This window comes from Dipteris shenzhenensis, chromosome 27 (genome assembly GCF_047967505.1).
Source record: "Dipteris shenzhenensis isolate YYH24624 ecotype China chromosome 27, Dip_SZ_1.0, whole genome shotgun sequence".
Lineage (NCBI taxonomy): Eukaryota > Viridiplantae > Streptophyta > Polypodiopsida > Gleicheniales > Dipteridaceae > Dipteris > Dipteris shenzhenensis.
In genome coordinates, this window is record NC_141622.1 from 34,787,400 (window position 1) to 34,851,420 (window position 64,021).

Sequence of the window (64,021 nt, forward strand, 5' to 3'; positions counted from 1 at the left end):
CAAAAATTCTGAAGTGATTTACCTTGGGCTTGTACCCATAGTATGCCTCAAATGGTGTCCTGTTAACCAAAGCTTTTGTTGGGCATCTGTTCAAGATGTATGTGGCTGTAGTAATGGCTTCTCCCCAAAATCCTTTTGAGATTTTCTTGAATTTCAGCATGCATCTGGTCATTTCTACAAGAGTCCTATTCTTCCTTTCAGCAATAGGATTGTGCTGGGGTGTGTATGGCACAGTTAAATGATGTTTGATGCCATGTTCTTGCAAATAGCTTGCAAATACCTCTGAAGTATACTCTCCCCCTCTATCTATGTTGAGTGTTTGTATCTTGGAATTGGTCTGATTCTCAGCCATAGCCTTGAATATCTTGAACCAATAAAACACTTGGATTTGTTCTTCATGAGGAAGAGCCATGTAAATCTGGAGTAGTCATCAATGAAGGTAACAAAGTACCTTGCCCCTCTATGAGTAGTAACATTCATGGGGCCACAAACATCACTGTGCACTATTTGCAATGCTCTTATTGCTTTCACATCACCTTTCCCATCCTTTTTGAAAGGTAAGCGGTGCAATTTGCCAAGGGCACACCCTTCACATACTTCATTAACTGGCTGCTGTAATTTTGGCATTCCAATAACCATGTTGTTGTTAAACAAATAGGTCAAAGCCCTGTGATGGATATGGCCAAACCTGGCATGCCATAAATCACCCTGAGATACACATGATATAGCCATAGCATGCTGATTATAAGGCTGAGCATCAAGCTTGTACAGCCCTTTTTCATAAGTGCCTATAGCCACAATAGCATAACCCTTTTTAGGATCCTTAATCCTGCATTGGCTACCTTGAAACTCTACCAACATATGTTGATCATGAGCAATGGAGGAAACTGAAATCAGATTCTTCTTCAAATCTAGAACATACCAAACATCACGGATGTATTATTTCTTTCCTAAACCATCCAAGAGAATAGGAACATGTCCCACTCTCGTGATATCCTGAGTGGCATCATTAGCACAAACAACATGTCTGCCATGGACCGGTATAATGTCCTCAAACCAATCTCTGTGATGAGTCATATGCTTAGAAGCACCACTATCCAAGTACCAAGGATCAGTGGTGGCCAAAGATGCATCAATACCCTCTGACACTGGCTCAATAAGAGCATGAGCATGTGTAGCATGTGACATACTGGGCTCCCCCCTTGTGTCAATGATCTCATGATCCACAACACCAAAGGCAAAGTCCTTGTCATCCTGGGCATAATGTGCATGAGAAGAGGCATTTGAATTTTCAGCAGGTGCCACAAAATTACTGTTTGTAGTCCCCCTCTTCTTCTCATTAGCAATCCTCTTCTGACACTCGGCAATGTAATGACCAGGCTTTTTGCAATAGTTACATTTACCCTTTTTCTTAGAGGCGGGACTTGCCTGAGAACTTGCATTTGCCTCACTTTTGGGCTGAAATCCATTGCTGTTTTTTTTGTGAAAGTATCCTCCTTTTGACTGAAATTTGCCCTTTCCCTGCATAGCAAGAGCTTGCTCACCTTGGCGAGATGAATGAGCAAAATTAGAGGTTCTTTCCTCTTCTTGCAGGAGCAGCCCTACCAACTCATCAAATGAGACAGGTGCAGCTCTAAGCATGATAGACAAAGAGGTAACAAAAGTGCCAAATGACGGAGCCAGGCTATTGAGAGTGATAGTGACCAACTTTCTGTCTTCTATCTCCTCATCAACGCCTGCTAATTGATCTCTAAGATCAGTAATCTTAGCAATATGCTCTGCAATTGTTTGCCCTTCTTCCATCTTCAACTCCTTGAGTTGATTTGTCAAAGCTAGCACTCTAGCTTCATTTTTGACCTGATACATACATGCCAGTTTAGCCCAAGCATCTTTAGCATACCTGCAGGACTTGATAGTAGACATAATGTGCCTCTTCACTGAGAGGGATATCAAAGATAAAGCCTGGGCATTTCTTCTATCAAACCTCCTTTGCTCCTCCAATAGAGCAGGAGTAGGAGCTATGGATGTAGATGTGATGGATGAAGATGAACTAGTTGCAGTAGCAGCTGGCCTAGTTTCATCACCACTCACAATGTCCCACAAGCCCTTGCCAACCAAAATATTGCGGAGCATAAATGACCACAAGGCATAGTTTGATCCTTCCAATTTATCCCCTTCAATGATAGTGCCAAAGCTTTCAGAAAGAGACATTATTCCTGACAATTAACTGACAAGAAGATTTGGGTGTCCAAGAAGCAGGAAAAGAGTGCTGAAGCAAATCGATTTGAAGTAGGAGCTTCCGAGATGGATGTCAGTTTGATTCGGGGCTGGAAATTGCTGAGAAGAGCACCAATGTAGCAGTAGATGAACTCGTATTGAAGAAGATGGCTGCTGCTGCTGAGAAGAGCATCAATGCAACTATAGGAGACTGCTGTAGGTAGTAAAACAGCAAGAGGAGATGCCGGAAAGTGCTGGAAATCAGGGTGACCTGAAGTAGAAGCCCCCGGGCTCAAGGGCGACCTCAAAAAGAGGGGCGAAGTGAAGGCGACCTGATCTGAAGCTGTTCGGGCTGAAGTTTGAAAATCAGCAACATTGGTTGTCGACCAAGTCCTGGAGAGAGGCGACCTGAAGAAGACTTCCCGGGGCAGCAAAAAACTCAAGTTCTTCACGACAACTGACCGAAAAACGAGCTGGAAACTGAAGTGGGCTGAATGTAGGATTGAGAGCAACACGAGGACACGAGAGAACTTGCCACAAGACGGAAGGCAAGGCTGAATCTCGGTTCAAGTGACTGACGCTCTGATACCACTTGAAGGAACACAAATGGAGACAAAAGTGAACACCAGTGAATGGATGTGCTCACACACGAAAGCTCCAACAGATGTTCAATAGATCAGAATACAAAGTACTTGGCATATATAGTGACCAAGTAGAACATAAAAATAAACCAAGCACTAGACTAGCCTACAAGGTCATATCTTTGTATATGTCTACACAAGCACACAAAATGCTCTAGGACCAAGATGAAATTGTTCCAAAGACATACTTTCAAGATATCAAGAAAACTTATTTTGAGGGGGGAAAAGTAGAGATGTTATCTTGCTCCAGAGAAGTTTTAGCAATTGACAACTTTAAGGGCTATGCTCAGAGTTTTCTCTGTATAGTGGAGATAATTAAGTTGACTAGTGCAGATGTCATTAAAAGTGCAATGGATAGTACTTCACATCTAGACATCCATAATATGTCTCATCTACAAGTTCATAGTACTTGTAAATGGGGGTTAGCTTTCTTGAAATCAAGTTTGCCCAAGATAGAGTTTCCTTCAATGTCATGGAAGACACAACAGAATATTATCAGAAAAAAAGGATTATAACACAAATGGGATCCAAATTGATAAGAAGCTACAATAGTGATCAAGAGTATCATAGTGGCATGCTCACAGGTATTGAGGACATTATAGTAACAGATGTTGATTGCAGAAAAGGTTTCTTGTGTTGCAAGTGACTCAAATATACTCGCTAGTATAGAAGACTTGTCTTGTGTTGCAAGTGACTCGAATAGGCTCACTGGTATAGAAGACTTGTCCTATGTTGCAAGTGACTCGAACAAGCTCACTGGTATAGAAGACTTGTCCTGTGTTGCAAGTGACTCGAATAGGCTCACTCGTATAGAAGACTTGTCCTGTGTTGCAAGTGACTCAAATAGGCTCACTAGTATAGAAGACTTGTTTTGTGTTGCAAGTGACTCAAACATGCTTACTGATATAGAAGACTTGTCTTGTGTTGAGAATAATAAGATGGGACCACAAAGAAAAACACATGCAAAGATTGATGGGATAAGTGATGCAATAACAGGAATTGATGATATTATTGGCAATGATCATGATGTTACTATAAGAAAACAATACAATGTCTATGCTCAACAGATAATAGGATCTTGTATGCAAGAGAGAAAATCAGATAGTATGGAGAATTAAAAATTTGATTATTATAAAATTGATACAATAGATCGCGCTACCTCCCAGCCATGTACTCCTATGTGAGAAGCTTTGATGGCATGCTGGAAATAGTAGAGGATGGAGGTTGGATGCTAAGAAATCAAGGTTGCTATAGCCAGTGATGAATATGGGCTTCACGAGCGTGCTCTTATATAGCCACCAGTCGTAGTCGGTTAGACCCAATTGGGAGACCGACCCAGTCGGCCCAAAATGGCTGATTGGAGGTCGGTCTCGAAATAGGCCACCGACCACACGTTAGAACCCTAATGCAGAATAGAGCAACTAACCTACGGTATCTGTTCGGCCCAGAGCCATCTGGGATCATCTGGGGCTCCAAACGGGCCCCGCAACTCGAGAGTGGGCTGCCCCGAAAAATGCTTCATCTACTTGCTGATTTGTACTCAACCTCAGTAGAAGAAAGAGCAACTATAGGTTGCTTCTTGCTGATCGATGACACAGCTCCAGAACTAAGTGAGAAACAATAACCTGTCACTGATCTCTTGTTGTCCACATCTCCTGCCCACCAATCCGAGTCACAAAATTCGATCAAGATGTTGCCCTTGGTATAGGTGATGCCATAATCAAGTATGCCTTTGATCTATTTCAGCACCCACATCCCTGCCCTTCTCCTGGGGCTTATTGGAAAACCTCCTTAGTACACCAGTCGCAAAACTGATGTCCGGCCGCGTGTTGCACAAGTAAATCAAACTACCCACAAGTCTTTTGTACTTTGCTGTTGTAATACTGAAAAGAAAGAGTAGAGTGGACACAAACTCAGAATACTTGCTTATAGAATGAAGAAGAAAGAGGTCCTTAAGTAGGCACCTCATACAAGGTCACTGACATCACTGATGACCTCAAAGCTCCTCAATCATCTCCTCAATCTGCTCCTAGATTCACTCAATCATCCTATGTGGCTTTTCCACCACCTAACTGTGCTTGTGGGCACCTAACTGTGCCTCTAGCACTCACACATAGAAACATAAGGTGTGCCTGAGGCATACACCTTGAGATATCCCAACAAACCCCCCCTCAAGGAAATGCCTCAGGCTATGTCAAGGATACATCTAGTCTCATAGTTTCTCATGCCATCTCATGGTGGTCAAGGATTAATCTATGGCTAGGTTCTCATGCTAGCAAGGGTTACCTTGGGTGTAAGGTAAACAGAAAGGGATACAAACAGACCTTCCAATGGTTATCTCCCCTGCATGTACATGCACACAATGTCTGCAGGAGGTACCATGGAACAAAACATACACATGGCCTACATCATAAGGTGACCAGAGGTGTTTACAAAACACACAAAACACAATAGTTTATTTTCATTCATTTTGGAGGACTATCCAGGCTGAGTACCTTGACATAAAAGAGAGATCTGGAGCATACATAGAGATGATTTAAAATGCATAATCTTCATGGGATGCCTCATCTTGTGGAGGCAAAATATCCATGTCAAGGCAAGGTCTTACCACATGGGCAGTGTCTAGTGCCTTATAAGATGGTACTATGATAGAACAAGTGGATCTGAAAGTCATATCCTTCAAGAGAACAATTATCTTGTCATCTCCATAGTTGTGTAGAGAAGCATATCTTAGGTATCTGAGCTTCATCTTTTTCTTGTACTTGGAGTCAAATAAAAGTGCCATGAGAGGGTAGATCTCTGTAGTTGCTTCCTTTTTGGCAACCATTGTTTTGGCAATCTTCAACAAGGAAGTCAGGTTGGCATTTTCATCCTTTGTAGCATAACAAGACATTGCTTTATGTTTTGGCTTTTCACATATTTTGCATAAGCAAGCCATGAGAGGCTCTAACCCAAGTATTGGGTAGTGTCTTCTCTCTTACAGGGCTTAGAATAACAACTGAAATGCTTCAAAATATAAGCATTTAATGTAGCAAATAGTATTGACTAGATTTCAAACAATGATGCTTCCTTTTACATGCTTCATAGAAGTGAGTGAAATAAGCACTTTCCAATCAAAACCAGGTCTAGCAAGTCAAAAACAAACTGAATCCACACTTGTGCTGAAGTTATTGAAAGCTTCAAAAAACCAGAAATGCTAGAGTAGCATTTTATGTAGCATCATCTTCAAAAACTTGTCCAAAACTGTCAAAACTGAAAAGCTGAACTTGGAGGGCTTGTAGCTCACTCTTCAAAGCAAGGAAAAGAGGGCTTTCTGAAGCAAAAGAAAGCTCATATACCAGAGAAGGTCCAGCACAGAGGTTGGACGAAATGGTGCGCACTTTTCCCGGGAGAGTTGCTACAGGCTGAAACTGAGTTTTGACGATTTCTCCCTCGTTACTGAACCAAATGACTTGAAAAATGGCTCAAAATCTTCGTCTTGAGGTCGCCCATCTACTCCTAAGAGGGCTCAGGCAATGGCGGAGTATGCAGGGAGTATTGAGCAACAGAAGAAATTCGCTGTTTGGAGAATGGCAGCCACCACAGACGTTTTTTCTTCAATTGCTTGCAGGTGGAAGTTCGCCCATACTAGAGGAGTTTCCAGCTCAGAGGGTTTGGGCAATGGCTGTTTGTAGATGGAGAACCAAGCTCTCAAAGATTTTGGGAAGAAAGAGGAAAATGGAGAAGAAGAAGATGAAGAAGAAGATGATGATGTGGCAAAAATGGGCTCAAGGGGGATCAAAGGGCTCTGATACCATGTTGTAATACTGAAAAGAAAGAGTAGAGTGGACACAAACTCAGAATACTTGCTTATAGAATGAAGAAGAAAGAGGTCCTTAAGTAGGCACCTCATACAAGGTCACTGACATCACTGATGACCTCAAAGCTCCTCAATCATCTTCTCAATCTGCTCCTAGATTCACTCAATCATCCTATGTGGCTTTTCCACCACCTAACTGTGCTTGTGGGCACCTAACTGTGCCTCTAGCACTCACACATAGAAACATAAGGTGTGCCTGAGGCATACACCTTGAGATATCCCAACATTTGCTTCATCCACTAGTGGTGATGAATCCTCATTTGAGAGCTTCACGTCAACCTCCATAGGGGTGCCAACTATCTGGCACTTAGCCATGCCAAATGCCTTTAGTATCTCTCTAGCACACTTCAGCTGTGAGATGATTTGTTTTGGCTCTTTCCAAACTTCAATCCCCAAACAAAAATGCATCAGTCCGAGGTCTGTCATTTCAAACTCTCTTCCTAGCAACTGCTTTGTCTGCGAGATCTTCTCTTCATGGTTCCCTGTTATGACAAGGTTGTTAGATAAAGGACCATGATCATACACCTGTCTCCTTCTTTGTAGATATACAAATTTGCATCAGATGGGCTCCTCTTGAACCCATTTTGCAGAAAGTAGGCATCAATCCGCTGGTACCACGCTCGTGGGGCCTGTTTCAGCCCGTAAAGTGCCTTCTTTAGTTTATAGACTTTACCTTCTGAATCAGGGATCACAAAACCTGGTGGTTGTTCCACGTATACCTCCTCCTTAAGATCTCCATTCAGAAAGGTGAATTTTACATCCATCTGAAACACGGGCCAACTTTCCTGTGCTGCTAAAGCCAAAACACTACGAATTGTGGTTAGTCGAGCTATGGGAGAAAAAGTATCCTGATAATCAAAACCATGTATTTGTGCAAATCCTTTTGCCATGAGCCGAGCCTTGTACTTATCTAACGTGTTGTCAGACTTGTACTTGGTCTTGTACACCCACTTGGTGCCGATTACCTTGCGTTTTGGTGGTTGATCCACAAGGTCCCAAGTGTTGTTCTTCATTATGGAGCCATACTCCGACTGCATAGCCTCTATCCACCTATCATCGCCCTTTGCCTTTTCAAGACACTTGGGTTCTTCAGCACGGATCACCTCTGTCATTAAAGCGTAGTTGACCAAGTGTTCCTGTGCCCTTCTTTGCTCCTCTAATCTCTTGGACTGGTGGTGTTCAGATGGTTCCTCCTCAATGGCTAGGGTTCTCTACCATCCAAAAGCTGCTTTACCCACTTTGGGAATGGCCGTTGCCATTGTGGTTCTAGACGCTCTTCTTCCTCTTCTTTATCTTGAATCCTCCCAAGCACCGTTGGGGAAGTTTGTAACGAAAGCATGCATGCCTTAGGATCTATGGAGCACTCTAAGGTGGATGAAACCTGTGTGGAAACATGATGAAGAGAGTGCTCATGGCATGTACCTCAAGTCAATCAGGTTCCAAGATAGATTAGCTTGGACTCATAAAGAGAATCTTGAGATAGTGCAAAGTGCTTGATTTATATTACTTTAAATGAACCTCCCTTTTATAGGTGAGGGTACTTACATCCATTTGCTTGCTCACATGTGGGATATCTCCTCCATGCCATGTGGTAGCTTGCCCTTTACTCTACATGTGCTCATGGCACCACAACTCTCAACACCTCCCCTTGGTGCCATGATTCTTTGGTTACTGCAAGGTGGTCAGATGTGAGTTACAAGATCAAATCCTCCCCTGGGTGCCTACATGGCTACTCTCAGGTGGTCAAGTTTTGATTTACAAAATATAGGCAAGGTTGGCAAGGTTTTTGTTTCTCAATACATTCCATTGATGTTGCCTTTTGGCTCATGGCTTGATGACGATATCGTTGTTCTTCGCTTGGTGTAGCTTCATGCATGCTGCTAGTTCTTCCATGTGCCTTAATGCTTTGTGTGTAGATGCCATGCTTTCTGCAATGGTCATCTCATGCACTTGTGCTTTTGGCATGCTTTTTGCATTCATACGTCGCTTTTCCATTTGTTGCAAAGATCTTACCAATTGATTTATTTCAATATTGGCAATGTCTAATTGCTACCAATGAATTTGACTTGATAGGCACGTAGAGCTTGAAAAAACAATCACTTTTCCTTTTTGGAGCGTGTCCAAACTCCTCCTAGATTGCAAGTTATGCCTTGTCGAAGTTTTTGTGAAGAAGAGGGCCTTTGATGATGTGGCACAGGGATTCACATGCCGAATTCCATACTATGCTTAACAAGAGGTTGTGTGCTTAGAAGGCACTACTAACTATGCATAATGATGTGGTTTAACCAACCCTAACTCTAACTTAACCATGGCATATTGGTTTGACCTGATTGGGGTTAGCTTCATTGACCTAAGGTCCAATACACCTAACCATGGTTAGTTTCTATCTTCCATGTGTCTTTTCTCAGACTTTGGAGAAGAGATGGCTCTGTTTGTCGATCTAATGGCATCGCTCATGAAGGAGAGGCTCTGTCTGGTTGTTGGTCATAGTCGTGGGAGTTGCAAGTGCCTATTGACCTGCGGATCAGGCCCTTCATCATCTATATTGCTGCCTCTCCCACCATTTTGATCCGAATATAGACTTTTCGCATCTAGCTCTGCCGCCCCTAGTTTTGCCTCTTTTGCTACCCAGGGCCACCTCCATCCTTAACTTTACGGACTGCTTTCGTTTCCTTTCGATCTTCTTTCCCTCAGTAAACCTTTAGTGACGGATGGCGTAGGAAGCTGTAGGAGCCTTAGACTCGCTGGCTGTTGTAGTGTGTTTAGACATTGGAAAGGTTGTTCGATGGAGCGAGGGACAGCCTGTTGAGATATCGAGCTCCACTCGCGATATGCCAGGGTGACTGTTGTGCATTTATGTCACCGACTTGTTAGCTGGAGATGCGGTTGGTACACCGCCCACGAATAATAGCTGGATGACAGCTATCCTTATCTACACTAGTTCGTGGCTCAGTTAGTATGCCACCTTAGTTAGTTGAGTTTGGTTTGAGACCCACATATAGGGTTCTTCTATTTCTTTGTACTTGAGTTCTTTTGGCTTTTACAACTAAGAAGAGGAAAACTGTTTTTAGCCTCCACCTTTCTGTGTATTCCCCCATTGTGCATGTGAGAAAGCCACAAGTGAGACTCCTTCCCTCTCTCCCACAATCTTCACATGGTATCAGAGCCTTGTTCGTGGTAAGGAGCTCAAGAAAGCAAGCCAAGTTCGTGGTGTCCTGGTAAAAGGACTAGTGTGGCTTTCCTATTTCGAGTTTGGGAGCAAATCTCTGCAGGTAGCACAGCCAGAAGTGCGGGAGTGCACTGTTTCAGATTGGGACGCCCTTAGCGGTGTGGCGAGAGTGCAGTATATGCTGCGGGACGGGCAAAGCCCTTGGTGACGTTATTTTTCTGATTCGAGGTCATTTCGGGGCCCGTTTTGGAGACGGAAATTCTTCGCAGGCACTCAGAAAAAGGCCCTGTTTTTTTGCTGTGCGACCACTGCACGGCTAGTCGGTGGAAAGGTGTCGTAGAAATTGCATCGTATGCCTGTGTTCAGAGATATTGGGAGTTGCAGATTCATGCATGTTGCCTGTTGATGCAAAATCGTCACTAGAAAGTGACTGTGTGGTCAAATACCACTTTCGTCAGTTTTGCAGATATGCCCGTGTGAGGCAAAAGCTGTGTTTTTTGCAGTGACAGAATATGTTGCAGTGTTCTATAATGGCATCTCATTCTCTTTCACAGATTGTCACGGAAAAGCTTGACAAGAACAACTTCCAGGCATGGAAGTTTAGAATGACGAATTTCTTGATGGGAAAAGGCTATTGGGAATTCATTACAGGAAATGAAGAAGAACCTGTTCTTCCTAATGTTCCCAGTCAACAGGAAATGCAGGCATTCAAAGGATGGCATGAGAGAGCCAGGAAAGTTATATACTGGCTGTCTATCAGTATTTCAGACTCCATGATTGTGCATATTCAGGATGCAAATATGCCAAAGGAGGCATGGGATACTTTGGCAAAAATGTATAGCACAAATACGCAAGCCAGGAAAATGCAACTCAAACAGGAGTTGCACAATGTGCAGAGAGAAAATTTGAGCATAAATGACTACCACATGAAAGTGAAGAAAATTGCAGATGCACTTGCTTCCATTGGGTCGCCAGTGGATGATGACGATTTGGTCTCTGTGACCTTGAATGGTTTAGGAAAGGATTATGCACAGTTCCGGACATCCATTGCCGTCCGTGAAAAATTTCCTGATTTTGAGGAGTTGATTGCTCTTCTAATTTTCGAAGAGCAGAGAACTGGTGGTGCATCTTCTTCAGCAGGAACTTCAAAAGAAACTGTCTCTACTCAAATGCTGGCAGAGGTAGAGGCAGAGGTAGAGGAGGCCGATCTGCAGGCCATGGTAGAAATCAGAATATGCAGCAAAGGCAAGAAAACCAGTCCTATGCAGGAGGACGTGGTAACTCTAGAGGCAGGGGGAGCCAAAGAGGCCGTGGTGGATGGCAGAGAGGCCAAACCGCAAACAGCAATGTTGAATGCTACTATTGTGGCAAAATGGGTCATATGGCTAAGGACTGCTACAAAAAGCAGAATGACATTATGAATGGAAAATTGCAGCAAGGAAATTATGCATCTTCTAGCAGGCAGGGTGATGACAGAAATGAGCATCTATTTATGGTGCAGCATATGACCAATTCTGTGACAAGTGCAGAAGAACAAAATGATGTGTGGTATGTTGACTCAGGTGCGTCAAACCACATGACAGGTCATGCAGAATGGATGCAAGATGCAAGGAAAATGGAAAAGCCAGGATTTGTGGAGACTGGTGATGATACTGCACATCCTATTGTGTAGATTGGCAAAATTCCTTTGTCTATGCAGGATGGAAAAAAGAAATACTTGTCTGATGTATTTCATGTCCCGAACATCACCAAGAACCTGGTTTCTGTTGGTCAGATGGTTGAGCAGGGCTTGCAGGTTAGATTTAATCCTCATGGATGCTTTGTTGAGGATATGAAAAATAATGGTCGCTTGATAGCAAAAGGAAAGAAGAAGGGCAGGATGTTTACGTTGGATGCAGACATGCCTGAATTGAGTGCAGCAATGTTTGCACATGGGACCGGTGTAGTTGCAGATATTGATATCTGGCACAAACGCATTGGTCATGTTAATATACAGCGACTGAAATCAATGCAAGCCCAAAATATTGTTGCAGGATTGCCTAAATTCAAGGTTGCAGAAATGCACATGGTTTGTGAAGCCTGTCAATTTGGGAAACAGGCAAGGAAACCTTTTCCTAGGCATGTTCAAGAGAGTAAAAAGCCATTGGAATTAATCCACTCTGATGTGTGGACTACAAAAGCTGCATCTATTGGAGGCTGTCACTATTTTGTCACATTTATTGATGACTTCAGCAGAAAACTGTGGGTGTATTTTATGAAAAAGAAGAGTGAAGTGTTTGGGCACTTCAAAGCTTTCAAAGCTATGGTGGAAAAAGAAACAGGCCTGCAAATAAAATGCCTAAGGTCAGATGGAGGGGGAGAGTACCTCTCAAATGAGTTTGCAAGGTTCTTGCAGGAGCATGGTATAAAGCAGCAATATTCATGCAGTCATACCCCACAGCAAAATGGAATTGCAGAAAGGAAAAACAGGCATATTGGAGAGGTATCTCGGGCTATGCTAAATGAAAAAGATCTACCAGATTATTATTGGGCTGAAGCAGTTGCTACAGCAGTTTATATAATGAACAGGACTCCCACTGCAGCAATACATGGCATGACACCAGAGGAGATGTATACTAGTAGGAAACCAGATATTTCTCATTTGAAAATTTTTGGTTGCATTGCCTATGTCCATGTGCCAGATGAGTTGAGGTCCAAGTTCTTTCCAAAAGCTGAGAAGTGCTTCTTTATTGGTTATTCTCTGCAGCAAAAAGGATATAGATGCTATAACCCTTCTACACGAAAGTTCACAGTGAGCAGAGATGTTTTTTATGACATGAGCAGCTGGTATAAACCAGTAAATGTGATGATTGATGTAGATGCACAAAATGGTAATGCTGCACAGAATTCACAGCAGCAATCACAAAATATCAGTGGACTTGCAGTGTCCTCTAGCAGTGCTTCACATACTTCGCCATGGACAGGCAGATTGAGATCAGGAGAATCTCCTCAAAGCAATGCAGAGAGTGGTACGCAAGTATCACGAAAAGGAAAAGAGAAGGTAGATCAGCCCATGTTTGATGTGAATGCAGGTCACTGAATGCAGGTCACTCTTGTGTGGATGGTGAATCCAGTGGCTCAGAACAAAGCATTGATGATGAGTTGGGTATTCCTTCTGTTGTTACACCTGGAGTAAGGAAGACCAGGGATGTTTTGAGAGCACCTGGAAGTGAGCCTATTTTGCGCAGGTCTACCAGGGTTAGGTATCCTGTGGATAGGCTGACATATGATGGATTTACAGCCATTCACTATGCCTATATGGTCAAAGTGATACAGGAACCAGAACCCACTTCTTTTGAGCAAGCCATGGGAAATGAAAAATGGGAGAAAGCCATGGATGAAGAAATGGATGCCTTGGATGCTAATGCTACATGGGAATTGGTGCCTTTGCTAAAGGCAAGAATGCAATTGGTTGTAAATGGGTTTATAAGATCAAGCACAATGCAGATGGTTCTGTGAATAGATACAAGGCAAGATTAGTTGTCAAGGGGTATGCACAGACATATGGCATTGATTATGAAGAGACTTTCAGCTCGGTTGCAAGGATGGCAACCGTAAGAGCAGCCATTGCTATGGCTACATCAAAGGGATGGTCTTTACATCAGATGGATGTAAAGAATGCCTTCTTGCATGGTGATTTGCAAGAAGAGGTCTTTATGGAGCAGCCAGCAGGTTATGTTCATGCTATTCATCCCGAGTTTGTTTGCAGGTTGAAGAAAGCCTTGTATGGCTTGAAGCAAGCACCTAGAGCATGGTCTGACAAGATAGGACAGTATCTTGTCACTATTGGCTTTCAGATTTCCAAGGCAGATTTCTCACTCTATGTGAGAAAAACAGAGAAAGGGATTATGCTGCTGGTCATTTATGTTGATGATTTGATCATCACAGGTGATAGTGATGAAGATATCCTTCATGTGAAAATGCTATTGAGGCAGAAGTTTGAGATGAAGGATTTGGGAGAGCTGCGTTATTTCCTGGGCATTGAGGTGATTAGATCACCAAGTGGGATACAGCTCTTGCAGAGGCAGTATGGATTGGACATGCTGTCCAAATATGGGATGACAGGCTGTAAGCCTATTTCAGTTCCTTTGGAGCAGAATGTGAAGCTGAGCGCAGATGCAGGTGAGCTTCTGGAGGACCCTACTATGTACAGACGCATAGTAGGAAGTTTGATTTACATGACTATTACCAGGCCAGATTTGAGCTATGCTGTTGGGTTGGTAAGTCAGTTTATGCAGGCTCCAAGGAAACCACATTTGGATGCGGCTAGACGCATACTCAGGTATGTGAAGTCCACATTGTAGTATGGACTATTTTATGAGGCTGGGGTTCAGATACAGTTGCATGGATACACTGATGCTGATTGGGCTGGTAGCATTTCAGATAGACGATCTACCAGTGGATATGTGTTCTCTTTTGGGAGTGCTGCAGTCACTTGGAGCAGCAAGAAACAGCCTACAGTTGCCTTGTCGAGCACAGAGGCTGAGTACAGGGGTGCAGCAATGGCTGCATGTGAGGTAGCTTGGTTGCATAAGCTACTCTATGATATGCATCAGTCTACAGATGGGCCGGTTGTCATTTATTGTGACAACATGAGCAGTATACACTTGGCAACAAAGAACCCAGTCTTTCATGCTAGAACAAAGCACATTGAGGTGCATTATCACTATGTGCGGGAGAAGGTTTTACTAGGTCTTATTGATCTAGTTTATGTCAGCACAGAGGATCAGGTAGCTGACATATTCACGAAAGCATTGGGCACAGAGAAGCTACGCAAGTTCAGAGACCTGCTTGGTGTGCAGGATTTGGGATTGAGCTCAAGGGGAGTGTTGAGATATCAAGCTCCACTCGCGATATGCCAGGGTGATTGTTGTGCATTTATGTCACCGACTTGTTAGAGCTAGACATGCGGTTGGTACACCGCCCACGAATAATAGCTGGATGACAGCTATCCTTATCTACACTAGTTCGTGGCTCAGTTAGTATGCCACCTTAGTTAGTTGAGTTTGGTTTGAGACCCACATATAGGGTTCTTCTATTTCTTTGTACTTGAGTTCTTTTGGCTTTTACAACTAAGAAGAGGAAAACTGTTTTCAGCCTCCACCTTTGTGTGTATCCCCCCATTGTGCATGTGAGAAAGCCGCAAGTGAGACTCCTTCCCTCTCTCCCACAATCTTCACACAACCATGACCCAGCCACACTAATTTCAATGAGAGGCATGTAATAGAAGGCAAAGTGTAGGTTGGAGTGCCCGGGCATTCGGGTGGGATTCGGGTCGTCTGCTATTAGAGAGTGTCATGCTAGTGGATAGGCGTCATGAGCGCTATAGGCTGCGGTAGTACATGAGTCATTAAGCTTAAAGGACCTTGGAGGAGCAAGAGCACTTGGAACTGCTTGTCGGTAGCATGGCTCATTGAAGCACTTCAGCCGGTGTGCTGGTCAATCGTCTCCCTATGGTACTGCCGTAGTTGGATCTTGCCTTAGGAATCAAGGCTTGTATTGCCTTCTGGTGGGTAGGTTTAGCCAATAGTAGTGCTTTAAGCACTCTCTCTATCTATATATGTAGAGACCTCTCAGAGTGTACGATCACAAACTCAGACCAAGTTCTCAGAGGAATCGCTCTCTATGGATAAAACAACTCTCTCTTTCTCTCAATACTAGGTAGACTAAACTCTCAAGGTGAAATCTTTCAATGATATTTCTTTCTTTCATTAGAAGAAATCTCTCTCACATGAATCCTCACAAAGAAACACTCAAACAACTCACTCTCAAAGAAATGACGGAAATATCTAAGAGATGAACGGAAATTTTTTTTCAAGGCGAAATGAACGGAAATGTCTCTCAATAGAAGTGAAGATCACTCAAGAGAAACTCTCGATCTAAAACTAAAAACTAACCTAGGAGAACTCACGATTCCTAAGGCATGCACGTGTTACATGCTTCAGCCTAGAAAGTCTTTGGCAAATCTTTCCCTTTCATATACTCCTGCTCATTTCACAAATGACATGCATCTTGCACTCTGCTACTCCATTTTGCTGTGATGTATGTGGCGGGGGCTTCTGCCTCTTGATCCTGTGACTTTTGCAGTAACTTTCGAATTCACTTGATGTGAACTCACCACCTCTGTCTGATCTCAACTTCTTCACCTTCCTCCTCGTCTCTTTCTCGACCATTACGTGCCATTCTTTGAACTTACTAAAAGCCTCATCTTTAGTCTTCAGGAAGTATATCCATATCCTTCTACTATAGTCGTCGATCAGCGTCATGAAGTAGTAGGAACCACCCAAAGCTTCCGTCTCCATCTTTCCACAGAGGTCCATATGAACGAGCTCTAGAGGAGCCTTTGCCCTACTGGCCTCTTTAGGAAAGGGCTGCCGATGCTACTTGCCCATCATGCAAGCTTCACATACATCGGGCAGATCTGTAATTTCTGGTAGGTCTACAATCATTCCACTTTTATGCATCTCCTTTAAAGAACTAAGGTCTAGATGACCAAACCTCTCATGCCACAGCTTAGTGTTGCTCACATTGGCTCGAGCACCGGCTCAAGCACTGAAAGCTGAGAGTTTGTAGATGTTGTTGCGCCATGTATGTTTACCAATGACCTTCCCTTGAAGATCCAAAATCTGTGCACCATTCTTATCGAAGTAAACTTTGAGATCCCGATCTGTGATCATAGAAATGAACAAGTTCCTCTTGATATCTAGCACATAAAGAACATCAGACAACTGTTTTACAACTCCATCTGACTTGAGAGCAATCGTACCTTTTCCTTTTGCTAGACATTTTGCATCATTGCCGACTGCTACTAGGATGTCATTCCCTACTGGATGTAGAGAGGTATACCAATCCTTTTGACTGGTCATGTGGCACGATGCAACACTATCAATAATCCAAGGTTCATCGATAGGTACATGAACTGCCTCCGTGCAAGTCTCCTCAATTGCTATGGATAGCTCTACTAATACTGCCTGCGCGCTATTGCTAGACTCTTTCTTTACTCAGTTCTTCTCATCTGCAATCTTCTTCCACCACTCATTTTGCTTGTGCCTTGCCTTATTGCAATAGAAGAACTTGATCTTCTTCTTTCTCTTTTTATCATCAGAAGAAGATGGGTTACCAGAGTCCTTACCCTTACCTTTCTTTGATCCATCCGAGAAAGTCGAATCTTCTCCAATCCTCATCTTTTGACGCAACTGCTCCTCTAAAAGCATCGCGTTGAAATCCTCAAAGTTGAGGGGTAGATTTCTATTTTACGTATTTAGTGCTGTAACAAGACCGTCGTACTTTGGTGGGAGAATCCGTATGCACCTTCGTGCTAGATTCTTGCTGGTGATGGTGATGCCAATCGCAGTCATCTGATCGTGCAGATTCTTCACCCTGGTGATGAACTTCTCTACCATTTCAAACTCAGACAGTTTCTCATTCGCAAGTTGAGTCTCCAGATTTTGAATCCATGTCTGATTCGTGGTCTCGTACTGATTTTTCAAGACTGCCGTCCATGCCTCCTCCACTGTGGTGACATGTTGAATTAACGCCATGACAGAATCACTTACACTACAGACAATAAAACAAAGCGCATCTGCATTTCTTGTTGTCCACGCGAGAATCTAATCCGCAGTTGGTACTATCTGTTATCCTACATTGGCTAGATTTGGTCTCGCAACTGGCTTCACGTCCCCCAGTAGCAATATCCCAAAGCTCGTATGCGCTTAGGATGGTCTTCATCTTGAACTTCTGGAGTGGATAGTTAGTGCTGTCCAACTTTCCACTTTCATTGAACGGTGGGATTCGTAGTCTTGTGGGTTGGGCCATCTCTCACAATCTGCTCGCAAATAGAAACACACTACCAAATCTTCTTGCTAGAGCCCAAGCTCTGATACCATGTAAGAAAACAATACAACGTCTATGCTCAACAGATAACATGATATCGTATGCAAGAGAGAAAAGCATATAGTATGGAGAATCAAAAATTTGATTACTGTAAAACTGATACAATAGATGGCGCTGCCTCCCAACCATGTGCTCCTGTGTGAGAAGCTTCGATGTCGTGCTGGAAATAGTTGAGGACAAAGGCTAGATGCTAAGGAATCAGGGTTGCTATAGCTAGTGATGAATATGGGCTTCACGAGCTTGCTCTTATATAGCCACCAGTCGCAATCGGTTAGACCCAATTGGGAGAGCGACCCAGTAGGCCCAAAACAGCCGATTAGAGGTCGGCGGTCCCGAAATAGGCCATCGACCACACGTTAGAACCGTGGTGCAGAATAGAGCAACTATCCTACAGTCTCCGTTCGGCCTAGAGCCATCCGAGATCTCATCTAGGGCTCCAAATGGCCTCGCAGCCTGAGAGTGGGCTGCCCCAGAAAATGCTCCATCTACCCTCAGTGCGGTTAGTCATGGGATGCCTTCCTGCACTTGCAAGTAGCCTAGTTGGCAATGTGCCAACTCTAACTGAAGCTATCTAGCCATCAGGCCACACCTGGACCCCATTTGGTGTCCAAACCAGGACCTATTGGATAACCTAGCTACTCAAATGCCTTCTCCTCATACCGGGGGCTTACAATTAGAGTTAGTTGGTTCCCGCATTGTTACACGAGAGTGGAGCATTGATATCTAATAGTTACCACTCGAATGCAGTGCAAAGGGGGTAGAGAATCTGAGACTTATCATGTTGTTCGTAATATTGTTGCCAGCATGCTAGAGAATATAGATGGAAGAATCTTGAGTTACGAAGGAAAAAGAGTTCAACCACAAAGTTCAAGAGGCATTGTCTACCAAATTGCCATTTCCAAGATATTATAAGGCATCAAATAATTCTCAAGCCCACACAGCATTTGATTATAGAGATGAAGATTCAACGAAAATGGATTCGAGGTTTGATGGTCTTACAACTAACTATTTACAAAAAGAAAGTATGTGAGTGTGAAGAGGCGAAGAATCATGGCATCAATTCCAGAACCAAAGAGACATGTAATGTTATCCGAGGAGAATATGGAAAGAATGCTTATGCGAGTTTGTTGCAAGAGACTTTACATTAGAAAAGTTGGGAAAGATGATTGTGCAACAATACGGCTTGGTATTTGGAGTAAGACAACACCTAATAGACATAAATATCTCCTTCAAGAGTTTTCATGCTTTCTTCATCAAGGCACTGATCAAGATTTGAACACAAGACACTGTAAACCTAGATTGAAACCCATGGTTGATGGGAGACCCATTTGCAATCGAGGATATCAATGGTTAACTGGACTATCACATGGCACATACTGGACCATCTCAGCAGAGGTGAAAGAAAAAGTGATTCATACAATTCATGGAAATACCTACAAGCTTAAATGCCATGGAAGCACTGTAAATGCAATCGCAACATTAAAGCAAGTTCTTGAAGACCATGCATTACCACAGCCTCATCTTCAACAAACAATTCTAGATGGATGTGTCGAATGTCAACAACATCTTCCTTTGGGAATGACAAAAAAGGTCATCCTAGAAATTGTCAATAAAACTTTACAAGACAGAGATGAGAGCATAATTTCATGGTCAACCTTGTACAAAATTTGGCGTAGAGATTTTTGCCATGTCAAGACACCATCAAAGCAAAGGATGTCAAAATGTAAGACATGTGATGAATTAAAAAATGCCATTAAACATAGTAAATGTGAACAATAGCGAGGAAGATATATTAAATGGCAATCAATCCATTTACATCATGTGCATGATGCTCGAAAGTTGTATGCTTCTTGGAGAGAGGAAGCTATTTCACATGTCGATAAGTCCATGTGCATCACCATTGATGGCATGGACTAGAATACAACAACTGTGCCATGATATAGATGTATCCCACTGGCATTAGAGGGAAAACATGGACTAAAAACACACTTGTGTGGAGTATTAGTACATGGATACTGAATCTTTTCTGATGTATGGATTGATAGTTTGCATGACCATGATAGTAACCAGGTTGTTACATCAATCATGAAAGCAATAAGAAAGGTCAGAGATGCTCGCAGATGTTTACCTAGCACATTGCGAATACAAGCTACTAATTGTTGGAGAGAGAACAAGAATAAATATATATTTGCTTTATGCTCTATGTTGGTTGGTTTGAAAATATTTGAAGAAGTGGAAGTTGGCTTTCTTCTTGTCGACCATACACATGAAGACATAGATCAAATCTTCAGTATTATCTCTGGTGAGTTGTGATCAATGGATGTTTTGACAATGGAGGATATGCTATTTCAAATTGGGAAAGAAATTGGAGGGTGTCGCAAGGAAGAATCAGAAGTGGCTATCTTAGAGAGGATGGTAGATTGGAGAGCATTCATAGAGCCACATTCACAAGCAGGAGATGATACCCTAATAGGACATACAAATCCACACTACTTTTGGTTTCACATGCATAACAATATTCTAGTGATGCAATGAAGCACTACTTAGTAGATGGAGATCATTTATGGAGTGAATCATATGCTTTATTAAAACAAATAATTTCATTGGAGGAAACTAGATTTGTTCTTGCAAAAAACAAATCACTTGACATAGATGAAATGAAAGGCTTGAAAGCCTTTTAAACATCTTCAAAGTATGATGTAGAAATATCCTGAGCAATCAACTAAGAATTGGAGACAATTAAATCAACTAAAGCACTTATCCAATCTTTAGAAAGACAAGAAAACACAATAAAACAGCTCTATGAGGGATGCTTGCAAAAGAAACATGAATGGGTTCCAAATAATGAGGGATTAACAAAGGTGGAAGTCAATAGCATTATTCATTACTGGAAATCGAGGACATGAAGTTTTAAAAAGAAGCATGGATACAATGTTGAAAAATGTATCACAATCCTTGATCCAAGTCGTGTCCATATTAAACATCATTTGGCAAGACTTGACTAATCAAGCGCAAATACATTACATGAATCTGATGACTCTGAACGAGATTCAGATGCCTAAGATAATGTTTTGTATTCTTTTTTCCATACAAATGGTGTATCCATACACCACCAATAAGATAATGTATTATATGCTTTGTTTTAAAAAAAAAGGGTGTATCTATACACCACTTATATATTGAATTCAACAAACTCTTTTTTTTTTTTTTAATGGTGTATCTATACACCACTTATATGTTGAATTCAACAAACTCTTTTCATATGGTGTCATATTTTCACTTTATCAGCATAGTGTTAAAATTGAACTAGAGTTAGGAGACTACTACTATTATTATTATTATAGTTATTGGATGGGGGCACCATGCACAAGTTTGGGAATTATAGCTTCATTGAGCCATTTTTTTTTTAATTAGAGGTCACCACTTGACTTTTTAGCTTAATAACGCCATATTTGTATATAAGTGACCCATTTAGTGCTATAAAAACCCAATTTTTGACTCATTTTTGAGCTCACTAAGTGAAGTTGAGTGGAGAGGATATGCTCCAAAAAAAAGTCCAAACCAGGATAGAAAGTCCAAAAATTTTGAATAGTGTGTTACTCATAAAATGTGCATTCTTTGGTCACAAATTGCGCAGGTTCCTCCCTTGCAATGTAATCAAATTAGTTCGACAAACAAACGGTCCTCCTCCACAAGGAAGAACCTACTCATGTGGATCCTGATATGGTTATTTGCCACCAAGTTTCTCATCTATGAGGGTATTTTTGATAAAAAATAAAGTTGCTCTACCACATTCTTCCTCTGAGATGATGCAAAGGTCAAAACTAGAGAGATGATTGGGAAGGAGCCTTTGAAGGACACCATGGGCAGCTACAACCTGAATGTGGGAAGAAGGAAGATGGAGACGGAGAGATTAGAGAAAGTGCATGACTATATTCTTTTCTCCTATAGCCTTTGCATCTTGCCAAGGTCATCTCCTCCTTTGCAAAGATACCTCTCGTCATTCTAGCTTCGCCACTTGCAAATCCTAAATCCCCCTTCTTTGTAACACATGGCAAGCTCTTCTCCTCCAAGTTGCCATGTGTCTTTGTTTTTTCCCCCTCTTATCCATGGTTAATAGGTATAGGATGTGTAGATTGCCATGGGTAGCATATAGTTGTGATTGTTGGTTATCAAGAGACCAATGATAGATTGCCATGGGTATTGTATGGTTGTGGTTTTTGGTTATAGAGCCATCATTTGGAGGCATGGCCATGGATGCCTGATGTCCCACATTTCATGGTATTTCTCAGAGATGTGTCATCAATCCTTCTATAGATTCACCTATGGAAATATTGTTACGACTTCTCTTTCCTCTAAAGGATAAGGCTTAATCAATAGATGTGAATCGTCAGTATACTTGTGATGTGAAAACTTCAGTGGACTATTCAATTGGTAGGTGATATATATAAAGGGCGAGGACATTCAATGTGAGTTTATGACTCATACTTACTAAGAATTCATCATTGAAGATCAATACTTCTTTCTTATTGAATTCATGTTAAAATTCATCGTTGAAGATCAATACTTCTTGCTTATTGAATTCGTGTTGGAAACTTCTTAGGAACACATCTTTAGCTCATCCCAAGTCATGGAATGCCCTTCTAGGTATTGGTCGTACCATTCAATGGCCTTCTTGGTAAATGTAGTAAAAAAGTAAGTAGTCTTATGGGCGACCAATTTGGAGGATCGCCACTGTTCTTAGGAATTTTGCACATGGGATTGGGGATTTTCTCCCTCAGCCCTATCAAATTTTAGAAACTTCACTCTGATCTTTGGTCCTTGTTCTATTGGAACTGTATCATGGTCTTCTTCTTCGTCTCTTTCGTTCTCCCTTATTTCATTTTCTTCTTTTCTAATTTTTGCCTCGTCAGCCTACTCGAGTGTTTCTTATGAAGGTGGTGAGGACCCTCTTTCTTGTCCTTGCCAAAAATTTGGTCAAAATCATTGGAGCTGGGTTTTCTTACCCCTTCATCACTCCCTTTAGCCTCCCTATGTTCAAATTTGGTGATGGTGAATTGATCGGTCTACTCACGTCCCTTGCTCTTCTATCACTGAGTCTCGCAAATAGGTACTCTCTCTGCTACAAGTACCTCAATTGTCTTCTTGATCTTTCATTCGAGAACTCCACTATGCACCACACTAGAATCACTCACATTCTCCTAGTTTCTCCAATGCATGTGATTTATGCTTCCTAGTAGTATCAACTGAGAGTGCTCTCAATGGAAGCAAAATGGAAGAGGGTTAGAGAGAGAGAGAGAGAGCCAGAAGAGAGACACACATGTTTTGGTGGGTGCAGAACACCCTAACTTCTATGTCATCCATATATATATATGTGTGTGTTTGAGTATTGTACATAACAGGGGTTAAGGCACAATGGTATTTAACCCCCACAACCTCCCACTTAAAGGCCAATGTGCCTTTAAGGGAGAATAGCCAATGAGCATACTATCCAATGCCCATCAATACATGACAATACTCAAACCATTGACTAGGTAGACTCTTTGTAAACATATCTATAGGGTTATCATCTGTATGAACCTTGACAAGATCTATGCTGTGTCCTCAAGGACCTCCCTGATGTAATGGTACCTGACCTCAATGTGTTTGGTCTTTGTATGAAAGAAAAGATTCCTAGCTAAATAGCACTCATGGAATCACTATGTAATGTCGATACACCTACATGAATCCCCAAGTTTCCCACTAGCCAATCAAGCCATATTGTGGCTGTAACATAATCGGCCTCTGTGGTAGACAAAGCAATGCACTTCTATGTGCAAGACATCCACTGCATCACTTGTAAAGGTGAACACATAACTAGAAGTGGATCTCCTGCTATCCACATGCCCTGCATAGTTTGAATCTATGTACGCAAGTACATATATCTCTCCTTTGCCAAAGTAGATTCACATCTCCTTGGTACCCTTCATGTACCTCATGATGTACTTAACTACCTCCCAATGTCTCTTTCCTAGATTAGCCATATATTGGCTAACAACTCCCACTACAAATGCAATGTCTAGTCTAGTAGCTATCATAGCATACATAAGACTCCCAATCGCTGATGCATAAGGAACCTTGGCCATTATGGCCCTCTCATCATCTGATTTGGGACATTCTTCCTAAAATAGTTTCACATATGGGGGCAATGGAATGCTTACTGCCTTCTGTCCCTCCACATTGAAATGCTACAACACTTTTGTAACATACTCCCTTTTGTGGTGAAAGCCAAAGGAGTTTCCACTCCAGTCATGCGTGATGCGCATACCAATAATATGACTTGCAGGTCCCAAATCCCTCATGTCAAAGGCCTCATGCAACTTGGCCTTTAATGCATCCACCTCACAAGTGTTCTTGCTAGCCAATACCATATCATCCACATAAAGTGCTAGGAGTATCAGGCTATTATCTTTAGCCCTTTTAGTGTAGAGGCATTGATCAATCACACTCCTTATGAAACCCTGGGATTGAATCAAAGCATCAAAATTTTGACACCATTTTCTAGGCGCTTGCTTAAGGCCGTAGAGACTCTTTTTTAACTTGCAAACCAAATGCACTTTGCCCTTTTCTCAGAAAGTCTTCTAGCTACACCATGTAAATTTCCTCATGCAGATCCCCATGCAATAAATCTGTCTTGACATCCATCCGCATAAGCTCCATATCCTCTACTGCCACAAGTCCAAGTATGCATCTAAGTGTGGTCATCTTCACAACTGGAGAGAAGATCTCATCAAAATCCACACCCTTGTCTTGCTTGAACCCTTTAGTAATCAAATGATTTTTGTACTTATGCACATCATCACCTGTGACCTTCATCTTGTAGACCCATTTACATGGCAATGCTTTCTTTCCATGTGGCAAAGAAACCAAGTCCCAAGTATTATTCTTCCTGAGAGAGCTCATATTTGATTGCATAACATACTCCCACTTGTGTTTATCATCGTGCATCATAGCATCTTTGTAACAAGAAGGCTCCCTGCAATCAGTAAGCATCACATAGTCAGCCCTTGGAAAAAATCTATCAGGTAGTCTAGACACTCTAGTTGATCTTCTCAAGGGAATTTCAGCTTGCTGTCCCGCCTGCACATCAACTACATTTGGCTCATCATTTCCACCAATAGATGATCCATCATCTACCCTTGATTGTGTACCTATGTGAGTACCTGGTGGCACCATTTCCTACACATTTGTTACATGGACAGCTTGCTATCTATCAACATATGCGGTGGATTCACATCTTGGGAGGTGATTCTCCTCATTTCCACATCCCTCATGGGTGTCTTATGCATCTTCTTCTCATTGAGACCACATCATGGCTTCGTATGACTTGTTTTGCTTCTGGATCTCAGAGACAATAGCCCATTTCTCCACTTTCCTCATAACCTAGAAAGATGCATTTCCTAAACTTCAGATCTAGCTTCTTGTGAAGCTCTTTTGGCACATGTGCATATGCCTCACACCCAAATATATGCAAATGAGAGTAAGTAGGCTTATTGCCACTCCATGCCTCTTTAGGAATACCACTGTCCAAACTATTACTAGGTGATCTTTTGATCACATGTTCATCTATTCAGCAACTAGATTTTGCTATGGAGCACGAGGGGATGTGAGGTCCCTCTTGATCCCATATGTATCATCGAAATGCTGAAAGTCATGAGAGAGATACTCTCCACCATTGTCAGTCTGTAGGCATTTAAGCATTATATTGACTAATTTTCAACCAAAGCCAACCATTTTAGAAATACTTGGAACACATTGCTCTTTTGAGATATAACATAAGCCCACACTTGCCTAGTTGCATCTTCGATGAATGTCACATAGTATTCCAACCCCGCCTAATGACTGTGTAGGCATGGGACCACATACGTCTGAATGCACCAAATCAAGCCTTTCAATCTCGTACTTTTTCCTTATTTTATTGTTTGATTTAGTATGTTTCCCATAGAGACAATTCCTCATCTAGTTGACCCAGTGAAATGAGACTATTGGTCAGCTTAGGCACATGTCTCATATTTTTTAAAACAAATGCAGACCCATTTGCAAAGGAAAACTTTATGTCACCCTGCTCTCACTATATCACATGCATAGTTATTTCCAAGATGCACACAACCTATCTTTCCACTTTCATAAGTGGAGAACCATTCCTTATGGGGTGGTGTAACAAGTTTGAACCTTTGAATGGATTTTTGATAGAGAAATAGACGATCTGACATCTTAGATAGATAGAGCTTCTACAAATCTCCACAAAATCATGCAAGGACTAACAGATACAGGTTTTTAGGCCTCTGAAATGCAATGGAATGAACAGTTTTGAAAACCATGGTCCCAATCACTGCATCCAACACACAGATTGAAAAAGGTTTTAGCAAACCGATCTGTTTGTAAACACCGCTGGAGTGCAAATCATGAGCAACACATAAGATTTAGGATCTCTTGAGTCCATCAGAACTGATATATCCACCAATGGTTGCTTCAAACTTGAGTTCCAACATACTAGTAGAAAGTGTTAAAGTAGAGACAGTGAGTCAAAAATCCAAATGATCCCAAATTCAAGAGTGAAAGGGTTTTTGAACTCTCAAAGTGCAATGGATACCAAAAGCAGGCAATGGTTGCCTTTGCAAGTCATTCCAGGCTTTAATCGTTGAAAGGAACATGGGAATCATAAAAAAACTTCTTTTTCCTCCAAAAACACCTACAAGCTTGCAAAAAAATGCTCAAAATAACCAAAATGACTTTTGTAAAGGTTTCTTCAAGGTCTCTACACACCAACATGCAGGTAAAGTCAGCCACATCGAGCTTCCCATAGAGCTTCTCCTTCCTCTGACAGAGCTACAGCATCAGCAGACTTTGGGATCTAGGCAGGCACACGGGCTCAGCTAGACTGCCCACAAACATTGAATAGACCACTCAGGTTCTGATACCAGTTGAGAGTGCTCTCAATGGAAGTGGAATGGAAGAGGGTGAGAAAGAGAGAGACATAAGAGATCCAAACAAGTTTTGGTGGGTGCAGAATACCCTAATCTTCTATATCATCAAGATATATATATATATATGTGTGTGTGTATGTATTTGAGTATTGTACATAACCGGGGTTCAGGCACAGTGGCCTTTAACCCCCACATCAACAAATGTTAACACCAAAGTGCATATATTGCAAGCTATAACTCAATGGCCATTCATCCCATGGCCACTCTGTCTTCTAAGTGGTAGGCTTGCCATTTATAGATAGCTGGTTGAGGGTTATTGCAGTAAGCAAAGTGAAATAGATGCAACATACGTGAAGCAAGCATACAGGAAACGTCATGCACGAACAAATGTAGAAGCAAAGTGAGAGAAAATCCACAGCTTCTTGAAGAAAGAGTTTCTAGTTCATGTGGCCAATTAGCTAGATATAGTAGTATGGAGTACACTCGACACATGCTCAAGTGTTCATCTAAATTTTGGACCTTGGCTGTATGACTTCGAATACTACTATTTATGATAGCGTGAAATTGACATAGGTGGTGGGTACTACAAACCACCTTTACAAGAGTTTAAGGGTTGTGACATTCGCCCGCCTATTGCCATGCTTTTGTATTTGAGTCTAACCTTTGCCGTGCTCTAGTGACTTCTATGTCTCCCACCATCCAATGCCTTTACGACCATGATGCCAAAAATTGATATTTTTTATTTGGCATTGGTATTGTTTACTTCTATGTTTGATAAGAGTTTGAGTAGCAAGTGATAGCCTAGCGGCTCTTACTTATTTCTATTTTCTAAGATATTGTATGGGATTGACAGGATGAGTGGAATGGATCATTGTAAATACCATAGGTATGAATTACAAATACCTTGGTATGGGGTGAGAGGTATTTGTGTATGGGATATTATGGGCTTTTTAGAAAATAGGAAGAGTGAGTCATATAAAGAGGTGGGCTCATGTCGAGGTGTTCCAATAATATAAGAGAAGCCACATGCCAAGCATGTGGAAGGCATGTAGAGGAGTGTGGAGTCAAGAGGAATGCTTCTAGAATTCCTATGTGGAATAAGGAGGATGTGGACATATGGAAAAGAGAGGGTCCCTATGGGCTCCATGTGGGAAGACTCTTGAATTTCTCAACATTTTAAGAGTTTTGAGCATCTTTTGATGGGACACATGGCAAGAGTAGCCAAAAAGGACATGGATGGTGACATACAGGCTTATGCGATGATGGGAAAAGGAATCTACAGGCAGCAACTGTAAATGGGTGAAGGAGGGTGACAAAATCTCTATAAAAGGAGCCCTCCTCTCCCTTGTTCATCAATCTCTCCACCATTAGGCCTCATGTTTTTGTAGCTCTACTCTCCTCAAGCCTCTTCCATGAGCCTTCTCTCCCTCTTGTAGATATTCTCTTATGTAGACTCTTGAGTCCATCTATCTCTAGTTCGTTCTGTCTCTATGAGTAGTCTTGGAGCTTCCACTCCCTCTTGTATGTATGAAACCTCTTCTTATCCCTTGTGTTTGTAGTGTTTTGAGTTGCATGGGAGTGGAGTCTCACTCTATTGGTAATGAAGGTCACTTCAGGTTCTCTCTCATGAGTGTCTCTTGACATGAAAGGGTATCACCCTTTCAATAGTGGCTTTTGGAATCCAAAGCCCATGTACCCATTTCACTACCCTTAGCCTATGACTATGACTTCCTACCATTCAAATGAACGCATGCATCCTACCCATTCCTACCCCCTAGGACCTAGCATGTGTGAGTGCTCATCTTTATATAAATATCAAATAGTCAAATACATAATCCATGGCTCTATGCCATTATACCTGCCTAGCCTACCTTCTATTTTAATACATTCCATCGATTAACCTAATACAATCTAAACCATAATATTGTCCTGACAGTTTGAGTCATTTTCCATTTGTTGCTTAGGATAGGTTAGGTTAGGTTTTAGGTTGTTTCCCTTGTAGGATAGATTCATTTAATTAGATTAGTTTGCTGGTTTTTCACTTGCTCGTGTACATACTTCACTTTAGCCTAATATGTGACTTCCAACGTCACGTGGACACCTCGATGTACAAGTTGGCTTAACAATGTGTGCAATGCTCTAACAAACCCTTTGGTTTTTTATGCAAACACCAAATGCAATGATGAATGGGAATGCTATGAAGCACTGTGGCCATCCAAAATCCGCACCAAAGGTTTGTCTACAAGTGTTGATTGAGAGTCCCCTTTCTAGAAGAGCCAAAATAATATGAAAATAATCTCTCTCTTCTACTAGAGTTATGATTGTCTAGCTTTGCTCTATCAATTTGACTAGTCTCGTACATAAAGGAATGTCTCGCCTCCTAAAGGATACAAATAACTTGTAAAGGAACTCATGTGCATGAGAAGACATATAATCTAGATGAATCCAAGAACATGCCCACACTCATTCTCTGAAAACATAACACATATTGCAATTTCAATCAAGGACTAGCAATTATGACATGTCCGCCACCATCATCAATGCCCAATCATGGTTTGCCCAATCATGGTGTAGACCATAGTATAAACATATGCTCTCACACATACATAGCCACACACACACACACACACGTACTTGATTATCCGTTTACACAAAGGTCTTCCTACTGAGTTTTTGTCAACACTCTGGAGGTGAAGGGCAAGACTTAGCCATGACAAAGGATAGCACTAAAGGAGAAGGGTAATAAAAAAGTAGTCCACATTCTCTTCATTCAAGCTACAATTACATGTGAAGACTATCTCAAATGAACATTTATAATCAAAAAATGCTACACCACTTACGATAGAATTTATTGCAATATCAACAAGCTGCAACATAGGAGAAAATTTTCACAAGGTGAGATTTGCACGTCTGGTAATACGACGAGAACACATATATCTAGATGAAGAACATGCCCAACCTCATCCTTTGAAAAGATAACACAGTACAGTTTCAATTCCATGACCGTCACTCACAAGCTTGGCAACAATAAACTCCATCACGCATAGCAAGGACTAGCTACTATGACATCCCGTCGACATCATCAATGCCCATGTAGGGTGTAAACCATAGTATTAACATATGCTCTCACACATACATATCCACACATCCACACATACTTGAGCATATAGAAAGGTCTTGCATTGAGTTTTGGTCAATAATCCAGAGGTGGAAGGGCAGAGAGAGCCGTGGAAAAGGGAATCAAGGAGTAGTCCGAATTCTCTTCATGCAAGCCATAACCACTTCTGAAGACTAAACAATTTCTAAACAAGCTAGTCAATACTAGGCAACGCACCATACCACCGCAATAACAGCAAGTCGCAACATGGACAAAAACGTCACAAGGTGAAATTTGCATGTCCATTAATGTGATGGGAACACATATCTAGATAAATCTAGGAATATGCCCAAACTCATCCTCTGAAAACACAACACAGTCTATAGTTTTAATGTGATGATAGTCACAAGGCTGATATTCAGTTATCAGGTTTTTGCTTATTTGCAGAGGGTCTTCTGGCAGAGGCTTTGAAGATCTCAAAGAAATAGAAACATCACTCGTTTTTTTTGGCTTTCTATTCATGTAGGGATTGCAGTGAACAAGTGGAGGTCTAGATTTGGGACAAACCCCACTTGTCCTAGGTGCTCGTCTGCTGATGAGTCGATTCATCATTGTCTATGGGACTGCAGGCATGCGAGAGCCAATTGGATGGGAATTCTGAGATCCTCAGTACTTTTGTTGCATCTCGTTTCTTCATGACATGGGAATCAGAGACTTGGCTCTCCCTATTAGGGCCTCAAATCTTCTATGAGTGGCAGGATGCTTCTTGGGCCATATCAATTCAACATCACCTAGTTGAGACTTGCTCTCTTGAGGATGTGCCTATCTCCCGCTATAGACCAGTATATGCTAATGGGGATACAGCTCGGGAGATACTAGCTAGCATCACTGCTTGGCATATTTGGAGGGCTAGATGCATAGAGGCCTTAGACGGATCTCAGGTCCATTCCTCACACACCTTTGCGAGTATATGGGTTGACACCGTTCACACACTGATGGCCAATTGGACGAGCATGCAAGGTTCTTCCCGAGCAACCTCAGCCAGGAGGGTTATATTCCTTAGGGAATGGAAGGGTTCCCCCTTTTTCTTAGAGACTACAATAGGGTTGAGGTGGCACTTTCAACCTCAACTTTGGTTTCTTTCAAGCTCATTTTGAGTTTTCTGTTCCTATTTCAAGGGGTTTTCCTCATGCACAGCATGATGTATTTCCGCTTTGAGCTTGCTCACGCAGGTTTTTCATACTTAACAGAAATCTTTTTCATGGAAAAACCAAAAAAAAGGTTGAAAATCCATCACGCATAGCAAGGACTAGCTACTATGGCATCCCACCGATGTCATGTGCTTGAAAGATGCCCGACCAGTGAACCTATCCACCCTCACCCTTGTCAATCGATAAGGTATGTCTGCAAATGTCTCTGAAGTCCTAGGTGATGATGTGTCGATCTAATGATGGCAACTCTGTTAACACTCTAGGTACCCAATGTCAGGGCCAGTCTTCTCTCCTATCTGGACCATTGCATGTGTCACAAAAATCCCAGTGGACATCCTAAGTTATCAAATTCATCTCTCTCACAACCTTATATAGACAGACTGGTCACTACTGAGCTGGAATTACAAAATATTGCACACTGCACACTCTGTGTAACCATGCACAATGCACTATAGGCCAAATATCTCAAGAACTTTATGAGGTCTTATTTAATTGCAGTCTGCGATAGCACACCAAACGAACTGCTAAGTTTGCACACTGGCACACTCACTGCATGACCATAACCAATGCATTATACGGCAATGAGATTTTATTAAATTGTAGGCTGTAGCAGGTTAGTTATTATTATTATTATTTAAATCCATGCACAAAAAATAAGGGTGCTAGCTATGAGAGTTTCCATTGTCCCCTTCTCGTTTATTCCATTAAGACATCCTTCTTAGCAAATCACTCATCAGGTAACGAAATGTCAGAGGACTGATGTGTTCATATCTGAACAGCATGCCAAAGAAATTCAAAGAAAATCACCTGGACTCACACCTACAATAAAAAACATATACCTAGATGAATCCAGGAACATTCCCAAACTCATCCTCTAAAAACACAACATAGTGCAGTTTCAATCTCACAATAGTCACTCATAAAGATTGAAAACCATAAACTCCATCACGCATAGCAGGGACTAGCTACTATGACATCCCCACTGACGTCACCAGCACCCGGTGTAGACAATAAACATGGAAAGTACAATAAAAACATATTGTAATGCTGTGGCCAAATGTATTTCAGTGTCCAGTTCCCATGTCATGATGAAAAAGACTTCTAGTAGGAAGGCACAACAGTGAACATCATTATCAAGTCCCAGGACAGTCGACATCTGATCCTCCCTTGCACATACCATATCTACATGGTCATGAAGGTTTGGCAACTTATTGTTGAGCTGCAGATCAACGAATGAAGAAACACCAATTCACCCAAAACCCTAGTTCCAATTTATTGCTGTGTAACAAGTACATGGAATCTTAAGGATATCAAAATACAAGACTGCTGTATTATGTGGCTCCCCATGACTATGTACGATTCCATAATTACAATACAGGTCTGCCAGATTGTAAACAGACTCGTAGAATCTCCCAAGAGAATTAATGCAATGAATTTGCGGTCTGTATGCACTCACTGTTGTGAGCACATCAGAAAGAATCAATCTCCAGATGTTAGACAATGTAAGAAAACAGATGACCACCATTGTAATGCACAGCAGTAAGAATTTCCGTGGCTCTGTGACCTGGGACATACAAATTCCTCTCCTGGCATTGAATTCAAAACCTCTATTAAGCTAAAGCTTTTCGCTTAAGAGGAGCAGGAATTCCATATACCAATTAGCTTCACCATGAAGTAAAGCTTTGCCTTTGTGAGACATATTTTATACCATTTTCAGTGACTCTATGGAGAAATCAATAGCGGGGTCGGTGAGAATGCTATGCAATGCATTCCTCAGGATTGGCATAGAAGTAGTCCTCATCTTTTGGCCTTTCAGGAATCACATGTCTTTTAGTTGGCACACCCATACGATCACTGTGCACCTGCTGCACCACCCGAGAGAATTCATCCCATTCCAAGGTCCCATTATGATGCTGATCAAGCAGCTCTACAAGCTTTTTGCGATCCAAAGATATCGTTTTCCGGTATCCAAAGTATCTGCAGTAGATGAATTTGACCCAAAGAATCATTAGAGATTGGTTTCTATAAACAATCATACAATCTGCAAGGATAATATGCGATAGACATGACTGCCACTACCTGCGGTGCCCTTGAACAACCTTGGCCATGTTTCCATCATAAGTGGGTATAAAAACATCACTTTCTATTGCAACCAAATAATCAAGAGCAGCCATTTGAGAAGAATGATTCTGAAAGGGCTTCAGCTCCCATGGACTTAAAAGCATTTCCTTCCGCACCTAAAAAAGGATATAAAGAAGACTGTAAGTGCTTTTATTACAAGACCCCAAAACACCTAAAACATGCACGGTGAAGACATTGCAGAGTCTTGCATTCCTTTGTAAGTCTTTGTGACACATGAACTTCATGAACACCTACAGGTAGAAAAAATGATGTTAAAACCTGTTATGCATTATAGAATACATTCATAGCCCAAGTTAGCACAATACAATTTGGGAAAAAAGGAAACCGTCCATCGAAGAACCTTGTTCACAGGATCAACACAGCAGCGTGGAGCAAGAGCAGAGTTTCTTAGCCTTCTAGATACACAGCCCTTTGCTGGTTTCTTGTGCTCATGTGCTTTGCCTTTTATCTGGTGAAAGAATATATCTAAGTTCTCTCATATTCTCTCTCTTGTATGTGTTGTCTTAGCAAGTATCTCTTTGGCAGCCGCTGCAGCAGTGAGCAGTTGCCAAGATCTAAATTCTACTTCTGTGACAATTTTTTATGAGATAACCTTTGGAACGTTGTACATTTTCTGCATTAGTCTACTAGCTTCAGGCCTTAGCCTCCAGCACTATAACATTGAAAAGATCGAAGCCGTTCACTTTTGAAGAATTGGCGGCTATATTGGTGTAGGGCAAAGATCTATGATGGATAGGACAGCAAGAACAAGCCTTTCTTGCTCACACCAAGGGTAAGGGCTCGGGAAAAGGCAAACCCTGACAAAGGAAAGTCCAACAAAAAGAAGGACGATGAAAATTCTAATGAGGACAAGGATTCTTCTAGTGGTGGACGCAAGAAAATGTTTTTACTGTGGTGAGCTCCAATTGGACACTATGCGAGACACTACAAGAAGACTAATCAATTTTGGTGACGACCCAAAGATTTGTTGAGATCAGCTATGCGAACCTAGTGACACTAACTTGATTCTGCCATTGAGAGATGGTCTGATGAGGTAAAGGTACCAATAGCGTTTGTGAAAGTGAAGGATACCATGGTTGCTCAGACTGTAGTACGAAGAATGAGCTTATCACAACTTGCATGTCTTTGGAGCATAGTTACCAAGGAATGGCGTTCCCCCATCCAAAAGATGGTGTAAGAGGATTTTTTATTTTAATATTGCAGTATGTGTTTTGTGCTCGGAATGCAAGCAGCAGTGGAGGTCAAGACACCTCTAGATACCAAATATATTATTTATTGCAAGCTCCCCAAAGAATTGTGCATAGCCCCCTCTTCGGAATTCACAAAGCGTCGCCCCTTCCTTTCCACTCCCATTTACACCAGTCCTTTGCGAAAGTCTAGAGGCAAAAGGCAGATATCATCAAGAGCTGGCTAAGGAAATTAGCCACTGGGAAGGCAACAAATCTAGAAAAACTCATTGCATAGAAAGAGAACAAGATTTCTCAAAGGTGTTGCAAAAGATGCTAGTAATTACAGAGCAATCTTTTGTGACCACCTTATGGCAAAGCTGTAGGGCACAATTCTAGAGCTAAAATCATAGATGTAGGTAGACACAACGGTGTTGGATCCATGACAAACATCAAAGAGATCCACAATCGACCACTTTGTCATGACAGGAGTTGGTAACAAAAGGGCAAAGGTGAACTCTCATAAAGATAAGTTGCAGGCCCACAAGAACTAAGTGAAGATACATTCAGCTTCTATGGGACAATAATGGCCAAACTACCAAGCTGATAGAAGACGGCTTAGATTTCACAATGAAACATGTTGATAACTAGATACTTGCGTGAGAACACACAATGAGACAAAGATCAAACCCCAAGATACACCTCCTTTTGCTGATATAGTGATAATATTCACAAGAGCTCAAAAGAGGCTCAAAGAGACAATTCATGCCTTTCTACTAGCTTTTTGGCATGCAGCACCAACACATATACCTAGATGAATCCAGGAACATTCCCAAACTCATCCTCTAAAAACACAACATAGTGCAGTTTCAATCTCATGATAGTCACTCATAAGGTTGAAAACCATAAACTCCATCATGCATAGCAGGGACTAGCTACTATGACATCCCCACTAACGTCATCATTGCCCAACAATGGGTGTAGACCATAGTATAGAAATATGCGGCACTAACACAAACCAGTAGCAATTATATTTGAAGGAGAATATCTGAAAATGGTTTATCATACAACTACTCGAGCCTAGAGTTCATGGACAACTACAATGAATACATGTGTGGAGAGAACAAATTTAGTGGGATGAAAGCACTCTTTAGACTCCCTAGTAAACACAAAATATCAAGCATCACGAACTAGGGGATAAGAGAATCCTTATATCTATGCTGATATGCTCTGGGGATGTCATACTTGGGCTCCAAGACTCGCCGATGGATATCAGAACAGACTAGAGAGGGTAGAAAGGAGATTCACAATAGAAGAACTAGAATTTCCTACCCTATTAACACACGCACGCACGCACATCGAATGCTACCTTGTGAAAAGGAAGCTCTAACAACACATTCCTTACCTTCTCATAGTCTTACAAGGGACATGAGCAATGTCATTGAAGCAACCAAGCACAAGGGTTCGTACAAGGTACGGTGCATGTATTTATGGTGATTATCTCACAATATTAGCATCAAGCTTGTTCACTAGAGAGGTTTTATGGGGAACGTGAAAGAGGAAAAAAACAATTGAAATCTCTTCAAAATTTGAGTTAGAGGGTCAAACTATACGCACTAGCTGCTAACACATACACAAAATTCATGTCGCCATTAAGACTGCCACATCAATGATTCCATTATGACCATGCCACATCAATGAATTGCATTACGACTATGCAACATCAATGAATTCCACGTAAATGAAGAAACACATGATCAGCCAACAAGAATGCAATCCCAAACAACCACCACCATAATTGGGAATAAGATAAGCATTGAGCGGATGGAAAGGCTAGGCCATCTTCTTCAGTCCCATATCTTGTCTAGGAGTTTATGCAATACAAGCTCTATGTTGGTCATATCCTTGTTCAAAAGGTTTGACTCTTCTGTCCTCCAATAATGCTAATTTATGGGAAACTAGGTTATCTCAACGAGAATATCTCACTCTTTGAGACAACGAATATGTAGACCAACAACTAGATCTCATGAACTTGAGGTGGAGATTGGATGGAAGGACACACCAAGCCAGGAAAGAGTATACAAAATATACTCATTGCGAGACATTGAGATGTGCACCATCTACTTCTCATATTCTAGACATATCATCACATCAAAGAGAAATATAATATAGTGACTCTCTCACCTATGAGCTTACACAAGTCATAAAGAAAACTATAAATGGAATTGACTTTGAGGTTTCTTGATGGAAGAGTTTTGATTTCTACCACCATTAGAGGGAGCCATGCAAGGCCTAGAGAAATATTGCTTTCTACCGTCAAAGGAAGCCAGAAACTAACTCTCTCACCTATGCACTTACACAAGCTCTTTCGGCACCCATAAAGAAGACTTCAAAGTTTAGAATGCCAAGTGGGCTAGATGAGTAAATAGCATAAACTTTGAGGTTTCTTGATGAGAGAAATTTGATTTCAACCACCCTTAAGAGGGAGCCATGTGAGACTGAGTGGTACTATTTCTACCACCCTCAAAGGAAGCCATGCAAGACTGAGGTATTTCATAGGCCCGCAAGGCCTGCTGTAGACGTTAATATGTGTGCATGTGTGTGTGTGTGTGTGTGTGCAAATAGTCCATAGAACCCAAAAACGAGCCCAAGCTAGGATGGGACAACAGTTTCCTCAGGCATATGCTTTCTTCAAAATGTCCCTCAAGCAATCTTTATATGACAGTCATGTTGCGAGGGACTTGGATGCTACTAGCCTTGACGTGTTTTCTGACTGTTTTTGAGTTCTTCCATTAGGCTCTCTTTTGGAGTCTAATGTCATGTACATTGATTTCATGTTAATAATATAGTTACTAGTTTCACAAAAAAAAGTGTGTGTGTGTGTGTGTGCTATGTTAACCCTTGAAAGGCAGGTAGGTGTGTGTGTGTGTGTGTGTGTGTGTGTGTGTGTGTTTGTGTGTGTGTGTGTGTGTGTAGGGGTGTGTGTGTGTGAGAGAGAGAGAGAGGTGAGAGAGAAGTGTTTCTTTCTGTGTGAGAGAGAGAGAGAGGTGTGTGTGTGTGTGTGAGAGAGAGAGAGAGAGTGAGCTCTAGCCCTCCGCAACAGCTCTAGACCCTTCCCCAACCAGCCCGTGAGCCTCAGCTTCCTGTTGCGCTGTATCAGCGCTCAAAATACGGTGATTTGGAGCAGCCACTATCTGCCGTACAGCCCGCCACAGCCCCGTACAGATTTCGTACAGGTGTACGGCCTGTACAGACTGTTTCGCTGCTACAAGTTGCTGCTGCCAGTTCATCTCCGGCTCCTGGATCGATTTTATACAGAAATTTGCTTGTGGACTACATCTATACACCGATTTTGAAGGCTCCTTGCTCCCGTTTCTCTCCTCTTGGGTCTCTGGGTCCGGTGAACCTTTTCCATCGCCAAAATCTTCCCTCTTTCGACACTGGCTGCTCTCATAATTTCCTAGCTAGTTCTATGGTCGAAAAACTTCAGTTGACCACCAGTCCTAGTCTCATGGACTATCAGATTGAACTCGCAAATGGAACTACCTTCTTGTGCAACACCAGGATCAAAAACTTGTCTTTTCGCATCCAACATTATACGAACAAGTTGAGCTTCGACATCATGCCTCTCTCTCGGTATGATGTCATACTTGGACAACAGTGGCTCTACGACTATGATCCATCAATCAGTTTTCGCAGCCATACTATCCAGTTTGTCCACCAAGGAAAACTTATTGAGCTAACTGGTTCTAGGGACTCTCCTTCAACCCCAGTTGCCTCTGCCCTACGTCAAGTAAAGACTTCACTTCTGTTGGTTACGGCAGTAGAGGAGACACCAACAAAGGATCCTCCTGAATATCTCAACCAACCTTTTTTCCAGCCCTACCTGGATATTTTTCCATAGGAATTGCCAAAGCAGTTACCACCTCGACGACCAGTGGATCACCCAATCGAACTTATTCCTGGCAGTAATCCACCGTCGAAACCTCCTTATCGGGTTTCTTACACTCAAAATGAAGAAATCCAAAGACAGGTCACCGAACTACTCGACAAAGGTCACATTCGGCCCAATCGCAGCCCTTTCGAATCTCCTGTACTACTTGTGGAAAAAAAGAATAAGTCAATGCGCCTCTGCATCGACTACCGAGCCCTCAACAAGCTCACTATCAAAAACAAGTATCCATTGCCTCGCATCGATGACCTCTTCGATCAACTTCTACACGCAACACAATTCTCAAAGATTGATCTTCGTTCAGGTTATCATGAAATTCGCATACCAGAAGGCGATGAGTACAAGACAGCTTTCCGAGCAAAGTATGGACACTATGAATGTTTAGCCATGCCTTTTGGGTTAAACAATGCCCCGGCCACATTCATGACACTCATGAACGACATCTTCAGGCCTTTCCTCGATAAGTTCGTCATCGTTGGTCTTGCAGTGATTAGAGAATTTAAGACAAAATCTAAAGACCCTCAGTCTTAAACTGATGTAATGGCCACTCCATAGCCTAGTACTTAGTTCCTTTTATGTTTTATGTTCTATGTGTTTTGTTTTTTTGGAGGAATCTAATGATACTCCCAGGGAGGTTGCCTATGGCCCTCTCTGTACTGATGTATAAGCAGGTCTCTTTTGTCCCATAGACCTTTTTAGGTCTCCAGTGGACATTAATAAACTTTCTTTCTTTCTTTCTTTCTAAAATAAAGTTCATCTAGGAATTTTTACTAGTTTTTTCTCTCCTTTTCCTCTCTAAATCTGTCTTTTATCTTTTCTCGACCTCTACATCTCTCTTTCCCCTTTTTCTTCTTACAAATACACTCTTTTTCTCTTCTCTGAGGGCTTTTTTGTGGGCTTTTTTTTTGGACTATTTTTTTCTCTACTATCACTTTACAGGTACCTCCTTTCTGGGTTCCACCTTCTTCCAAAGATATGGCTGAATATTCCTATTTAAAAACTTTTCAAAAGGATCGTTCAGTTCATTGCAAGAAGCAAAAGCAGGCTGAGGGTCAGCATGACCCGGAACATGATTCTATTGAGGCACAACTGGTCTATGATGTCATGCATGAAGGCTTTGCAGACACAAGGAAAGAGTGAAAAGACTCGGTTCCATCGGTTGGCCTCATGGTTGAAGTGGATGAAATTGTGGATCCAGTTAGAGAATATGCCAAAAATGCAGTCATTTTATTTTTCCCAGGCTGGATGCCACCTGCTGCAGAGGTAGGCAACTGGTTGACTCGCACACTGGCTGGCTCGTTTGTTCGCAAGGTACACTATGCAGCAGGGGTTTTTTTGAGGTCATTATGGTAGATGAGATTCACAGCCAAATGCTTTTGGAACATTCGCCCCTCTTTTTTGGGCAGCAAATGGTACACGTATTGCCATGGTCTCCCACAAGGGATTTTCAGGCTTTGATCCGACACCGATGTCCGGTCTGGGTTGAAGTTGTAGACTTCCCGTAATGCATGGCTTCACTCTTGCCTAAAATTGCAACGACTTTAGGCAAAGTGGTTTGCCCACCACGGCCTAATGGCAACTCGAATCGATTTTGCATTCTCTGGGATACTAATAATCCCACACCAGACTCTTATTCAGTCACGGTGAACAATGTCGACATGGGAAGTGCTTTTTATAAATTGAAATGGGGATTATTTGCAAGGGCTTGCTTTTACTACAAAAAATTTGGACACATGGCTTCATAGTGTCCAATGAATCAGCATAAAATGCCTCCTGCTACTTTGCCTGTTCAAATGCCTACCAAGGATGCTCCTACCTCTATTGGAAATAAAAACAAAGATAGTAGACAGTTTTTTGAAACTCAAGATAAAGACAAAGCTCCAGTGGTTTCAAATGGGAATGTTTCTTCACATTCACCTCCTGCTATTCAACCCTCAACAGAAGGACTGAAACCTCCAATTGATGGATGGCAAAGTCCAAGAAAAGTTATTTCTGCTCGAAGACTTCCACCCCCTCGCACTTGGAATGGTGCATCTTCTAGTGGAAACTCCCCAGAGGTCAATATAGGAATTGGGATCACATGGGCTGCCGTGACAACTAGCAGAACACTCTTCCCTGAAGAAGAGGTTGCTGCTTTGCTGTCTACTCCTCAGGTGGATATTTCTTCTCAGGGAAGAGGCCTTGACCCTGAGATAGAAATGCAGGGCTGACATCATGAAGTTTGCTGTTGTACATCGCTGTTATTTTACTATAAATATCTGTAAATATGACTGCTCATATCAAATGTTTTCCACTTAATGTCCAGGGGATGTGTGACAGTAGGAAATGGAAATCTGTGTGGCTGTATATCAATAGATTTCAGCCTGACATAGTGGCATTACAAGAACACAACCAACATGTCTATGCAGGAAAGACAGGTCACTACTGTGGCTATGATATTTTCTATGCTGGGGAGCACTCTTTCTCAGGGATAGTCTTTCTGATCAAACATGAGCTTCAGCCAGTTATTGCTTTAAATGACAATAAAGGCAGATGGCTTATTCTTCAATGCATCATTCAAGGAGAGGTGTTTGAATTTGCTTCTGTCTATGCACCTCAATCCTCTCGAGAAAGAACTGCAATTTGGGATGCCATGCAACAATATCCATGGAGATATCATGCCTTTATATGTGGGGATTTCAATAATGCTCCACAACAAGGTGACAATACCTCCGGACATACTCATATGTTAACCCCTGAAAGGCATGCATGGTCTCAATTACTGATGCATCTTGATTTGGTTGATCTTTGGAAGGAATTGCAACCTTTGTCACCCAGATACACCTTCCAACATAATGTCCTTTCTTCTTATCAGGCACGTCTGGATCGATGATATAGTGTAGCTCCGCAACAAAATGGTGATGTAACATGCAAAATGTGGATTGACTATGCCTTTGTGCATTCAGATCATGCACCTCTATGGTTGAGGTTATCCTTTTATGATATGCCAGATGATAGATTGCCACGAAGGCGACATCTGATCGTGAACAATAGCTATTTGCAGCATGCTGCTTTCAAGGCCATGGTTACTAAAGCATCTCATTCTCTGTCTTCTCACAGCCATATTGATATTGATAATGCATGGGATTCTTTTGTTTCCAAAATGCAAGTTGTGATTAGAGGTTATGGCAAGTCTTACATGAAGACTCTGAGGGAAACTATTGCTCAGGCCAAATTCACTTGTCAGAACCTCACCAAACTCAGCCATCTTCGTTCGTTGTCCCTGCATGAGCAAACACATGAGCAAACAACACTATGCCAAGCTAGACATTGTCCTCAACTCAATGATCACAGGAAACTGGCTAAATGGGAGACTAGAGCAAGACAAAGAGCCTTTACAGATAAAGGCTGCTCTTCCAAACAATTTTCAAAAGCTTGCATCAGAGGAGATTAAAATCAAAAATTTGCAGGGTGCTTCTGCCTGATGGTTCATGGACTACCTCACGGTCACAGCTTGCTTCTGTTTGTGTGCATCATTTCTCTTAGCAGTTTGGTTCTGCAGTTCCTCCCTCGCAGCAGGTTCTGTCTGCACGAAACTTACTATTACAGCATGTTTCTCCTATTATTTCCACTACTCAAACTTTGGAATTAAAGGAACCTTTTACTGAGAGGGAATTGTCAGATGAAATCAAATCCTGTGGTAGATGAAAATCTCCAAGATGGGATGGTCTTATAGTTGAGTTTTTTCTAGAATATTGGCCTCTTTTGAAGCATACATTGCTGCATATGGTGAACGCTGCTTGGCAAAATCAGAAAATGCCAGACACATGGAAGAGAGGTCTTGTTAAACTCCTTCCAAAAAAGCAAATTTGTGAATCTTTGGCTGACTGGAGACCTATCACCCTTATGCCAATCATTTACAAGATTACTACCAAAATGATTGTCGATCGGCTAAAGGGGTTTTTACATGATGGGTTGCATCCTGCACGATATGGTTTTGTTCTGCGGAGGCATATCATAGATAACATTGATAATGCCTATGTTGGAATTGAATATGCCAAATACATGCAGCAGGATGTTTTGCTATTGCAAGTTGATATTGCCAAAGCCTTTGATACTATTAAGTGGGATTTTATTTCATCGACTATGCAGGCATTGGGATTTGGCACAAAAATGCAGCAAGTTATCACTTGGCTATATCAAGATAGTAAAGCTGCCTGCATACTTTCAGGGGATATTTCCACAACCTGGACTCTTGGTTGTTATGTTCGGCAAGGATGTCCCCTAAGTGCTTTACTTTTTGCCATAGCCACTTATCCAATGCTTCAATATCTGGACCACCTTTTGGACACTCACCAGTTGCATGGCTTGGAGATTCCTGGCAGCCGTAGCATGATTGCTCAAGCATATGCTGATGATTCCGTCTTTACCCCAAAAAATACTCAGAGTGATCTCTCCATGATTATGCAGGCTCTTTCTACATATGGATCGGCTGCTGGTCTTCGGGTCAATTTTCAGAAATCAAAATTGTTGCCGTTGCATGCTCATGAATGGCATAGTCTTTTATAGCCTAGGGAAATTGTTCCTGCTTGTCAATTGATTCGACATCTTGGCTATCCTCTAGGTTGGGGACTCACCCATTCTCAACAAACTAATCGGGTGCTCACAAAGTTGAGGGCAAAACTTGAATATTAGAAGCTTGCAACTTGGCCATTACATGTTCGTTTGCAAATAACACAATCCATTTTGATAGCATACATACAATTTTATCTGCCTCTCATCATGTTCACTAAGGCAGATCTGGTTTCCTTTATGTCTGCTATCATGGAAATTTTCTGGTGTTCAAAAAATGGCAAGAAAAGTCTCAGATTACTCTCTATGCATCGTCTCTGTTCTCCAAAGATGCACGGAGGTCTGAACACTCTCAATATTCAAATGCATCTACTTGCTCACAGTGGGAAAATGATGTTGCAGTTTATGCAAGGAGATCAGCCTTGGGCTTTCATGATCCGCTCTCTTTTATTACATATTGATACTTCTGCTTTTGGGCATTGGCAGCTTACCTAGTGGGATTTCCTATTTGGCTCTATCCAAGGCAAGATCAGAGGCTGCCCTTTTGTCTCTCGTCTACTTCTTGATTGGAAACATATTTTATCCCACTTGGAATGGAATGGTCGGGATTCTTTGTCAGGAAATTCTTTGAGGGCTGAGAATATTTATTGGTCTAAAGTATTCCACCCTTCTTTGGCCATACAGGAATCCAGACGTTCTTATTTTCTCTCTTTCAAAGGCATTTCTTCAGTGGCGGATGTACTTCAAGATGATGGCACTCTTTTATCCTTTTCTATGGCTACTAGCAAATACGGTTTGGGAGCTCATTATCGTCCTTTATGGCATCGGATTTCCGCAATGCTTCAACCGTTCTTGCCGGTACCTTGTTTGGAACTTCAGAATAGGCTTGAGGATTGGATTTTACATTCTTCTTCCTCTTCAGCTGTCCTTTGAAGCTCTCACATATCACAGTGTCATCTCTGTATAAAGTGTTATTATTTCTGCCTTGGATTTCTGACAGAGCCAATCCTGTTTGGCATATGGATCGCCCACTAAAGTGGTGGAGAAAGCGACTGCGTCTCCTTTGGCATTATAAAGTCCCTCTTCGGCAACAGCTTTTCCTTTGGTGAGTCCTACTTGGCATTTTTCCATCTCGCCAGTTACTCGCACATAGACATATTGCTCCGGCTGTTTGCCACAGATGCTTACACCATGCTGAATCTGTGCTTCACATCTTCTGGCACTGTCCACACACTTGTAATTTCATCGCTCTCATCCGACAGAGGCTTCGAGCGAGATTTTCTACTGTTACTTTTGGCAGGTTTTTCTGGTTGTTTGGTTTTCATCCAACTAGACAGGGTTTTGACTTATTTTTTGTATGGGTACGCTACTAGACACTGTGGACTCTGTGGATGGACAGAAATCATAGAGTCTTTGGTGATCCCCTATTTTCATCTTTTGTTTTTTTCAAACGATCTCTGCAGCAATCATTCTATGATTGCGTTCAGACTCGTTTGATTGATCAGGATGTATATATACAGCTTATACTCAGATTTTCAGTTGAGTAGTAGTTACTCCACTTTCGAAGTAACCATGAATGTAATTATTTTACAGCAATAAAAGATTTCTTTCCACACAACAAAAGTGTTTGTGTGCTCAAAATGTCAGTTTGCATGCAAGATCTGATACCCAATGATGAGATTTCAAAAAACAAGCACAAACTCTCCAAGGATAAAGGACACATCACCTCACGGACAGAAATTTATCTCCCTTTGTGGATGTTTCATCCTACAAATACATATATGTACGACTTTATCAATGACAGAGGACCTAACACATGCATGACCTAAAATGGATCTAGTGTCATATAGTAGCTTATAATCAGCGCACATGCTTCCCATGAGGTGAAAGAGTTAAAAATTGATGACAAAGCATTGGAAGCTGATAATCAAGCAATCTCCCTAACAATAGTGGAATAGCAAGGAAGAAATAACCAATGAAGACAAAGAACCCCCACATATGAAATTAGATAACCAATGAAGACAAAGAACCCCCAACATATGATGTTAGCTAGTGGCCACTCACATGTGTATTGACAACAATTAGAGCAGGCTTAGGCAATTGTAAAGATGGTTAACAATGATATTAATAGAAATAGCACTTGTGCATTTGGAAAACGATAGAGGCAAAAGCAAGGGGATGTGATGCAACACATGTTATAACACCAGACACAGAGACACTATGGATGCTAAAAGACAAGCAAGAATAGAATAAAAACCAGAAAAAAAATGTACAAGGCACAACTCACAGAAGAAAGAAAAGGATAGTTATGGAAGAAAAACAAATGAAGCAATATGAACAAGTCAAGGGAGATGCAAGAAATTCATTTAAAAATCTTCCTGCAAAGAAATGTGAAACAACATGGGAAGGCATGGTAGTATATATCGGGAATATCTACAAGAGAGATGAGACAAAAGACAATGGAGAACATAATCCTCATCAATACGGAGAAAGAGACCGTAAAAACGAACATATTGAGGAAATTACCCATAGGGAAGGAATCAGAGGGTCTCCTTGCAGAGATGCTAACATGGGGAACGAAAGAAACAAAACTGACCCTCACAACAATTTGTGAATGGGAAATAAAAGAAGCCTTCCCAAATGGGGACAAACCAAAAAAAAAGTCCCTTCTTTTTCTGTTCAACTACAGGTGTCTATTCAAGAAGGAAAAATAAGTTGAAACTCCAGCAGAAGAGTGGGGGACACTCTCCTACCAAGGATAGTCCCCATATTCAAAGGAAAAATTTATAAAGATCCAAAAACTACGACATCATCATCGTGAGCAACCTGATGATCAAACTCTATGGAAGCATAAAATCAGCACATAGAAAAAGTTGTGGTGCCATATCACCATCTCAAGTACATTTCAAACTGAAACACTACACAGTTGACCACGTGGTCACAAGAAGATGGCAAAACACAGTGCACCCACTATTGTTTTGTAGACTTCAAAAAGCATTCGACACTTTATCCAAGGAGAAGTTGTAAGCATGGATAACAAGGTTAGGAATCCCCCAAAACCTTCTTTAAATTATAGTATACTAGCCGAACAGCAAGGCAACTAGTCAATGGCTCAATCTCAAATGACATGGTTATTATACACAGTGATATCAGCAATAAACAAGAATGCCTTCTCTCCCTGACTCTTTATTTTCCATCTTCATCGATGAGCTAGACGACTGAACAAGGACACATAGTTGTACATGCACTGCTACACCCTTCTATTACTTCATTATGTAGATGATGTGGTTCTACTCACAGACTTAGAAAAGCATCCTGCGGATGGAAATAAGTGTTACCAAGACAAAAACCATTATCCTTGGAACAAGAGACAAACAAATCATGTTCTCATTTGAAGGAAAAGCTTTCTAGACGTTTCAATCATATAAACACTTGGGTCTAGAGTTTCTACAAATCGAATGCATGAAGAATAGAAAACTAGGGTGGATGGAAGCACTCTTTAAATTCAGAAGTAATTGAAACAAAGTCACACATTGAGAATCGGGAGATGATAAAATCTATATACACTATGCTGGTACAATAGTGATTCTCTATGGATGCCTAAGTTTGCACTTCTGAACACACCCATATTGGAAGAGAGTAGGGAACTTGTTTAAAACATCCAATGGAAGAATTGGGACTAAGGTTGCAAAGTCCTACCATTTCTACCAGCAAAGACAAGCATGACACCATTGGAAAGGGAAGCCCTATGTCATGACATTCACTACCTTTTTAAGTCGGAAAAATAGACATGCATGATCTTCCTCATTTGACAATGGCAGAAAATAAAAGCTTGGACTAGGGCACACATTTAATTTAATGGAATATCAGGAAAGATGCATTAGAGCTCCCTTATAAAGACAGTGACATCAAAGAGCTCGTAATACAAAAATCCCTACATAAGCTAGGGCATGAACCAAAGGAGAAGATGGATTTTACAGAAGGTAATTAACTCGGTGTCAGCCAAGAGTATCTAAATGAGAAGTTAGAACTTCTATCTTCTAGAGATGGTGAATAATCAGCTCTCATGAGCTTGATATGGAAACAAGCAGATGGGAAGATGTGCCAAGAGAGAACAAAGTTTGCAAAATATGCCCATTGAAGAAAACCCCATATACTTCTCCCATGCCAGGCATATCAGCACATTCGAGAGAAACACAAGATAAAATATCTCTACCAGTGAATCTGCCTAACCTCTTTGGGTAGCCAGAAAAAATGGTAGGATTGTAGGTTTGGATAGGGCTAAACACTCGCATTATTGATCAGAACATAACTCATAAGAACGAAAAGAAATGTGTCATCGATAGGTAAACATAGAGCTTACGGAGACAGTGACCGCAAGGACTTGAGCCAAAGCCAGAGATACGTCAGACTCACCAGCAAACTGAGGTACAGATCACATTAGGGGACCTTCCCTCCATGCTAGCCGGACCGGAGGGATGACCTAAAGGAGTGACAGTGGCACTTGTTCACCACCGCAGGGCTATAGCCAGCAGACCACAGCAGACTACACGTGTCGACAATCGGCAATGCTCCATCACAGGTTTTATGCCCACCACACCTGCCTGGCACATCGACATCCCTCCCCTAGGATTGATGCCCCTACCAGCTCCCACTCCATGAGCTCGAAGAGTTTTTTTCTCCCTGTGCATCGATGCCATTATGATCAGGATTACATGTTTTCTTTTGTATTCATCATGGGTGTTGATGCCCGCTTAGTGGCTCCACCCCTCAGTTCATTGTATCAGATTCTCTTAGTCTCATAGACCCTTTGGTCATCCGAAAGACTTTTAATAAACTCTCTCTCTCTCTCTCTCTCTCTCTCTCTCTCACACACACACACACAAACACACTTTTTTTTGGGGGGGAGGGGGGTGAAAAACACACACGCGCGCACATGCACATGTAGAAAACTGTTAGCTCTTTGCTGGTTGCACAAATGTGTGTGCACGCGTGTATTTTCAATTCCCCAGATATATGCTTCAGGTACTCGTGCCATAATGTAAAGAGTCCCCCTCATCCTCCCCTCCCCCCCCCTTTCAACCCCCCCCCCCTCCTCCCCCAACAAAAAAAGAATGAGTGCAGGTTTGCCACAAGATGGAGCATACAATTTTTGGATAAGTCGCATATAGTGGAGCCATCCTCCTCTCACTGCCATAGATTTCGCCAGCTGCAATGTATATCTGGGTGTTCTTGTCAAACCCCAATGCCTTTAGTACCAGAACAGTTTCCTCGGGGGTAAGAGGACATATACCATCCAATCTCTTCTGCTCCATGTCGATAACCTTCTCTTTCCACCTCGGATATGCATATCTGAAATGATAAGCATGTCAGACCAAGAACAATATTTAGGAGAAGGGAGACAATAGCCAAACGTATGCACATCATCCAACCTCATTTTGGTGAGTTCTTTTGTCTCTGTGTCAGTGCATCCATTGGTGCAGCCAGAAAAGGCCAACATATCCATTTCGTATCTCAAATGAAGCACCAAAAATGGGCCCTTCGCTCGGAGAATCTGAACCAACTTTTGACCTAGTTCTTCAATGCGAGGAGTAAATCTAAGAGCCGCATAGTTGACACGGCATCTTAGCTTTTGCATCTCTAAAGGCAGTCCATTGTTTGCCAGTCGTGCATCAGTTTTGCTAAAATGAAGAATTTTGTGTTTCTTGAGCAATGGAAGTATCTGTAACAGATCAGTATTCTTTGAACTGTCAAATTCCCATCGAGTTACACACATACACACAGAACCAAACAAAAGAAATGTCTCACTAACCTGATTTAGATAGTAAGACTCGTTGGACCAGCTGACCGGAGGCATAGACATGATTTCACCTTTCTTGAACTTCGCGTAATATTTTGAAGGAACATTGTTTACTATTCGTACTTCATCTCTTATTGATGCTATGAAGTGCTTGACGTCAAAAATATCCCCGAAATCACTATCAAGACACAGGAATTACAATCAAACTGTCGACATCAATACAGAGCACCTACAAAGCATAGCAGCACAATTAAATAATTCTAAGTACATCTTAGAATAGAAGTATATCTTATAATAGGAAAGTTGCCTCCCACAAGCATTTGTTTTGCATGTAGGTCCTCATATAGCTAACCATTTTCATTTGATTGGCATTCAAACGCCTTAACATTAACCATCCCATTGACTATGGATAAGCTTCACTTCCACATTCAGTCATTCTCTCAATCACTCAGTCAGTCAGCTGCTTCTGCACTTGTTTCTGTCACATTGGCTCCTATTGGTTACACTTACATCCGTTATTCACCCCAAACAAGGCAAGAAGTGGAAAGAGATGGAAATACAAAGATGGGATTAAGAAAAAAAGGGCAGCAGCGATTGGAAGTGGGGCACTGGAAAGTTTCCAAGCTATGGTAGGCAAAAGAGCAGCATAGGGGGCAAAGTGTACTGAGTTGTCTAATGCTTTAAAAAGTTAGGGGTGGAGGGGCTAAGAAGGAAAGGGGAGGGACCCGGCCGGGGGTTTCCAGAGCAATGAGCAAATATGGAAATAGAAGTCGTATGAATGGAAGTTTTAGCAAATGCATGAAGGGAAAAGGTTTTCATCAAAATCCCTCCTCATAAAAAATCCTAGATAGTAGGACAGTGTCTTAAAATATCAGGCCACACTTAATGCTAAAAAATAGGCAGCTATTGATTGGATTTACCATGAGTTTGCAAGGTGCATCCAAGTGCTTCTCTTCAATTGAAGTAAATTTTCTGTTTTAAAGCAATTTTTCTATTTTAAATTTAGAAACTATATGACGTCCCCAAAAAAGAAAGAAGGGATGGAAGAGCATTGCACAAGGGCTAGTTCCAAACCTTAAAATTACAACATGAGGAAAGGTCAAAGCCCTTACACTCATCATGCAAAACAAGAAAATATCCCAGTCCTTGGCAATATTCAGAAAGAGTCAATGAGTAGGCAGCATATACCTAGATGAATCCAGGAACATTCCCAAACTCATCCTCTAAAAACACAACATAGTGCAGTTTCAATCTCATAATAGTCACTCATAAGGTTGAAAACCATAAACTCCATCACACATAGCAAGGACTAGCTACTATGACATCACCATTGACGTCATCAGTGCCCAACAGTGAGCCATAGTATAAAAATACGCTCTCACACATACAAATCCACACACCCACACATACTTGAGCATCCATTTATACAAAGTCTTTGTACTGAGCATACAATGAGTAGGAAGCATAATGCCAAGTCATGCCATACTTCATCAATCATAAATGCATGCAAAGTCTTTGGCTTGAGTCTAGCAGCTTGAGAATCTTCATAACATTTGCACCACTAGCTAATACAAACTAAATGTTCTCTGAACAAATTTATAAAAAGATTTGTGTCCATCACTAGATTACCTCTAATTACATGTCATCAGTGTGTAGATGAAGTCATTGAATAGGTAAGAGATCGCAACCAACGGAACCCTGAAGTGGAGAAAGACCAATCAAATAATAAAGTAAAGCATGCCCTATTGAGGCTCCATATAACACTCCAACCTGGCTATGAGTCAAAGGACGAGAAGGTGATCTTATTTACTCAGACCATTTGCCAAACGAGATGCAAGTGAGTGCAAATACAATCCTATGTGAGGCTTGTAAGAAAGGGACCTGACAGATTAGGAGAAGAGGGTAGAAATAGCAAAAGAGAGAGAGAGGAAGGGGAAGGAGTGAGAAGTTAAGGAAAGGGGTAGAGAGAGAGAGAGAGATCTATTAACGTCTGCAGGAGGCCTCATAGGTCTATGGGACAAGGTACACCCCAAAAAAATTGCAAATACATCTGGGTATCCAAAGAGTTGAGGGAGTGCTCAAGGCAACTCAGCCCCAATTATTTACATGCATAACTAGCTACTATCTTAGAAAAACGCCTTGAATACAATCAGTTTAAGAATGAGAGTCTTTGGGTTTCGATTTGAAATCAAGAATCCAGGCTTGTCCATCACGATAGACTGCCCATTTTCCAGCTTTGCGTGCCTCCTTCACAAAGCAAGTGAGTCGGAGTGTCTGTCGAAGAAGCTTGGTTCTTCTTGCCCTCTTTATGACATAAACTTGTACTTGTGTTCCCTTCTGAGAGATACAACTAATGTCAGTTTCATCCCATTCTATGGTATCTCCTTCTTGAGACACGTGAACTTTTCTTCTTCTGTGTATCCCTCAGTAAAATCATCAACATGACAGCCAAGGAAATCCTCTGGCAACCTCCCAATGCACAATATTTTCTTATTTTTTGCTATGTTTTCCTGCTCTTTTACCTCTGTATAAAGATCTACTTTGTTGATTTTGTTGTTGGCTGTAATAGCCATCTCTTTCTTGGCTGAGCTGACCCGAGTGGTGATCATCTCTTCGACCGTGGAGACAAGTGTTGGGACTGGTAGAGATGAGCTGCATTTTTGTAGAACTTCAGCAATGATATCCTGCTTACCATTATTTTCCATCTCCTTCACTTTCTTCCCGAGAGATGCTACCATAAGCTCGAGCTCTCTTACTTCCTGATGTGGATAGTAGATTTGCTCCTGCGGGTCCGATCCAATCCTTCGCTTAAAGTATAGTGCATACGGGCGGGGTGTCGCTGATGAGGCTGCAATATCAGAGTAGGAGGGCTTGCTGGCTGGTGTGGTGGCCAACTGCTTCATCGTAGGGAAAGAGGGGGACTCCATAATAGTAGCCTGTGCAAATCTATGGACCCCTTAGCTGAAGCTAACCCCTCAAACTAGGCTAGGGGATCAGCCCAGTTTGAGGTGTATTAGGTCTCCCCCCCTCTGCTCTGCTAATATGTGACGACCTGGAAGAAAGGCTGCTCTATTGCTGTACGGCTTGTACCATTGTAAGGGTTCTGCTATACAGGCTGTATGACAAAGGGAGACTGGAGGCTGAGGGCTAAAGGCGCGCAGCGGTGGTGGGAGGCTGAAGTAGGCAACTGTACAGCGGCAGCGTGTGTGTACGAATTGTAGGCTGTTGTATGGCCTGTACTGTAAGGCAGCGGGAGCTACAGGAGAGAGAGAGAGAGAGAGAGAGAGAGAGAGAGAGAGATGATATGATATGATTGTATTAAAGTCCGCATGAGACCCTTCAAGATCTATGGGACTATTGATGACTATAAACAAATAGTGATCCTTTACATCTAGTGAAAGAAATATTAAAGACTTGCTATGTGTTGAGTACTTATTGAGCTAGTTGGTGCACTAGTCTGAGAACTTTGTTGTGGTGTCTTTTATGTAGCTTCCTAGCTTTTCTGCTGGCTGCTCCAACCAATTTTTCAGGTTGCTTCTGTTGTCCCCATAGCTTTCTCTGATGTGTACATAGGCTCAGCATCGTAGGAGTACATGCTGCTCATTTTCTACCTCTCCTGTGGGGAAGAGCTTGCAGATTCTTTCCTCTCTTGGGACCCTGGATCTTGCCCACCTACCTTTCAATCATGGTTCTCATTTGGTAGATTAGATGCCTTCTATTCATTCATATGTCTTGCCCGAGGTATTTTTATATTCAATAGCTTCCCATCGTTCATGAGAGAGAGGGGGAGAGAGAGAGAGAGAGAGAGAGACGGTGCATGAACGTGGGAGGAGGAAGGAGGAGAGTAAGGGGATAAAAGTAGATGCCACATCAAAATTCCCTACAAAATTGATGGGTTGGACTTAGAAGTATAGTTCCTTCCACAATTTCCTCTAATTCCACTCGTGTACTACTATATTAGTCCCCTTTTCCCCCCTTCATTGAAGCCAAACATCTATATTCATGAAGAACATAACACCCTTCAGCTCATCCAACAGACCATCCATTCTAGGAATTGGAAATCTGCTTTTAATGGTGGCCTCGTTGAGATCTCTGTCGTCGATGCACATGTGGTATGAGCCATCTTTCATTTTCACAATAGCACGAGGGAGACAAAGGGAGAAGTGCTTTGAGAAATAAAAACCTTCTCAAGCAACTCCCGCACCTGTTTTGCCTCCCGTTCCACTTTAGAGAGACGGTATGGAGCCTTGTTGGTGGATTTACTGCCAGGCTCCAAAACTATGGCATGATCAACATCTCTCTTTAGAGGTAGCTGAATTTGGCATATCAGCAAAATCTGAGAGCAGCTGCTGCATTTTAACAGCCTTCACCTGGGAAATGCTTCCTGTTTGAGGCACTACGTAGAGATGGATGAAGAAACCCAGAGAAGGCCTGATGTCAGATTGTACTATGAAAGAAAAGCGTACATGGATGAGGCCATACTTTATAAGCCTCAAATGGGAAGCATGGAGAATGCTTCCTGTTTTGAGGCACTGAGTAGAGATGGATGAAGAAACGTATATAAGCCCAGAGAGTGCAAGGTGTCAGATTTTACTATGAAAGAAGAGAATAGATGGATGAGGCCATACACTATGTGCAGCCCGTAGACCAAGGGTAGGGCCACCTTTATTTGCCTCCCTGCCAAACAACATGCATTCTCAAATGGAAGCAGACACTTATTCCAGCATCATGGCATTTGAGGTAGGCAAGCAATTATGAAATTGAAGCTGTTCTCACATAGCAGGGCCATCCAGCAGCTTACTTAAGCTATCCTGCCAGATGTTAAACTTGAGTATACTATTCATGACAAGAGCTGTATGCACTGGTTGAACTTTAAACCATTGGACGCTCTAATTGTTGGGAACCGAGGTGACTGTTGACAGTGATCACCAGCCCCAAAGGTACACAACTTGAGGCATGTGAATTGGACCACATACTCAAGAGTAGTTCCATCTTATAATTAAGCGTGACTAACAGGAAAGTTGATTCCTCAGCATGCCACCAACTCCAAATCCCTCCTTTTACTGACTAGCTTAAGCTATATACATCTGGCATAAATCTTGGGATAGTTTATACTCATATACTGTATCCTACCCAGGGCAACATTGATAGATATCTGGATTACTATTCCAGCACCAATATCTATACAAATGGACAAGTTTATGTCCACCAGGTCTGAAGGAGGCTTCATCAAAATAAGAACATGAAGGTTCAACAAGGATTGTACCATCCCCTACGAGTTCCATCGATGCCATTAGAGTCCATCTCCATGGACTTGAAGGGTTGTCAGCAACGAAGACACAGCACGATTGCATCTATGTCCTGGTGGATAAGTTCTCTAAGAAGGCCATGTGTATGCCTGCAGTAAAAATGGACAGACGGCTCACCTTGGAGTATATCGGATACTTAGCACGAGGCAGTCACCCAGGCAGAATAGTGGCCAACCCATGTACATATGATGAATAAACTTTGGTGTTTCACATGAATCCTCCCTTGTGCTTCTTGAATCGCAGATTGGAGGCCACCTACCACAGAATCTAACTGTTTAATCACCGTGACCCAGCATAACCTAGAATAGGTCCTCACTTCAGGGATTTCACAGATCTGGTGTGAGGTGAGACTGTTCATAAAACCTTCACTCATTCATTTCTGAATGTACGAGGAGATCCAAAGCAGCGTATGGAGGGGTCACCATCATGTACCTTTCACCTCAATGGAGCCCCAGCTCACTTCGAGGGACTGATTCAGAAGGGAAGTTCTCTAGCAAAGGGTTCAAGCTAGCTCTTGATCCCGCTATTGACATCTAGCGTTTGCTACAGAGGTCTTCTCCTAGTATCTTCCTTGCGAGAGTAAAAGGGCTTCATTTTGGTTCTACTTTGATGTTTGAGATTTCATATTTTGAGGCTTCTGTCAGCAAATCGAGAAGCCCCCTCTCCCCTTGCACTGTACAAGGATGGGTTGATGACAAGGCAATAGCCCATTGCTACTTTCGGGAAGGCTCCCCTCTGACATTAAACTGCATAAGGAGAGGTTGAGGGCAAGGCAATAGCCCTTTTCCAGTGCTAACCCGTATTTGGGTGGGAATGACGCCCTTTCCCATTGCACTTCGCGCATCATCTTTCCTTCTCGTATCGCACTGGACAGGCCCCATGACAAGCTTGTTTTCCATGTTATATTGTTCTGAGATTTATTGAAGGCTATCTTCGTTTTAAGGCAAATCAGGACTTTACAAAGCATATGAAGGCGGGCCCAAGAGTCTCAATAAAATGTAAATGCAAAATGTTATGAGATTCCTGTTTGGAAGGGTACCTTGGATCTGCCCAAAACGAAGTCTTGTCGAGCTCTGGTACCACCAAAGTCAAATTCAGATGCCTTGCGATCGCAACCATATCACAAATCTGTTATGAAAAGTACAACCTTTCAGATGAGAGTACCCACGACACAAGCAATGATTGGCTGGGAAGAGAACAGAATGCTACCTACTAACTAAAAAGCGTTTAGAGCAGAGTACCGCAGCACGCATTTGATTGAGGCCTCCATTACACGACACCAGTAGATAGCCGTTGTTTTTGTACACTCCTGCATGCATATAGCAGGACTGGGTGAGATGAGCATCCGAAACATTGGGAAAGGAAAAAGACTAGGAGTGTGAGAATGGGTTTCTTGATGGGCCTACAAAATTCCCAAACATAGGTAATGCTTAGCGGGGACAACGATCCGTGTCTCGAGAATTAGTGACGTTTTGCAAGAAATGAGAGAATGAGAAAGTGATGGTTGTGAAAGGGGAAGACATACTGGGAAGGGGATAGGAGGCGGCGGAAATAGATGAAGGGGGGGAGGAGGAGCGGGCAGGAAAGTGGGCAGAGTCGAGGCAAGGAGGCCAGCCGTGGAGGAGGCGAGATTGCCAGAGGTGGCCAAGGGCGATGATTTGGATGAGGCAGGTCCAGAGCAAGATGCTAGTACTAAATCGGAGGAGCCACAAGTGCAATCGGGAGCGGCAGGAGGATCTTGTTGCTGATGATGCTATAGCACTTGTTGCTGATGTTGTTGTTGTTGTTGTTGTTGTTGTTGTTGTGGGTTGGTCTTCCATGGCGTGCAAATCCACCTCCTACAACCATTCACAGGGGGATGAAGCTCCCTTGGCTTGGGTTATGGTGTTGCTCGCAAGCAAATAATTGGGTGTCCAAATCGCAGCAGAAACTGGTGGTGGTAATGGCGATGGAAGATTGCATGTGCAGGAAAGCTTCTGCAATGGCCGGTTGGAATTTCACAAGCTCTGGCTATGGTGAAACCGAAGACTGGCATGTCACAAGCTCTGGCTTATGGCGATGGAAGATTGCATGTCGATTGCATGTCCAGGAAAGCTCTGCAATGGCGATTGGAATTTCAGAAATCTGAAGAATTTCAAAAGCTATGGCGATTGAATCTCAAGAGCCTTTGCAAAGATTTGCAATGAATCCCATCGGCTCTCACACCTCCAATCCGCCATAGCTGAGCTTGCTCTCTTGACAATCCATTTCAGAAGCTCTGGCTATGGTGAACTGAAGTATTTCATAAGCTATGGCGATTGAATTTTCAAGAGCTTTGGCAAAGATTTGCACTGAACCCCATCGTCTCTCTGCTCCATTCCGCCATAGCTGAGCTTGCTCCTTGACAATCCGCCATAGCCAACCTTCCTCCCCAATTCAGCTGTGCTTGCCAATCCGCCATAGCCCAGGCCTCTGCTCTAACTAATGCTGCAACCTCCAGCGAGCTCAGGCATCTCCTCCCCCTCGTTTCCTCCACCTTTAGTGTCCTACCTTAACTTTCAGTCCTTCCAGTTTCCAGCCCTTCGTCGCCTCCAATCGGTCCACGATTAGAATTAGCAGAAGTACGCTTGAATACGGCCTCGATCGGGTACGATGTCTTCGAGGTGGTGGAAGAAGTTTGGAGGACGGGGTCCCAGGATGGAAAATACCGCTTCACCCACTTTGGTCGAGCGGCTCGATAAAGGAAATGGAGACACGAGAAATGCTAAGTAACTATGGCAACGGCAAAGTAAAAACGAAGGCATGCTCTCACTCTCATTGTCTTTTGCTCTCTCTCTCGCTCTGCTGCCTTACTCCATCGCCAACAATTCTCTCCTTATCAGGCCTCTGTTTTCAACCCGTCGCTTGCTTTCTGCTGTCTCGATGAGGATTTGGTCGCCCGTCTCTCTTCAACTCGCAGGTTCTTCCCATCTACCTTGACATTGGCCCATTGAAGACATCCTATCCTCCCTTCCTGTAGACCTCCCAAGCTGTCCCAACAGACAGATGAAGATGTCTCGGAAATCCTAAACCCTTACTCTCACCGCCCTGTGCTTTTCGTTGCTCTTCGCTTCGATAGTCCTTCACTCTCCCACTCTGACTGCTCGATTTCCCGCCCCTCCCACTGTACTGTCGTCCGCTATAACCCTTCGGGCTACCTAGCCAGATCCCCTGCCGCTTCCACTGCTGTGACTGCTGAGATTTACTCTCTTCCACGACGCGTGTTGGGTTCCGGTCAACTCAAACTCTTCTGCAACGTACATCCGTATTGGTGTCCTTCCGCCGTCATCGTCGCAGAGAGCTAGCAGGCTGCAGCGCTTGGTCTCTCGATTCTCGAGTCGTGCAAGTTGCCACAGGTGACAGTGCCACTCTTCCTGCACGATTCTAGATCTACGCAGTGAAGCTTTCGGAATGCCAACAGCATCCAATCATGATCTCGTGCATGACCTGAAGTTTTCCAAGGAAGCGAGCATGCGGGAGGACCCAACGGGCGAAGCGTTTGAGATCCCGATTTCCGTCGAGTCGTCGACTGCGAGGCTCGAGCAAGAGTGCTCCAAGAAGGTTTGACAAATTCCCGTGAACTGATGTCAGTTATAGGAGTCGGCACAATGCTGATGGCAAGTGCACAATCCAACTGCTCAACTGCTCATTGCAACCCATCACTTCCCCATGCTCCTCGCTTCCTCCCTACTTCAGATTCTGTACCACCTCTCATCACCCGCACCACGCCGCGATCAATCATCAATCGTTTCTTCCTCGGATATATAGAATTTTACCTATACGGCAGAAGATCGGATGAAACAGACTCCGTTGGAATCATCAGAGTATCCTTATTCGCAGAGAGTGTCACCGACCCGAGACGATCGGACGAAACAGACTCTTCTGTTGGAATCGTCCAGCTTCCAGTATCCTAATAAGTTCGCGAGAATTTCACCTACACGGGAAGATCGGAACAAACTCGTTCAAAATTTCGAATCGTCGTAAGAATGGATGAAACACATTGAACTTGTTCGAATCATACCAGCTCGGGATAGGGAATCTCCTCCTCCTCCACGTTTTACAAATTCATTCTTTTTGCTGAGTTCATCTCATGGCATTGAATTTCCACCTCGAGGGCGGTTAATCTTCACATGACATTGAAAATCCGCCACCATGGCTTTCATCACAGGTGGCGCTTCTCTACTTGTATGTACGCTTGCTCATAGAATGTGGTGGGAAGTATCGTGAGCACTCCCCTTAGATGTATGATGGACGTTGAAATCCGGTTAGCTTCGATGCTATCGGAATCAGGGGCACATGGTTGCTTGAAGGTGTCGCACCTTATCGGAGTTGCGGGCGCATGCTCAGGCTAAAGTCTGAGATGTGTTTTTATTGGCTATCCGGCTCTTGCCGAACCTTGCCTCCCTGTGTAGTCCGATTGTGCCCGTCAGGCATCCGGCTGCATTAGCTGCCTGAACCTTGCAAAAAATGGTACTTATGCCCAGGGTGAGAGGGACAATTTGATTTGGGAAGAGGGGGAGAGAGAGAGACACAAGGAGAGGGAAAGACGGACGAGTTGATTTGGGAAGGGGGGAGGGGGGGGAGAGAGAGAGAGAGAAAGAGGGGGGGGGAGGGCAGGAGAGAGAGAGAGAGAGAGGGGGCGGGAGAGAGGGGGGAGGAGAGAGAGAGAGAGAGAGAGAGAGAGAGAGAGAGAGAGGAGGGGGGAAGAGAGAGAGAGAGAGCTCAAGAGTATCGGTATTGGATGAGTGGTGATGCCTGAGTGGTTAGACCAAATCACGAAGCTTGTTCCTGCTTTTTGGTTTGTTTGTGTGACGTTTGTCCATACGTGATCAAGTGTGGATCCATGAATTGTTGTCTTACTTGCTCCATTTTTTGTTTTGACATGAATTGGAGAAGTAGTTGCATCTTGTGACTTGTTCTTTTTGTAGTCTAGGTTGAAGTCTTCTAATATGTATGTTGGCATAGTAGTTGGAACTTGGAGGAGTGGGTCTTTGAGGGTTTGCAACAAACTTGTTGTGTGTGCTCTTGGCAACTTGTAGATGTTTGTAGTGGCAAGCCTTGCCATTTCATTGGAGTGAGCAAGCACTCGCAATCATGCTCGGATCAATGTTTTTGAAGCACCAGATCAAGACTGTGTTGGTAGAAAGTTGCAATGCCGAACCTTGTAGATGTTATGACGTGGTTGAAGTCTAGAGCGACAAGTTACGGTTGAAGTTGTTAAATGCAACTCTTGCAAGTAGAGGAATTTTGCGTCGAGGATGCTGCCACAACTTAGGATGTCAACAGCATGACTGGGGAACGACCTTGTATTTAATTATTGTAGTGTAGCCAAAATTTGTACTTTGATTGAAGTCCACTTGGTCTAGTTCCCATAATAGTTGAGTTTTGAGGCGTACCATTTCTTGTAACACCATCTTGTCAACCTTGATGTGTCTACTTTCAATATTTGCTAAGAGATATAGGGCCATAGAGAATAGTGTATATCATGCAGCACGAAATTTGATGTTTGTTGGGGCAAATGCTAAGGAATCCATGGTTAGGTGAGTGGTGCGCTACTGGTTGTATTGGGAATGGGTTATCTGCACACAGTGTTGAGGTGATTTTTTCCCAATTTGGAACTCATACATGTGTGATTTGGAGGATGGGCATCCATATTGTTGGTGTGCTCTTTATCTAGAGAAAGTTGTATGCTGAACGTGCTTGTGCTTCAATAATCCTATCATTAAACTCAATCCGTGCAACTTGCGGCTTTGTGTTTGTTTGTGAGTTTCTAAATATCCCGTCAGCACCGTTGATGAGTCAGTCCTGGATATCTAGATTGCCTGAACATATTTCAACGATCATGCCTGGTTTTAATCTTAGTTCAGCTTTGCAGGCCTCAATGTTTTTAGGGTCATTTAGTATGTTAATTGTTTTGCTACATGACTTGAGCCTGATGCCTTTTTCTTTCAACACATGTGGAGTGGTTTTAAGAAGGTCAAACACATTGTAAGTTGTCTTTGGACGTGTTGGTCTAAAATAGATGCAGGACTATATGCTTCAGTGGAGGATCTTGTACGTAGAAGCTATTCAAAGTGTGGATATCGTCTAGTGAATTCTCTCCTACCCATATTTTGTTCAGCACATCAATGAAGGGTTTGTTCTTTTCGCGCATGATTTCATGGAGCTCGTACTATAGTACTTTCGACCACCAAAAGGAAGGCATGATTGCGTTCGATGATGTGTTTTCTTGGAAAATCCAAGAGCCTTTTGATGGGTTTGCTTGACACAAGTCACCACAAAGAATGCCACCAAATGGTTCCAAGTGATTGTGTTTTATCTCATGCATACACATGTCGGCTGCAGCAAAGGTATTTTGGCCAATCAAGGAGACTTTGTCAAGGACGATGACGTCCACCTCTTTGTAGAGTGCTTACAAAGTTCGCAACTTTTCAACTAAAAGGGTTGTGTAGTTTGATGTGAGGAGGGACAAATGGAGTGGTGAATGTATTGTTCTCCCTCCAATGTTGAAAGCACCTTTCCTATTGTGTACACTAACAACAAAGACTTTGGGAAGCTCAATGTCGGATGTTTGTTTGTGTGACTATAGACGTAGCAAGGCTTGTACCAATAGTAACAAAGACCCAAAGTTTTCCCTAGTCCCACAAGCAATAGTTGCCTCTACAAGTCAATACGGAGTCTCTGTCATCGAACAGAACATGGAAAAGCTCAAAAAATGACTTTTTCTTTGAAAGCACTTAACAAGCTCTCAAAATCACTTCGCAAAACCAAAGTGACTTTTTCAAAGGTTCCTCCAAGGTCTCTACACACTTGGATGCAAGTAAAGACACCCACAAAGCTTCCCACAGAGCTTCTCCTTCCTCCCACAGAGCTGCTGAGCTTCTAAGCATTCACGCACACTCAGCTAGATCACCAGGGCTCTGATACCAGTTGAGAGTGCTCTCAATGGAAGCAAGAATGGAAGAGGGAGAGAGAGAAAATAACACACCTTAGAGCATGTGTTTTTTATGGTTGTGCATAACACTTGGTGAAAAATGAGGTTTGTGGTGAGTTTGACCATCCAAAGGATATCTGAGGGGAATGATACGTTGCAAAATCCTCAAAATTTTATTAGATTTAATTGTATCAATATTATTATGCCTATTGGATATGTGCATGTTCGAATAACACACCTCAAAATACTATTTTTTGCGGTTGTGCATAATACTTGATAGAAAATGGGATTTGTGGTGGCAACTTTGACTACCCATAGCATATACAATGGGCATGATAATTTTCACACAGCTCAAAATAGGTTTTATTGATGAACTTGCAAAGTATCGTGCCATCGGGTATGTGCGCATTCGAATAACAAACCTCAAAGCATGTTTTTTGGCGATTGTGCATGACACTTAGTGAAAAATGGAGTTTGTGGCACATTTGACCATCCAAAGCATATTCGATGGGTATGATACTTTGAAAAGATCTCAAAATAGGTTGTATTGACATGAACACAAAGTATCATGTCCATCCAGTACGTGTGCATTTAAATAACACACCTTAAACTCTATTTTTTTGTGGTTGTGCAAAACACTTGATGAAAAAGGCAGTTTGTAATGACTTTCACCATCCAAAGCATATCCAATGGGCATAATACTTTGCACATGACTCAAAATAGGTTGTATTGATGCATGTGCAAAGTATCGTGCCCATCGGGTATGAGTGCATTTGAATAACACACCTTAAATACTATTATTTGGCAGTTGTGCATAACACAGTGAAAAATAGGGTTTGTGGTGCGTTTGACCATCCAATGCATATCCGATGGGCAAGATATTTTTCATGCACCTCAAAATAGGTTTTATTCACACTTTTGCAAAGAATAATTCCCTTTGGGTATGAGCGCATACAAATAATACACCTCAAGTACTATTTCTTGGCAATTGTGCATAACACGGTGAAAAAAGAAGTTTGTAGCGTGTTTGACCATCCAAAGCATATTCGATGGGTATGATATTTTGCACATGCCTCAACATAAGTTGTATTTATTTGTGTGCAAAGTATCATGACCATTGGGTATGAGCGCATTCGAATGACGCACCTTAGATACTATTTTTTTGGAATTGTGCATAGCACTTGGTGAAAAATGGAGTTTGTGGTGACTTTGACCATCCAGAGCATATTTGATGGGCATGATACTTTGTAGAAAGCTCAAAATAGGTTATATTTATACACGTTCAAAGTATCATGCCCATTGGGTATGTGCTATTTGAATAACACACCTCAGAGCATGTTTCTTTGTATAGGCCTCGACATAGGTTGAATTGACATAAGTGAAGATTATCGTGCCCATCGAGTATGTGTGCGTATGAATAACACACCTCAAATACTATTTTTTTACAATTGTGCATAACACTTGATGGAAAATGGGGTTTGTGGAGACTTTGACCATCCAAAGCATATACAATGGGTACATTAATTTGTATGTGCATTAACATAGGTTTGATTCACATTTATAGAGATTATCATGCCCATCGGTTATGTGCACATTCGAATGACACACCTCAAATACTATTTTTTCACAGTTGTGCATAACACTTGGTGAAAAATGGAATTTGTGGGGACTTTGACCATCGAAAGCATATCCGATGGACATAATACTTTGCAGGTGATTTAACATAGATTTCATTAACACATTTGCAAAGGATCGTGCCCATTGGTTATGTGCACGGTCGAATAACACACCTCAACTACTATTTTTTGGCTTAAGGTTTAGGATATAGGGTATAGGGTCTAGGATTTAGGGTATATGATTTAGGGTATAGATTTTAAAGTTTAAGTTATAGGGAATAATGTTTATGGTATAGGAATTTGGGTTTAGGCTATAGGGATTAGGGTTTAGGATTTAGGGTATGGGGTAGAGTTACAAATATTAGCCATGCTACCATTTTCAAGTCTTTAATTAGTTTAAGTATAATTAAACTTCATTCACAGGTTTTTAATAAGCTGGAATTTGAAAATTATAACCCTATAGAATGACTTTAGATGGCTTATGCCAATCAATTTGAGTACTTGGAGGGCTAAATTTGGACCTCATATGAGAAAGTTATGTTAACTTTTGGGTAAATTCATCAAATTTCAAGATTGAAATATTAGCCATGCTAGTTTGGAGAAGCTCCTAAATTCATCTTTGGGAAAATATTCTCCCTTAAAATTTTATCTTAGGGAGGGTAGGGAAAAAAGGGAATTAACGAAATGGAGGAGAGGAAAGGGGAGGGGGTGTTTGAGAGATCAAGCTCCACTCGTGATATGCCAGGGTGACCGTTGTGCATTTAAGTCACCGACTTGTTAGCTGCAGATGCAGTTGGTACACCACCCATGAATAATAGCTGGATGATAGCTATCCTTATGTACTCTAGTTTGTGGCTCAGTTAGTATGCCACCTTAGTTAGCTGAGTTTGGTTTGAGACCCACATATAGGGTTCTTCTATTTCTTTGTACTAGAGTTCTTTTGGCTTTCACAACTAAGAAGAGGGAAACTGTTTTCAGCCTCCACCTTTGTGTGTATTCCCCCATTGTGTATGTGAGAAAGCTGCAAGTGAGACTCCTTCCTTCTCTCCCACTATCTTCACAGGGGGAAGGGGGGGGGAGGGGGGAAGGGAGGGGAGGGGAAAGGGGGGAGAGGGGGGGGGGGAAGGGGGGGAGGGAGGGGAGGGGAAAAGGGAGAGGAGGGGAAGGGAAAAGGGGGGGGAGAGGGGAAAAGGGAGGGGAGGGAAAAAGAGGGGAGAGGGGGGCGGAGAGAAGGGGAGGTGGGGGGAAGGGAAAAAGGGGAGAGAGAGAGAGAGAGAGAGAGAGAGAGAGAGAGAGAGAGAGAAGGAGGAGGAGCGGGAAGTTTGAACTCCTTGAGGACATTATATTGACTCTCACCTCTCGCGTAACTCATTTTCAATCACATTCTTCCTCTTCTCGCGCCCCCATTGTGGTCCCCTCCCTTCCTCTCTCCCTCTCCCTC

At 42.3% G+C, this 64,021-nt stretch overlaps 2 protein-coding genes across 2 annotated transcripts; both read right to left on the reverse strand.

Annotated features, from left to right (window-relative positions):
- Positions 1 to 939: 939 nt before the first annotated feature.
- On the reverse strand, positions 940 to 2,211 carry LOC147884206 (uncharacterized). The gene has a single exon (XM_087398162.1). It carries the CDS (start codon positions 2,209 to 2,211, stop codon positions 940 to 942), a length of 1,272 nt encoding a protein of 423 aa, XP_087254288.1.
- Positions 2,212 to 32,290: 30,079 nt separating this feature from the next.
- On the reverse strand, positions 32,291 to 57,571 carry LOC147884207 (rhamnogalacturonan I rhamnosyltransferase 1-like). Its single transcript, XM_087398223.1, has 8 exons — positions 55,538 to 57,571; positions 55,254 to 55,321; positions 55,052 to 55,140; positions 48,716 to 48,881; positions 48,336 to 48,625; positions 48,051 to 48,255; positions 33,172 to 33,329; positions 32,291 to 33,069 (listed from the first exon to the last, which is right to left on the reverse strand). The coding sequence occupies exons 1-8, from the start codon at positions 55,830 to 55,832 to the stop codon at positions 32,850 to 32,852; spliced, it is 1,491 nt and encodes a 496-aa protein (XP_087254349.1). The 5' UTR covers positions 55,833 to 57,571; the 3' UTR covers positions 32,291 to 32,849.
- Positions 57,572 to 64,021: the final 6,450 nt, after the last annotated feature.

What these genes read in the sequence shown, in the direction of transcription:
- LOC147884206 (XM_087398162.1), bottom strand. Translation starts at nt 2,211, where the DNA reads ATGTCTCTTTCTGAAAGCTTTGGCACTATCATTGAAGGGGATAAATTG.
- LOC147884207 (XM_087398223.1), bottom strand. Translation starts at nt 55,832, where the DNA reads ATGGAAGACCAACCCACAACAACAACAACAACAACAACAACAACAACA. An exon ending in TCAATCAAATGCGTGCTGCG is followed by an intron (nt 55,141 to 55,253) that starts GTACTCTGCTCT and finishes TTTTCATAACAG; the next exon opens with ATTTGTGATATGGTTGCGAT. An exon ending in GTTGTTCAAGGGCACCGCAG is followed by an intron (nt 33,070 to 33,171) that starts GTAGTGGCAGTC and finishes CATCTACTGCAG; the next exon opens with ATACTTTGGATACCGGAAAA.